Here is a 72089-nt window from a genome sequence, read left to right as displayed (position 1 = left end):
AGCTCTGATTGTATGCTATGGAATTAGTTCGATTTTATAGAGAATGTTAGCAGAGTATAAGTGGGATTGTGTTCTGAAATTTATTTCACATAATTTGGCAATGTTGAATTAGATTCTCTTTTTTCATTTTGGTCAAGAAGCATACTTAAGTTTATAATTTGCAATAAGGTTTGGGATTTTAGAAGACACAAGCAATTTTAGAATTATTTTCCATCAGTACAGACAATGCAGTGCAGACTGAATGCACCTTCATTCTATAAATTGATTAATTGAAAATGGGCATATTATTTGCAATGGTTGATTGGCTTTTAAACTGATAAGACATTTAAGCTGGAAGGACATTTTTCCAGATGCACTTAAAACTACTGAAATCAAACCCCTGCTAAAAAAGCATAATATAAATGTTGTGATTTTAAGCAACTTCAGGGCAGTTTCAAATTACCTTTCTTTAGTAAAATAAAAATTGAATAAAAGTGAATGCGTTCCTAAATATGTAAACAATATTTAGTGGAAAAGGGGGTTTTATAAAGACAAAGCACAGTTAAAAGTAGTAAATGATTTTAGACCTATGTGTAGCTTGTAAAACTATAGATAAGAGTATACTTACATTGCCTTAAGTAGTTTGGTGTTTCTGCAATCTTAAATTGGTTTACCACATTTGTGTATGTTGTTAGTCTCAGTGGTCATGTAACAACAAGAGAAAACATTCTTGGTGTTCTGCAAGGATGTATACTTGGCCCTCTTTTCCTTGTACATGGTACAATTTGGACAAATTATAATGGATCATGGGGTCAACTTCCATAGCTATGCAGGTGCTAAACACATGTACAATACATAACTTCAGCACAACATGATGCCAGTGCTCTAAATCAACTTCTAAATAGTCTATTTCACATTGCAAACTGCAATAATAATAACATGAAACTAAATGAAGATAAAACTGGAAAATGAAGATTTTACTTATAAGTACTAGTTAAAAGGGAGAAATTATTAACTCTGCTGGGAAATCTGGCTTTACAGATAAGACCTGAGATGAGGAATCTTGGTGTAATCCTGGAGTCTGCCCTGAGTTTTAAATCACACATTGGTAATGTTACTAAGACTGCCTTCTTGCGATTCTTTTAGGAACAATGAGTTAGGCACTATTTTCCCCTGCAAAATGCTAAGAAGTTGACTCATGTTTTATTGCACAGGTTACTGTAATGCACTTTTCACTGGACTACCTTAGGCAATTGAGAGGCTTCAAGTGGGGCAAAATTCAGCAGCCAGTATACTGACAAATATTCAGAAGACTGAAGAATTTGCACTGATCAAATATTAATTTTTGATATCTTCACCTCTGTCACTCTCTCCTTCCATCTTTCCTCTGCCTCTCTTTCCTCTGGATCTCTCTCTCTTGCTGTCCTCCTAAAGGATGCAGGGAGTCAGCAAATTGGTTTCCTCTTGGGCAGCTGTGGAGTTGCTGTTGCACTTACCAGTGATGCATGTCACAAAGGTCTTCCCAAGAGCCTCAGTGGTGACATTATGCAGTTCAAAGGTCAGAGAATTCACCTGATGGTTCTCTATATGTATAAACAGCTTTGATTTTGAATCTCATTTTAAATGTTTTCTTTATTTGTGCATAGAATACCATTTGCATTCACTCAAATTCCCCATTCTTGTTACATAATAGATCGATTTTTATACTTGTTACACATTTCAGATTACAAGATGCATCATATTGTTCTGTCATACATAATACAAAAATACTTTTAAATAGACATCTTTTTAGAATACATTATGATAACTGTGTGTTTGTGTGTTTTGCTTGTTTGTTTGTGTATTTATTGTGCTTAGGCTGGCCGAAGTTGTTGTGGGTGGTGACAGATTCTAAGCATTTATCTAAATCTCCCAGAGAGTGGTATCCTTTAATTAAAGATGCCAACAATGACACTGCATATATTGAGGTGTGTATGTGTGTGTGTCAGTTTGTATTTCAGTGATTTTATATATATATATGTATTTATTTATTTATTTATTTATTTTGGACTGATTACAAAATTACATGTCAGATGTGAAATTTCAGTAGTTGGTGAATGAGTGATATTGATTGATTGATTGATTGATTGATTGACAGTATAAGACATGTAAGGATGGAAGTGTCCTGGGAGTGACAGTGACAAGGATGTCCATGCTGACACATTGCCAAACACTCACCCACACCTGTGGATATAAGGAGGGTAAGACATGGCCATGCACTCACACACATTAGTGGACATAATGGAAAGGCAGGCATATACTTTACACACACGTTTTACATTCATTTGTCTTTTAGAAATTCATTTTTTGTGTTGTCTTAACTTTGTGCGTGTGTTTATTGCAGCTGAGACTCTGGTGAATGTGTTGGACTTCAAGAAAGATGTTGGGCTGTGGCATGGCATTCATATGGTAATAAGTGTTTATTTGCTATCATGCAACCACTTTTTTTTTTTTTTTGTTTAATCTCTTTATGCCTCTCACTCACTCATGCACACTCTCTGTCTGTCTCTCTCTTGCTCTTGCTGTTTTTCTCTAGAGTGTACTTAATATGCTCCATGTGGTTAGCGTTCCATATGCCCTAATGAAGGTGAATCCATTGTCCTGGATTCAGAAAGTTTGTCAGTACAAAGGTAAACACACACACGCATATACACACACACACAAACATTTAACATTTCTTTCACAGCTGCAGTCAGGCAGGAATTAGAATTCATTTCTAAATGCAACAATTTGCAATCATTTGCAGCAAAAACATATAACAGTAGTTCTTCATTAATACCAGTACTGATCTTTTTAATTTTTAAAATTTCTTTACAACTCTTCTTGTATTGTGTGCATCTGTATCTCTGTGTGTATCTGTTTTTCTCCATATGTGTGTCTAGCTAAAGTGGCATGTGTAAAGAGTAGGGATCTACACTGGGCTCTGGTGGCACACAGAGACCAAAGTGACCTCAACCTGAGCTCCCTACGTATGCTGCTGGTTGCTGATGGTGCCAACCCATGTGAGTGTGTGTGTGTGTGTGGGGGGGTTGTTTTTGTTTTTGTTTTTTGTTTTTTGTTTTTTTGTGTGTGTTGTGAAAAGGGTTAATCAAACTATCACTGAATATCCTGCAGTTCTACTGATTGGAACATTTTTACCGTTAAACGTATTGGTTTACCATAAAGATTATTAAACCTGAGTCATACAGACATGCAATTTGTGTATCGGCCTCTGTTTTTTTTCTCTTTGTGTCTGGGTCTGTCTCTTTTAAAGTGCTTTATTGGCATGACTGGAATTATTATAAAATTTTGCCAAATCTGTACAAAAGCTAAAGTCATAGATAGAAAGAAATAAAGGGAGTTCCATATTATTTAACAAAAATAAGTAAATACAGATACAAAAATGACAAACAAAACAACATTATAAATGACATAAATAAAGGAATAAACCAACAGAAAAAACATACCAGCATCGTGTGTCTGTAAAAAATGTATCATAGAAATGAAACATTTTTTTAAATATCCTTACTAAAATGATGCAGAGCTGAGCATACTTAGCTAGCTACTGTGATGAATGTCTCAGTTTCTCAGCCGTTTATCACTTACTCACAAAGAAAACAAGGCATTACTAAACTTCTCAAATTATTTAAAGTATACATCTCTTATTAATTTATATTTTGGTAAATAGATGAAAAAATTCATTTAATATTCTGACATTAAATCTCTTTGCCTACACAGTCTTTACTCTCTTGGCATCCATTTTTATGATGTATTCCTCTTTTAGCTTCAAGGTTGTGGTTGCTTCTTCTTTTATTTTTTTAAACTAATGTTTAAATAATGTGCTAGATTGGTACGATTGAATTATTTGTCGAATTTTAGATTGTTTTGCTGACTTGCATAATTTTTTTATGTATCATCATATGAGAGTATTAGAATCTTGCCAGTGTTTGTTTTTCTAGTGGAGGAGCAAGAGATTATATTTTCATGAGTGAAGTGTTGAACCAGAAGGGATAGGAGGTGAGACTCTGAGCAGAGGTGACTGGTCAGAACTGGTTTACATTTTATTGAATGTGGTTCAGGTCGATTGAGCAGTGCAGTAATTTAGTGTTTTATTGTTCTTTTGTATGTGTAGTGAATAAAGGCTCGGTTCAGCTCTGCATGTAACATTGGAGGTATTTCTACAGACTTACAATATTTTGGAAACTTTCAGTTGTATTTTTAGTTTAAACTGAATTTTTTTTTAATCTAATATTTAAAAAACGGATGGATATTGAGATATATAACATTTGATCTTAGATTTAGAAATCTTATGGAATATTTTATTTTTTCCACATTTTGATCTAATGACATAAATCTATTTCACAAAGGGATTTACTGCAGGGATGAAACTGCTTGATGAGCTCTTTTCAGCACACTTGTATACACAGTGAATTGATATCTGCTTACCTGTTTTCCATAAGAGATCTGGATCTCTTATGGAAAATCAGGATTCTTGTTTTGGACAAATGAACTACATGGGCCCACCTCTGGCAGTACTGCTCTAGAAGTGACAGATTTTGCTGTAAACTTGTTTTGTGGGTGATACTTTGAGTCTAGGAGGTTCTGAGGTTTCAAAGTAAGTTTTCCATATTGGATTGACAATTTTGGATTAGCTACCCTTTTTCGTGTCAATTTGTTTTTGCAGGATTCCCAGATGTCATATGTTGCTTCTGCAGTCTGATCATTTTATTTTTAAAAATTTAGCTTATTATTTGTCCTTGGTGTCAGCTCTCCTGATACTAAAATTACATTAAAGAGTTTAACCAGATCTTATGTATCTTATTGCTGATAGTTTGAGTATTTTTGATTTGATCAAAATCTGTTGTAATCTGTTGTAATCTGAGAGTCTAGAGCTTTCTGAGGTTTCAAAGTAAGTTTTCCATATTGTGCAATTTGGGATTGGCAACCCTCTATCATGTACTAATTTTTTGTATAACTCCAAGAGGTCATCAATTGTCTCTTCAGTCTGATCATTTTATTTGTAAGAATTTAGCATTTATACTCTTCAAAAGTGTTTTGTAATCTTTTATGAATTTGAATAATTTCCACCAGTGTTCCACTGTATACCAGTACTGAAAAAGCATCAGGGTACTAAAGTTTTTAAAATGCACTATACCAGCATTTGGGAAAAATCGATTTTATTATACAAATAGCTATTTGATCTGGCTAAAAGGAATGTGTCTGTTTAAACACAATGCTAACAGTGCTGACATTTCAATTTGTGTGTGTGATGTTGAGGGTAACAACCCTGGCTGAGTTTTTAATATGAGCTGCAGCAAGCATGAATGATTCGAGAGCAATGGTAGATAGTGCATACCTTTTTTTTTTTTTTTTTTTTTTTCCATTTTGTTCAGAGTCTAGACTTTAAGAGATGGCAGCAGCTTCAGGAACACCTGAAGTAATTGACAAAGAGGAGTCATGAAGTGGAATATGGGAATATTCCATCTTAAAATTGGACAAACAAGCCAAGCTCCCTCAAAGGGAGGCAGCATGTCAAACCTGTCCAAACATCTGTCAAACAACCTTTTCTATGAAAAATAGAGTGATTGAAATGCCTCCCTGCAGTAGTAATATACATATTTATACACCCAGTAGTAATATACATATTCATGCTCATGTCGTCTGTGTTTTTATTCTTTCAGGATTTAGCAGGTACCTTATACCATTATGATCACATAGCTGTTCATATTTAATTTCAAATAGCCTATGTGTCTTTTGTTCTGTTGTTGAGATTGTTTTTGTTTGTTTGTGATTTGACCGTTTTGTTACTGGTGTATGGGGCAGTAAAAGTTTCTCTTCTATGTATGTTCCATTGGACTCAATTGGCAGTAGAGGTCCCTTGGCTAGGCCAATAAAGGGAGTGGAGATGATTGAAACTTCAGAACTCAAGTTTCCTGTAGGTTGGTGAACACTGAAATGTGTTCCTGAACATAGCCCTGGTTGGTGTGGGGTGTGTGCTTATACCTGAACACTGATTTAACCTCTGACAGCTCAAAAGTACTTTTTAGCCATGACTGGTTCTCATTTTTCAAAATTCCAGAAACTCTCTCCCTCCTTTTTTCTTAGGGTCAATATCATCATGTGATGCATTCCTGAACGTATTTCAGAGTATGGGCTTGAGGTCAGAGGTCATCTGTCCATGTGCCAGCTCACCAGAGGCCCTAACTGTAGCTGTGCGGAGGTAGATCACACACACACACACACACACAGACACACACACACACACACACACACACACACACACACACACACACACACACACACACACACACACACACACACATATATATATATGCTCACAGTCAAACTCACATGCACACACAGGTTTAGAAAAGCATTTCTGGTATGGGGTATAATTCAATTAAGAAATGATTGTATGTTATGTTTTTACTCTGGAGGCTGTGAGTGGGACTCTGGGATCATGAAAAGACGGCTGCTCTATGCTTGAATATAATTTAGTTGTACTATTAACAAGTCTTAAAGATTTGTGGACACATGCCAGTTATAGATCAATAAAATAATATCAGGTCCCAAATCATTTCTAGTAAATTGTAAACAATCTCTCCATTGGTGGTTTTTGGTTTGGATATGTTTAAACCTGTCATGCTCAGCTCTGGAATATCTTGCAGTTACCAATAGTATATGGGCTGGGTAGTTTGTTCAGGTTATCAGATTGCTATCAGTGGTCTCAGCTGCTTTCACCCCTGGTTGAGATGGTTTGCGTGTTGTGTGTTTACACCCCACAGGCCAATCGAGGGCAGCTCAAAGGTGGCAGGCAGAGGCCTCCTTGGCATGACTGGTCTAAGTCACGGTGTCATCAGAGTGGACACTGGAGAGAAGCTCTCTGTGCTCACCCTGCAGGACTCTGGCTCGCCCATGCCTGGAGGTGTGGTGTGTGTTACATGGTTCAAACACAGCAGTAGAATGTAGTAGAGCTATATGTGGTGAAAGCCATGCTCTGTAGATGCCAAACAGATGTCATGGGTAGATCCGCTAAGCATGTGCATGTGTTTGACTAACTCTTTTTATAAGACGATACCTCTGAAGTGAGTTATCAGTTAAGTTTAAATCAGCTCTTTCTGTCTCACAGCATTAGTGTGCGTGGTGAAGCTGGAATCCGTTCCTCTGTTGTGTAAAACCGACGAGATCGGAGAAATCTGTGTATCATCCATTGCCACAGGAACATCCTATTATGGTTTGACAGGCATGACCAAGAACACATTTGAGGTGTGAGACACCTGCCCTGTTTGTAATTATCAGTGCTTTTTTAAAAAGTGCCATCATACTACCATTTATCTTATTTAATAAAGGACCTTACATAATTATTTTGCTAAAGTCTCTAAACAGATACTCTCACTTCATGAAGTACTTGATAAAGTATTTCATAGTTCATTCAAGATCTTCCTCAAATGTTCTGTTTTATTAATGTACAAACATTCTTTAAAGTAATAAAATAGCAAATGTTGCATTTTGTCATGGCACTTTCTATTACTTTTAATAAAACAAAGCTAGAATATGTAACACTGAGCTCCTTCACCAGTTTTTAATGTATGCAATACTTTTGCAATGTATGCAATACTTTACTAGTACTTTATGAAGTGTGTGATCTTTAAATATTTTTGTCTTTGTCTTCCCTTTTGTTTTCCTCTTTCTGTTTCCCTTATATATAGGTGTGTCCCATGTCCGACAGCGGCGCATCTGCAAGTGAGTGTGTGTTTGTGCGCTCAGGGCTGTTAGGATTTGTAGGCCCAGGTGGAGCCATCTTTGTGACGGGAAAGATGGATGGATTAATACAGGTTGGAGGACGGAGACATAACGCTGATGACATTGTTGCTACTGCACTTGCTGTCGAACCAATGAAGTTTGTGTACAGAGGAAGGTATGTGTGTGACAGTGTGTGTATATCGAAAGGATTCCGTTTTAAAAACTCGTAGAGAATCTGTAAAGTAATTGTGTTTCAGAGATTGATAGTGTTTCAGCAACACTATCACAGGTACCTTTTTTTTTTTTTTTTAAACTACCCTTTTACAGAAGTGCATGCAACGTGTGTGTGTGTGTGTGTGTGTGTGTGTGTGTGTGTGAGAATAGGATAGCGGTGTTCTCCATTACGGTACTTCATGATGAGAGGGTAGTAGTGGTGGCAGAGCAAAGGCCAGATTCTAAAGAAGAAGAGAGCTTTCAGTGGATGAGTAGAGTACTACAGGTATACACACACACAAACACACACAGCTTTCAGTGGATTAGCAGCGTATCACAGGTATATATACACACACATCAAGAACTTTCAGTTAGACAAATCAAGTATTACATGTAGCAGGTACATGAATATAGAGAAATGTATTTACATGAAAAATTCCAAATGCTCCCTCTTATTTCCATACAGCATGTAACAAATGTCCTTTTTATGGTGTGTGTGTGTGTGTGTGTGTGTGTGTGTGTGTGTGTGTGTGTGTGTGTGTGTCTGTCTATGTGTCTGTGTATGTAGGCTATAGATGGTATCCATCAGGTTGGTGTGTATTGCCTAGCACTGGTTCCTTCCAACACTCTGCCAAAAACTCCTCTTGGAGGGATCCACCTCTCTGAGACAAAGCAGCTCTTCCAGGAGGGGGCACTCCATCCCTGCAATGTGCTCATGTGCCCTCATTCATGCGTCACCAATCTCCCAAAACCTAGACAGAAACAACCTGGTATACATTATGTGTACTCTTCTAATGTGGCAACAGTAGCTTCATACAACCTGGTACAGGAGAATAGTGCTAACAGGTGCCTGCATGTGCAGAGGTTGGCCCCGCCTCTGTAATGGTGGGGAATCTGGTGGCAGGGAAGCGGATGGCACAGGCGAGTGGACGAGACCTGAGTCAGGAAGACAACGACCAGGTGTGTGGGTGGGTGGGTGGGTGTGTGTGTGTGTGTGTGTGTGTTGGTGCAGATATAAGTGTAAGCATGTGAGCACATTTTTTATTTGACTGTGAGTTTTCTTTTAGGAATGTATTAAAGTAGTAAAAGTTCTTTAATGTGTGAGTTTTATTTTTAACCTCCTGTTTCCTGTAATCCAGTTCCTCTTCTTGTCAGAAGTGTTGCAGTGGAGAGCTCAAACCACCCCTGACCACATACTCTACACATTAATTAACTCAAGGGTAAGAGACAAACCACAGTCATAATCACATACAGAAACACACAAACACAAACACATCGATGTTAACAATGTCAATTCTTTGTATGATTTAGGGGGTGGTAGGGAGTTCTCTAACATGTTTGCAGCTCCATAAAAGAGCAGAGAAGATCTCCGCCATGCTGTTTGAGCGAGCACAACTACAGAATGGAGATCATGTCGCGTTAGTGTATCCACCAGGTAACTCCGCAATTGCACAAGAATGTCTCCTCTTCTTTTTATAGCATTTGTTCATGGGAAATTCCAAAAGTGAAGGCTCTAAGTTGCTGTTACTCAGGCAGTTCCTCGACTAGTTCCTCAGGCAGTTCAGATCAGTCATGTCTGCCTGCACACAGGAACTGAGGTTTATGTTTCTATAAGATGAATAATCCTAACATTTTCTGAAAGATGAACATGAACATGTTATAGCTCATTAAGCCATGCTACTCCTTGTCTAGATTATCCAAGAATTCTTTTGTTTTTTCAATTCTGACCATGAAACCACAGTGCAGTGGTTTCATGGCCAGAGGAAGTGCACTGAAGTTCAATTTAGTATATGTGTATCCATCTGTTTTACAGGTTTGGATCTGATCGCTGCATTTTATGGCTGTTTGTATGCTGGCTGCATCCCCATCACAGTGAGGCCACCTCATCCCCAAAACATTTCAACTACTCTGCCAACTGTAAAAATGATTGTAGAAGTAAGCAAGCATTTACATACACACATTTACACACACTTCTGCACTCATACACAAACACGTAAACATGCACACATACATATGCATGCACACACACATTAAACACTTCTATTTGTGTGCAGGTGAGTCGTTCGGTGTGTGTTATGACGACCCAGGGGATATGTAAGCTCCTGAGGTCCAAAGAGGCATCCACAGCTGTGGACCTGCGATCATGGCCTCCTGTTCTTGACACCGGTGTGTGTCTGTGTGTGTGTCTGTGTGTGAGGGAGGGAGAGAGGGGGAGAGAGAGAGAGGGAGGGAGAAAAGGAGAGAATATTGTGTTAAATTTCAATGTTTCCACAAGATGCTCAGTGACACCCATTTTATCCAGATGGATAAAATGGGTTTATCCAACCCATTTTGATTTAGATAAATATAAATAAATATTGAATTGAGGAGTTGACAAGTATTGATGGTAAAGTTAAAAAATGTTTTTGTGTATGCATCTCTTTGTCTGTGTGTGTCTATGCATGTGTGTTTAAGATGATTTGCCAAAGAGACGCTCTCCACTGCTATTCAAGCCATGCGATCCAGAATCTCTGGCCTACCTGGACTTTAGTGTGTCCACCACAGGCATGCTAGCTGGAGTGAAGGTACTCACACACAAACATCTACATAAGAGAGAAGGTATACACACACTTACATACATAGATACAATGAGATAATAAACAAACAAAGTACACACTCTCACACACATACAAACAGGCGATAAACAATAGGGCAACAAAGAGGTTTTACCAATTCTTGGTTGAGGTTTTAAAGAACAGTGATTACTGCTATATAGTGTAGTTTTTATAACCGAACTATGAAGTTAAGTTCTTGTATAATTACCTATGAAGTTCTTATGATTTATAATTTCATGATTTCAACTTGCAATTTGAAAAATGCTAATCATTGGACATAATATAAACCCAGTACCCTACAACTCACTGGATGGCTTTACAGTAGGATAAAGATGCCTATTATGTTGAGTTGTTCAGGGTTCAACAGTGGAATGTTCTAGATTGGTAAATCCATCAGCCAGCCTGAACTATGGTGGGCTGGCATTTCACTTACTAACAATACTAGAGACAAAAGGTCCACAGAACAAACACGAAGCAAAAGTGGCTATATCATATAGTTTAGCCAGCATAGATGTAAATACTGTAACATAAAAGATGACATGATGCACCTTAATCCCATAATCATTACTTTGTTCCAGTGTGCTGGAATACAGAGCCAAAACAAAATAGCATCACTATCCAAATACTTACAGACTGCCTTGTGTTTTACTCTAGTTGATTTATCACATTCATTTGATGTTTGATCTCTATTCTTTTCTCCCTGTTTGTCTTTCTCACTTTCTGTCTGTTACCTCCCATAGATGTCTCAAAGTGCTACCAGTGCACTGTGTCGTTCTATAAAGTTGCAGTGTGAGCTTTATCCGTCCCGTGAGGTGGCTGTGTGTCTGGACCCATATTGTGGACTGGGCTTTGTAGTCTGGTGCCTTTGCAGGTACAGAGCTTCTAAAGACAGCTACTGCTAAAGTCAAAGTTAAATTTATTTATGTAGCACTGTTTACAACCGCCATTGTCACAAAGCAGTTTTTACACATGTCTGAGTCCAAGCCCCAAGTGAGCAAGCCAAGGAGGACATTGGCAAGGAAAAACTCCCTAGAGCATGAGGAAGAAACCTTGAGAGGTACTAAGACTCGAAAGGGGGGGGGGGGGTCATCCTCCAGTATATACAATAAAGAGCAAAATAAGTAGTGAGAGAAAATAATAATAAATAAACAAATAAGCAATGAATGTCTTTTCCGGTTTTCTGGAAGTCCTAATCTTGTTTCGAAGGTGTACGTGTGTCCGAAACCCATCTTGCATGAGAACATCTGTCAAGGGCAATGGAGAGGCGGTAGGGTGGGCATCAGGGGCTGGTGTGAAGAGCCATGGCAGCTGAGACGGGTTGAGGCTCAGTAACAACATGACATCAGGTGGGGGTGTACCTCGGCAAAAAGGGAGAATAGATTATTAGGCATGTGCAGGTACAAAGGTGTGTAAATTATAGAATTATAATGCGCAAAGATGGATGCCGTCAGATCTAGCTATGGCACGGCTGAAGGGATAGAGCCAGAAGGAATCACAGGCATGAGGACTCCCTGGAACATCAGCACTCTGCTGCTCTCAGTCAACAAACTTGAGTGGCAAAAAGAGGTAAAGTGACTGCATCATTGCATCCCAATGTACCACAACTCTTAATGCCCATAGACCCCCCAGACCTGCACCTTTACCTAAGGTGGGAAGTATTTAGACTTAAATGCCTATAGGTTTTAAGTCTAGCCTTAAATAATGAGACTGTGTCTGAGTCTCGAACATTTACAGGTAGGTTATTCCATAGTGTCGGAGCTATATAGGAAAAGTCTCTGCCCCTTGCAGTAGATTTTCTTATTCTTAGTAATAGTAAAGAGCCTGGACCTTTTGATCTAAGCAGACGTGGTGGATCGTAATGCACTAAGAGTTGTCTAAGGTACTGTGAGGCAAGACCATTCAGTGCTTTGTAGGTTACTAGAAGTATTTTATAATCAATATGCAATTTTACTGGGAGCCAATGTAAAGTAGCCAAGATAGGAGTACTGTAAGTACTTTGTCAACTGCATTTTGAACTAGCTGGAGCTTCTTTAAACTCTTAGAGGTACAGCTAGATAGTAAGGCATTACAGTAGTTCAATCTTGAAGTGATACTAGATAAATGGACTAGCTTTTCTGCTTCATGAGTATGTTCCTAATCTTTAAAATGTTCCTAAGGTGGTCCTAGAAATATTATTTACATGAGCTTCAAATGAGAGACTGGGATCCATAATTACTCCAAGATCTATAACTGTTAAAAAGAAAATGTGATTGGGAGAACATTGAGGTTCACAAAGTAATTTGAGAGCAAAATCCTAGCTCTTTGTGGGCCTAATAGAAACACTTCTATTTTGTCAGGATTAAGTGAGAGAAAGTTTCTCAACATCCAAACTTGTGTCTGACATACTTTATGCATTCGTTAATATTACTAAGATAATAAATGTCTTCTGGTTTGGATGAGGCATATAACTTGAGTATTATCAGCACAGCAGTGGAAACTAGCACAGTGTTTATGTAAAATGTCACCTAGAGGTAGTATATATAAAGATTCTTGTGGGACACTAAATAACCTTGCTGTATGCTGAGAAGTTTCCATTTATACAGACAAACTTGTAGTGATTAGGTGAATAAGAAATTTTTTGATAAGTGGTCTGATTACTGCTCATTTAGGTGCATAGCCAATGTTCAAGGAGGATTTTATTAAATTTAGTAAAGATCACTTCAGGTAGAACTACTTAAACTGTGGGCAACGAATCTAGGTAGCAGGTCAAAGATTTTGAGTGTGAGATCAGAGATATTTGTTCAGGCTCTTGGATAGGAGTAAAGGATTCTATAGTTTTTCTGGATTGATTTTTTTTTTATCTCTAAGTAACTGCATAATGTCACATTTATAATCTGGATATTATCTCTAATGTGCTTAATTTTCTCATTAAAAAATTAATGAACTCATTCCTATTATGTGGTGATGTAATCTGAGCCTTTTGTCAGTTTTATTCCTATTTAGATGTGCAATTGTACAAAATAAAGATCTATGATTTGTTTTTGTTATTTTCTATTAGAGTCAAGAGAGAAGCTGTTTGAGTGGTAATAAATGCCTTTCTATACTTGAGAAGGCTCTCCATGCGATCTAAATTGAGCAACATCATTGAGTGTGCAGCAAAATAATGATTCTAAGCATTCAGTCATTTGATCAAGTTCTGTGGGGTTTGAGGGTATCCGTCACAAATGATGAGTCTAGGAGACTTGCAATAAATATAGATGCAGTTGCTGATGTGATCATGCATCTGGTGTGGTACCAAGGTGAAGTCACTATATTGTGCTCATATGTAGTTCAAATGAAATGAGGGAATGGTCTAAGATGGCATCAGACTGGGGTATTGTGACTGTTCTCTATGTCTACACCATATGTCAGTACTAAATCAAGCGTATGTCCACTGGAGTGTGAGGGTTCTCTTAAACATTGAGTGAAACCAATTGGTTCTAATATAGAACTAAAGGCTGATCTCAAAAGTGCCCCTCTAGCCATCAGAATTCAGTTACAACAACTGTTATTGTCTTGGTGCAGATGTAGACTTGTTGGCATCTGAGTAACAAGGGCTCAATAAGAGCTCATATTTGACAGGTTGGTTTTAAATCAGTGTTGCATCCTGAACTGTCTCTGTGTGTGTGTGTGTGTGTGTGTGTGTGTGTGTGTGTGTGTGTGTGTGTGTGTGTGTGTGTGTAGTGTGTATGCAGGGCACCAGTCAGTACTGATACCCCCGGCTGAACTGGAGGTGAACCCAGCCCTGTGGCTAGTGTCTGTTAGCCAGCTCAGAGTGAGAGACACGTTCTGTTCCTACTCCGTCCTGGAACTCTGCACCAAAACACTTGGCAGTGTCACTGACTCACTCAAGGTGAGTTTACACACTACCATACAAACGGAGACACAGTCCATTTCAGGCACTCTAAGGCAGACAGGATATATTTACATGCATATTATTGTTATTTCATACACCAATTCACACAGATTGCACATGGTCTGTAGACAACCCACATGCACACACATGTATTTAAAAAGGCACATAACCTCACAAAACTTCTAACTTATGTCAGTTAGAACGTTTTATTTTTATTCATGTTTAATTAATTATGTGTGTGTGTGTTTGTCTGTCAGGCTCGGGGGCTGGATCTGTCACGTGTGCGAACGTGCGTGGTGGTGGCAGAGGAGAGGCCACGCATCGCTCTCACTCAGTCATTCTCCAAACTGTTTAAGGATGTGGGACTGCATCCCCGCGCTGTCAGCACAGCCTTCGGCTGCAGGGTTAACCTCGCTGTGTGTCTGCAGGTCGGTACATGCTTACACACACATACATGCATACCCACATACAGACCAACACAAAGTTGTGTCTACTCAAAGCTGTGTGTGTGTGTGTGTGTGTGTGTGTGTGTGTGTGTGTGTGTGTGTGTGCGTGCGTGCGCATGTGTGTGTGTGTGTCTGCTACAAGGTTGGTTCATGTTGTTGTTGTTGTTTTTTTTTGTTTTGTTTTTTTCCTGTAGGGGACCTCAGGACCAGATCCCACTACAGTATATGTGGACATGAGGGCACTGAGACATGATAGGTGCCACAGTGTGTTGGAATATCCACATGTAGCCTCCAGAAATCTTTCTCACCACACACTTTCAGGCGCTTATTTAGATTAAATAAGCACTACTTGTGAGAGTGTTCAAGGAACAGTTTCGGTAATTAATAATGTATGTGTGTGTGTGTTTCAGAGTACGGTTAGTTGAAAGAGGGTCTCCGCATAGTCTGCCTCTCATGGAGTCAGGCAAGGTGGGTAAAATTATAAAATAGGTGAGTAATAAGGTGGGTAATAATTCAGTAAAGCATGACTAACTTGTTTGTTTTGATATGCAGATCTTACCAGGTGTCCGCATCATCATTGCAAATCCTGAGACAAAGGGACCAATTGGAGATTCACATCTAGGAGAGGTCAGATTTTATAAATATAAATATGTTCTCACAAAATGAACACTGTTCATAGGCCTGGCCAATAACACACAATTTTATTTTTATTTTTTTTAGCCTTTCAGTAAATATGAGCGTGTGTGGAGAGGGATCTGTTTATAGAAAATATAATGGTGTCTCTGTTTTGATTTTGTGTGTGCTACAGATCTGGGTGCACAGCAGCCAGAATGCAAGCGGGTATTTCTCAGTATTTGGGGAGGAGAACGTCCACTCGGATCATTTCAATGCCAGGCTCAGTTTCGGGGACACACAGACAGTCTGGGCCAGAACTGGATACCTTGGTTTTCTCCGTAGGACAGAACTCACAGATGCCAGTGGAGGTGTGTGTGCAAACAAATAAACATTCATATTGTAGCATGACACTGCAAAAATATTTTGTGCATATGTGTGAATATTTGTTTATAGTGTATTTTGGCAGCACTACTTATATACAGATAGTATGTTTGTGCACATGAGCAATAACTTGTGTGAGTAACACTATCTGTTGCCTCAGAGAGACATGATGCACTGTATGTGGTGGGAGCACTGGATGAGGCTATGGAGCTGAGAGGCATGCGATACCATCCCATTGACATCGAGACCTCCATTATCAGAACCCACAAGAGCATTACGGAATGGTGAGTACCCACACCTGTGTGCACACACCTCTCATCCACACTTGCATGCACAGGTAGACTTATACACACATTTAGATGTGCAAAAAAAGTCCGTAGGCATTTTACAAAATAGATGGCTATGCAGAAAGGGGTGGTAATACAGTGGATACCTGTGGAAACTACAGGTATTGGCATGAAATTAAAATTATTCCTGTTGTGACCATGGGAATGAAGATATGATATACGATATTCCCAAGAACAGCAATAAAATGTATGTTATCATTACAGTAATGATTAGTGCAGATTTCCACTGAAAACTCTCAGCTTTTGTATGAGGAGTTTTGACTTTTTTTTTTTTTTTCTTTTGTATGTAGGCTAAAGTAGTGGTTAACAACAGTTAGGATTGATTGAAAGGCATGTCAGTCATTTTAACAAATTCTACATCATCTGTTACTTGACAGAAAGCCAATTCTAAGATTGATGTTCAATCACCTATTGATCAGTAAAGAGACTGATTGATTACATTTTAAATAAATACTGCTAAATGTGATGTCTGCAAACAGTTTGCACTGATCAAAATGAAAGGACATACTGTCCGGCACTAAACATTACATTTTAGTTTGGGTTGACTAAAGTGAAGTATAGTATCATCAGTTGTCTAGCCTAGTACTGAATACCATCATTAGTTGAATGTATTTCAAGTGCAAATATATTAGGACCTCTGCATATGTATTGGGACCATTGTGGGCGTGGTGGTTCATTATTTGATGCAGTTTTGAATGTGTTGTTAAGAACTATATACTCTTCTATTTTGCTCAATAACAAGTCTAGCAAATTGAGAAATCAAGTGTAAGGACAAATAATTACATTTTTGCAATACTGAGAATTATATTTGTAAACGTTTGTTATACTATGTCATATAAGTGAACTTACTAATATAGTTGTATGTTTATAAAAAACACCCTAAATAAATCTATACGATGAAAAAATGACATACTTGGACAATAATGAACACTGTTGAGGCAAATGGGGATGGAGTGGGGATGAGAAGAAAGTAGAATTGGGAGGGCAGTGCTGCTATGGTATGGGGAAGGTGCTAGGTAACATGGGTATGGGGAGGGGACGGTTCTAGGTAAAGCAAGTATAAGGTGGGGACAGTGCTAGGCAATGTGTCTGTAGGGAAGGGAAGGTGCTGGGTAACACAGTAAGGATTGATGTGTATGTTCTATATGTTGATGTGTTTATGCATGGACGTGTGTCTCTTTCGTAGTGCTGTGTTCACCTGGACTAAACTCTTGGTAGTGGTGGTTGAGCTGGATGGTTCAGAGCAGGAGGCCTTGGATCTGGTTCCCATGGTAACCAACGTAGTCCTGGAGGAGCACTACCTGATTGTGGGTGTGGTGGTGGTCGTGGACACGGGTGTGATTCCCATCAACTCACGTGGAGAGAAGCAGCGCATGCACCTGAGAGATGGCTTCCTTGCCGACCAGCTTGACCCCATATACGTGGCTTACAACATGTAGAAAAATACATGCACATTTGACCCATACACAAGGCTTAGACAATGTAGAAATACTTATGCACTCCATCTGTGTGTAGAAATCCATTCACACAAACATGCACTTTTGCAAACACACACTCAATATTGCTAAATATTACCGTATATGAAAACACACACACACCTTCACATTTGCAAGTAGCAGCACTAACTGGTAGAATGACACTTCTCAATTAAAACATTGCAAACTGAAGAACTGTATTGTGTCTCACACACACACACACACACACACACACACGAACAAACAAAACACACTGGTAAGGAGTATATATGTTGATCACAGTGCTCCTCAATCTCCTGCAGTAAAAGTCAAACTGGACTCATTTTGTCCTTTTGTGCATTTATCATTCTAGAAAAAAAGAAATGCATTTAATGTACACAACATTTCTGTTTACCACATATAAAAAATAAAATAACGTTACATACAAGGAATCATGTACAATGTGAAAACAACCCAGAATTGTGTTTTAACTTGATGTCAGTCATTAGCCAAACCAGTGTGCTAAAAAGACTCATGCTCATTGTTTTGTTAGAAGTTTGCAACCCTGTGATCAAGAAGTGTGGGTACTCTGTTACAATAGACTTACAGAGCAGATATATTGTGTGAGGACACGAACACAAGCATGCAAACACATCCATACATGGGCCATGTGTGTGTATATAAAGGACTCACACGCTACCATATCTTAAACTATTTGTTTTTTGTACGTTTTGTTAACGTGTATTCTATTGTTCACTGTTTTGCTAGCATTACTTATTTTTTTAGGCTACAATATGTTCAAGTCAGGGAATTTTATAAGATGTTAAGATATAAGCAGTTTGACACAGTAAATATCATTTAACATTTTTCTCTTTAATATGTGGTATTACAAAAGTAGCTGTTTTATACAATGACATATTCAAACATTTTAGTTATTTTCTTTAATGCTTTTGAAATGTGATTGTGCAGGAGTTAATCCATGATCCAACCTTTCATTTTCCTTAACAGCATAAAATTGCAATCTTACCACAAACACAGTGGTGTCCATTTAATTTTGTTTTAATTTAATTTCTCATTTTGTTTCTAATATAGTTGTTATCTCTGTCTAATATACGGATTTTTTATTATATTGTGTGAATAGTATAAGGAGCAGATCTATAGGTATGTATAAGATACAGCTTGTGTTCATTAAGATCACATAAAGCTTCCTCATAGTTACTGCAGCTGGGACAGAAAACAAAAGACTGCAGAGAGGAGGATTAATGATGACCAGGCAAAATGATAGAAAAAGGATTGCTGAAGGAGTGATTAACCCACTCTGAGAGGTGCCATGTCCAGTGTGTGAATATCCTGTTTATTTTTTATTTTTGCTTTTAATCTTTCCTGCAGGGTTTTGAGTACTTTTCAAGGTGTCCTGTCACTATGGAAACAACAAAATTTTAAAATGTTAATAAAATATTTTCAATAATTTTTGCCATTAAAACCAAACAACCTGTTGAAAGTGAGCACGTATACTTCAGATAAGGTGATGTCAGCACCAAGGATAGTTACCCAGGCTACCATGCATCTGGAAAAGAATGGCTTATATGGGCATTTATGACATTAATAAGATTCAGAATAAATATTTTCAAGTAGTCGAAGTATCAGACCAGAGGGTGACTAAACTTTACATTTTTCTTATATTTTGTATTAGTCAATGCTGTCTTAGAATGTTTGAGTGGATTTATGTTCAAAAACCAGTCATAATTAATTTTAATACTTAGCTATTTTCCAACCTCCCTTAAGTTATGGATACACTGACCTGTCTATTGGTCATCCGATGGCATTAGGTCGTTGGAGGGTGTTGGTGACCGACTGTCCATTATGCACCGTTGGCTCTAGTTGGTCCTCATCAGTGCTGTTTTGAGTAATTGCTCATGTTGAATCTGCATTGGTGGTCAGCCATAAGAGAGTTTTTTGATTGGATATTCAGTCTAAATTTGACATGAAATGAGATTATATAAACTCAAACTCAAAAAGAGGTGGAAATCACTCAGAACTCAGTATACTGCACCTTTATTTTCATATTACCAAACAGATTACTGCACCTGTTGGCATGGGAGATTTAATTTGTTTTACACAGGCACAGTTTATGCATGTCGTTCATCAGCTGTAGCCTGTTTGTGGTGTTCAAGTGTAAATACAGGTGACAAGGTGATCATCAATCACTCCCAGTTGGAGTTAGTTAATCAGTGTCACTTTGGTGCATCCCTACCCACAAAACTGATTGGCTCCCCTGTATTGTGCCTTATTCAAAAAGTACTCAGAGCTGAAACTCTGTGGGTGGGGCTAAACTGCTGTAGGCTGAATAATTTGTTCTTATAACGTCAGTGAAACAATGTTTTCAAAAGTGATATGTTTTTGCATCCTAGGGTTCATATGGACTGTATAGACTGAGGGTGTTAACAGTGTGTAGTATAAGAACTAGGTAGGTTTTGCATGCAGGATGATAGTCTTGGTGGTCCAACAGTGGCATACATCCTGCAGACCGATATCTGCTTGCTGTCTTAGAGCTGTAGTTAGAAAGGTAAGATCACACCTTTAGGTGTTTCATTTTGGCACACTGTAATATACAAACACAAGGTTCTACCAAATACCACGTCTGTATATTTATAAGTGATTCTTGTGAAGTCAACCTAAGATATTAATGTGAAGATTTTAGTGACATACTCATGAAAACTAAAAATAATTCATTTTGTCACTATGTTTATTGTCTAGTTCACTTCATTGTTTGGTACCAAAACATATTTTTTGAATTACACATTTATAACCATAATGCATTTGGAAGAAAAGGTTCATGGTTTCCCCTCAATTTAGCATAATATATATTCAAGCAAGATCATGAAAATAAATAATAATATGTTTGAAACTAACAGATTACTATTAGGTACCATGCATTAAAAAACATTTGTAAAAAAAGGAAGTGTCCAAACATGTAGGTTTCATTACCACTGTACTCTGTTCGTGGTCAGGCCTACAGCATTTTTACATTACCACAGTAAATGCTTTACTTTAAATTGAAAAAGTAAATAAGTTAATGCATGACAAAGAAGAGGAAAAAAAGATGGCTACAACATTGTTGTACTTCGATGATGTTAATTTTTAATGTATATCCTTACACCTCCCTATTTCCACACCATAGGTGAACATTACTATAATGTGTAATGTTCTTGAAAAGTCATTGATTAGATAGTTTACTGTTAAGAAGGTATTAAGGAGCCCAACAGTTGCTGAAAGCATTTTAGCTGCATCATTTCTTCTGCCATTTTATGCTAGTTTAGCTAAATGTCATTCATTACTATAATGCATAACTTTCATTTCCATGTAATATAAAGACTTGTTAAAGTAATTAAAGGTAATATTATAGTGATGTGTATGAACAGTTGTTTTTTAAATATCACAACCCAGTATCAAGTTTATATTACATATATTGCTATACACTAGAGTTAGGGTGAGCTAACACAGACATACCACATTTCTGTACTCACTTATACAACATTGGACACCACTTCACATGTATTAAAAATCCGAAAGAGAGCTTGACTGAGAATGATATTGTAGTCTAAAACTACACTGTTAAACAGAATAAAGAAATCAAAGATGCTCACTTTGGTAGACTCTACCAGCAAGTCACACCGCACACAGGGGTGATGTACTTCAGTAGTGAACAAGCTGAATCATTTGCACTTGTATATGGTAGACTACAACATGATGCTGTTAGCACAAGGGCACTTTTGGATCCAGTTCTAGATCACATTAGAGCAAACCAACCCTGGGCAAAAAACATTCACTTCCTCTCAGATGGTTCAACATCACAGCACTTATAGTGGAGAAGGACACAGATCTTCATAGACATTCAAATTATACCAAATTTAACTCTTTTCCACTGAAGGACCAATAATAACATATCTGACTGTTTTGAATCATGGACCAACAATGCCATCCAGTGACTGTAATGAGATTCTCAACATGAATAAGTAAATTGTGTTTATAAATAGCTTATAAATACATAACAATTTTGAATTGTGCTTAATCTTGTGTAAGATGCAACAAGTTAGCATTGAGTTATGTGGCTTCTTTCTCTGGGTCACCTTATATGTTTTACTTTCTATCACAGTTGGCCCCTCCCTAGCATCTCTGTCACCTTAGCACCTCTATCCTGTGTCCTTGTTTACTTTACTGGTTTCTTTTCCATGTACTTTCTTGTTTTTGTTCCGTTCCTTAGTTACATTTTCTCTGCCCCTTATAAGTGTCACTTGTGTCTTGTTTAGTTCTCATTTGCCCATATATTTAATCCCTGTGTTTGTTCACTGGTCATTGTTTGTCCAGGCTTCTGTTAGTCCAAGCCTCTGGTTGTGTAAGTTGTGTTCATTAGGGTACCCTGGTTTCCACTTCTTTTATTGTGTGTTTTTGTTCATTTTATTTTTGATGTTTTCCAGAACTGTTCATGCTAGAAATTGACCTTGGACCGTGATTATGACCCTGACTTTGGATTTGCCCATAATAAATCTTGCTCTTTTTAGTGTATGCATCCACCTCATAATTGCTTTAGGTTACAGAATGAGCAGCCTACCAAGGTTGCAGCAATAGACCAAGACTCTGGTATGTGGTTGTTCTGCTGTTCCAATGAAACACCAGCCATTTCTACACAGTCCAAGTTTGCCATGTATTAGCGCCACCAAGCCAGAGACAGCTAATCTCCTAGCACTATGAGTACAAGGGAGTCTTGTTGTTTACAGGTAGTTCCACTTTCAGCCAGTTTTTGCATTGAGACCTTAGGTAAGCGATATGGGTCTACCCATCTTGATAATGGATGGAATGCTCAGATAACCCATTTTGTTGGTAATCGTATGAGAGTTGGGAGCTGCCAAGTGGGTTCTGTATCTATCTGTCCTGCAGGGTCACCCCTCCTGTACCAGTGGCTGTCCCACAAGCCACCCAGCCAATTCCTGTTCCTGTTCCCAGCATGGAAGATGCCACCCAGCTAGTTCCTGTTCCTGTTCCAGATGTAGAAGATGTCACCCTCCCAGCTCCTGTTATTGCATTCGTGCCAGTTCCTGTTCTTGCACCTCATGCTAGCTCCTGTTCATGCCAGGCCTGTGCCTTTGGCTATGCCCCCAGACACACCACCAAACATCACTGTACCTCCAAACCTGCAGAACCCACCAAAGATCATCTCCATGCCTCCAGACCTGCTGGAACCACTGCCAGCCATTGCCATGCCTCCAGACCTGCCAGAACCACCACCAGCCATGGCGCTGCCTTTGGACCTGCCTTGTGTCATGTCTGGTTTGTGTTTCCCACCCCCGTCTGTGTCTCCTGCTGCCACCACTCCATGGTTCCCACCTGTCCTGCCCCAGTCTGTCTTTGGTGTTCCCCGTGGGCCTCCTGTGCCTTCTGTGGCCTCTTTGCTTGCCTCTTGTCTGCCTGTGTCTCTGCTGTCGCCTGTTTTTTTGCTTTTGCCTTCCCCTCGGCCTGGTTTTGTTTTTGCTCTTGTTGTGGTGTCTGACTCTGTGCCAGTTTCTGTCTCTGTCTCTGTCTCTGTTTCTGTCTCTGTGCCCATCCATGTGTCTGTTCCAGTGCCCGTGTCCATTTTTGTTCCTGTCCCATTGCCTCGCCTGGTCTATGTTACTTTTTTGTTTTCCTCATCCTTTTGTCATCCCTCGTCTTTTGTCATCTTTTGTTGTGTCTCCTCATCCTCCCTCCTAGTCCTTTTGTCATCCTCAGTCTGTTTCTGTTCAGTGTTTTGTTCTTGGTTCTTATGCTGTGCTGTCTGCTCCTGTTGTTGCCCTGGTTCCTGTGTCTGCTCGTGTCTGTTTGCTTGGCTGCTCCTGTTGTGGCTCTAGTTTCTGTGTTTTCTGCTCCTGTCTTTGGTTCCTTTGTCTACCCTTGTCCTTTCTGCTCCTGTCTTGTCCCCTGGTTCTGCATCATCTCTTGTTTCTGTTCCTGCTCCTTGCCCTGCTAGTGTCCCTGTTTCTTGTGTTAGCCAGTCTGTTCCTGTCTGTTTCGCGTCCTCGTCCTGTTCTTGGTCTGTTCTTTTTTTTTGTTTTGTTTTGTTTTGCCTTGTGTGCTTCAGTGCAGCAAGCTTTGGGGAAGGTAGTGTCACAGATGGCCCATTCCTAGCATCTGTCACCTTGGCAACCCTATCATGTGTCACTGTTTACTTCTTGGTTTCTTGTGCTTCCTTGTTTTGGTATCGATTTTTCTGCTAACCTGTTAAGTTCTCATTACTCCATGTATTTAATCCCTGTGTTTGTTCAGTCTTATTGCTGATCATTGTTAGTCCAGTCCTCTGTTAGTCCAAGCCTCTGCTCGTGTTATTGTGTATTTTTGATCTTTTCATTTATAATGTTTTCCAGAACTGTTCTTGTTGGTAGGCTGACCTTGGACTGTGATTATGACCCTGACTTTGGATTTTCCCATAATAAATCTCACTCTTCAGTGTATGTGTCTGCCTCATAAACGCTCCGTGCTACACTTTCGTGTCTTATTATGCTATGCACTTATAGAAATTATTGCAGCAGAATTCATGGTTCCATTTACCACAACAAGTCTCCCAGGTCCTGAAGCACCAAAACAGCCCCAGACCATCACACTACCACCACCATATTTTACTGTTGGTATGATGTTCCTTTTCTGAAATGCTGTGTTACTTTTACACCAGATGTAATGGGACATACACCTTCCAAAAAGTTAAACTTTTGTCTCGTCAGTCCATAGAGTATTTCCCCAAAAGTGTTGGGACATCAAGATGTTTTCTGGCAAAACTGAGACGAGCCTTTATGTTCTTTTTCTCAGTCTTGGAACTCTGCCATGCAAACCATTTTGCCCAGTCTCTTTCTTATGGTGGAGTCATGAACACTGACCTTAACTGAGGCAAGTGAGGCATGCAGTTCTTTGGATATTGTTGTGGGGTCTTTTGTGACCTCTTGGATTAGTCGTCTCTGCGCTCTTGGGGTAATTTTGGCCGGCCACTCCTGGGAAGGTTCACCACTGTTCCATGTTTTTGCCATTTGTAGATAATGGCTGTTACTGTGGTTCGCTGGAGTCCCAAAGCTGTAGAAATGGCTTTATAACCTTTTCCAGACTGATAGATCTCAATTACTTTGTATCTCATTTGTTCCTGAATTCTCTGGATTGCAGCATGCTGTCTAGCTTTTGAGGATCTTTTTTTGTCTACTTCAGTTTGTCAGGCAGGTCCTATTTAAGTGATTTCTTGATTGAGAACAAGTGTGGCCATAATCAGGCCTAGGTGTGGCTAGAGAAATTGAGTTCAGCTTTCCAAAGATGTGATCAACCAGAGTTAATTTATATTTTAACAGGGCCATGTAGGTTTGGATGTTTTCCCCCCTTAATAATAAAAACCTTCATTTAAAAATTGCATTTTGTGTTTACTTGTGTTATCTTTGTCTAATATTTAAATTTGTTTGATGATCTGAAACATTTAAGGGTGACAAATATGCAAAGAAATTATCAGGAAAGGGGCAAACACGTTTTCACACCACTCTATTTATATTATTTTCTTCGTGTATTACTTTTTCATAAACATGGCAGACTATCTTAGTTATGAACATGCTCAAATGTGAAAATGCTCAAGTGATTCTGTTCATATTAATTAATATTAATATGTTTGGGATGTGGTGTCAATCAGCATCATTCTCCTCGGGCACGGAAAGATGGCTAACTGAACTGAATAGCTACCACCAGCAAAGTATTATTGGTCATTAGACATAGGTTTCCATTATCCCCATAATTGTTCTCACAACAGAATTAGATTTATCACCCCTTTTAGCTCAAGTACTAAGCATAAGCAATTAAAAGTAGTTCCCCACTTTCCCTTTAGAAATTACATGTTTAGGCTTCCCATATCAAGGCATTTTCCTCAAATTGTTAGCATTTGGTTTGAGTTTGAAAGTTCTTGGTTTTATTGTTTTGTTCATTTCTTTGGTTTTCTATTTATACTTCAGATTGGTTAGTGAGTTCCATATACTTGAGCCATGTCTCTTGATCTCATATTTACCCACCTTATAATGCTTAAATTGTCTTGCTATTGATTAATAAATAAACTTCCCATTTATTAATTGAACTGGTCATCACTGACAGTATATTTTAAACCAGAGGCTTTAATTAAGAATTTGTAACCTCCAGTAATTCATTGTTAAAATAAATAATATTATTTTCCCTATAGGGTGGTGCCTAGTTGTCAATAATTTATCACATATATTGAACACATATATTGCTACACATGCTACCTAAATTCAACATGGCCTTGAAAGCCTTTTAGTGAGTAACATGGAAATTCACCAAATATGCTATTTTTTTAATTTTATTATTATTATTTTTTTAACCATGGGATAGGAGCCCCTGATGAAGTAGGGGGTGCATGTAAATACCTGGCAGGTCAATTGGTGGCCTCTGTATATTGGTATATGCATCCCAAATGCTGGTACTTTGCTGGGAATTATGTCAAAGCAATCATCTGTGAGGTTTTTTGAGGTGACAGAGAAGAAAATTACAAAATGTGATGAACTGGTTGCTCTATCCCTTAAATCTGTCCCAGGGGCTATGAAAGTGCATCAAGTAAGCACTCTGCTCCTACATATGCACACAAATCCACACTCACATCTTTCTTCTTTATTGTCTCTCATTTTTGTGTTTTGACATGTTTCCATTTGTATAATTTACTGGAATGCAAATTATAATTGAAGTTGAAGTGTTTTCATGTTTTTGGAAATAAAAATGCGGTAAACTAATTTTCGCACAACTTGTGACAGAGCCAGGGAGGATCAAAGGCTCTTGCTTCTGTAGCCGCTCTTGAGACTGCTTCTCTCCAAATGAGTTTTATCTTCATATACATGGGGGGTCTGAAAAGACCATCTAAGTCAGAACATGGGTCCTTTTAGACTATGTATATCCTGCCACTGTAACATAGGTAGGTTTAAAACAGTTAATGGAGCCAAAAACAGAGTAAAGAAGTAAAGCGTAGAAATGTGACTGTTTTACCACTTTTAATAAATTGTCAATTACAGTTGATAAAATTAATTGGGGCACAACGCTGAATAACAAGGGAAATGTATCCATTTTCATTAATTTATTAAAGATTAATAATTCAGTCTCAACTCATGAAAGTCACCAATTCGATACGTGATTATTTCTCATCTACCAAACATTAGAATATCACTCTCGACTCACAGACGTAATAAACAAGGTATGTTTATTAAATAAGCACAGATAGGTAAAACATGCACAACAATCCTTGACTAAAATTATAGTAATGACCAGGAGTATTGAGTTCACTAGAATAACAATCCTAACAAGGCAACCAAGTGAAACTTAATGAAAATAATTCATGCTGGATAAAGGTAGCTAACTAGGTTAATAAAGCAAAGAGAGAAGATGTTTCCAGTTTCTCTGTTTGCTACATTAGGTTTGGTCTAGTGTTTTTTGTTCTGGTTCTTTGTGTTTTTTTCGGTTTTGTTTTTGGTTTAAACAAATATGTTTATCGTGCAGACTTGCTTTGGCATCCCACTTCTTCGTCATGTCTCACTACACAAACTACTAACTTTAATATATTGTCTAATTTGTTTATATTGGATTTCTAGTAAACATAAATAGATGTGATTAACAATTATTTTACAATAAGCCTATGGTAAGCAACATACAAATGAATTGATCTGAGTGCATAATGTAAATTAAAAAGGATCAACTAATGAAAAGAAAAATGAAACACACAATTTGGAGATTATACTAAAATAACCATACATTACTGGTTAATTATCATTTGACATCACAGTAGGTTAAATGACAAGCTGCTTTTTGGGGAATCTGTGGGTGTTACGAATGCCTACACACACACACGAGGGAGAGGATCCAAATGCAAGAGGTATTATTGAAGAAACAGGGCACGTTAGAGGATTCAGGCAGGTACTCGTAGTCAGGTTGGTCCGATGTCGATAACGTCAGGCAGAGTCTGGAAGGCATCCAGGGGTCAGGCAGGAGACAAGGTCTAAAACACAGGCAGGATTCGGAAATCAGGAAGATAAACACGTATCTGGACCGCTCGGTATACAACATAAGAGTTGGCAATACTTCGCGAAGAGAGTGCGAGGGAGAGGAGCTTAAATAGGGGGGCAGTAATGAGAAGAATGGTATTCAAATGTGTAATTAGTATTCCGGCAAACCAAATCGGAGATGTCGGCAAGAAGAGGCAGCCATGGCAGTGCGAGGATGAGCGTAGTCCCTGGTGTTCATAATTGGGAAAGAAAAGCATATGTCACACAAGTCTGTAAATATATTTCTGTAGCATGAGAAACGTTGGTTGTCCTGGTAAGGGTTTGGGTCAAAGTTTCTTGAAGTGTAACCAGGCTTGTACGAGCTTCTTGCCTTCCAATCTGTGAGTTTCAGTTTTATGACACCTCAGTACAAAAGGAGAGGGTAAGAGAGCCAGGCCATCTTGATAGCTAGGCTGTTTATGGCTTTGTTGCTGCTCAACATCAAAGGACCAGCAGGGTCCTGGGTCTTGTCTGTGGCCCAGGGGTGGGAGAGAGCCCATCAAGACCACATCAGTTTCATCAGGAGACTAATTTGTAATCTGTGTTCACTACAAGTTTTCTGCTTTCACTGGCAATATTTTTTTTCACCTAATCTTAACATGTTTGTCTTTCAGTCAGGGTAAGGCCTAATCATAGTAAGGAGACAGCACAAATTAATCTAGTTAATGACCTGTTGTTGGCTTTTGACCAGGGTTATAGCTCTTTGTTTATATTGCTTGAACTGAGAGCAGCATTTGACACTGTAGATTACCACATTTTATTAGATAGACTGGAAAATGTTGTTGGGATTAGGGGAATAGCCCTTTCCTGGTTTAAATCCTATCTAGTCGGTCACTACCAGTTTGGTAACATAAATGGAGATTACTCAGCATACAACAAGGGTTAGCTATGGTATTCCATAAGGATCTGTTCTTTTTTCTTTATATATGCTACCTCTAGGTGACATTACATGTAAACACTATGATAGTTTCCACTGCTACGCTGATGTTACTCAGCTATATTTCTCAGCCAAACCAGAGGAGATATATCATCTTAGTATTATTGACAAAAGCATAAAGGATATCAGACACTGGATGTTGAGGAACTTTCTCTCACTTAATCCTGATAAAACAGAGGTACTGCTATTAGACCCCAAGACAGCTAGGTCCTTGCTTTCTAATTACTTAATGAACCTCAATGGTCTCCCAATCACAACTTTTATAACAGTTAAAGATCTTAAAGTGAATATGGTCCCAATCTCATGTTTGAAGCTCATGTAAATAATATTTCTAGGAACACCTTTCTACACCTAAGGAACTTTGCAAAGATTAGGAACATACTCTCCTGACATGATGCAGAAAAGCTAGTCCATACATTTACTACTTCAAGATTGGACTACTTAGTCTATTCTCTCTTTCTGCCAAGGTACACCTATCCATTATGTCATGTTGTTAGTGAGCCTCAGCCATGGCTCCTCGCAACATCCCATGATGTAGCCCATCCCTGTTGTAGCCCACCACCTCTCAACCCCAGCCAATTACTTCTCCATTGCCCTTGATGGACATTCTTGGACACACACACACACACACACACACTGTCTAGACCAGACTTCTAGAAAACTGGAATAGACATCAACTGTATATACTTTTTCAGCTCCTTATTATTTTGTTGCTATTGTACTGTCTGTTGTTGATCAGAGGAGGAGACCACCCACACCCCACCTTTGAGTCTTGGTTCCTTTCAAGGTTTCTTCCTCATGTACTAGGGAGTTTTTTCTTGCCACTGTCATCCTTGGCTTGTTCACTGGGGGCTTGGACCTGGACATGTATAAAGCTGCTTTGTGACAACAGCTGTTGTAAAAATCGCTATATAAATAAATTTGACTTTGATACTAGGATGTTACCAGGGTGTGTATGAGTGTGTATATGGTATGAGTTGGTTTGCTATAGTGTTACCAAGTTCTCGCTATGGTCTTTCTAGGTGGTTGCTATGGAATCCTAGGAGGTTACCAGGGTATTAGCAAGTGTTTGCTATGGTCTTACTAGGTAGTTGCTATGGGGTCCCAGCTGGTTGTTAAGGTGTTACCAATTGGTTGGTATGGCGTTGATAGGTAGTTGCTATGGAGTCCCAGGTGGTCACTAGGGTGTTGCCAAGTTGTTGCTATGGTCTTGCTAAGTATCTGCTACAACATACAATTTAAATATGTTCTGAATGCCTATTTGCATGCTTTAAAGGTTCGTGCTTAAGTGAGACATAAAATGCATATATAGTACTGCTAGCTGGCTCTAACCAAACATTTAACTAAAAGCTAAGATAGCCACATTAAGCTAGCAGTACTAAAATAATAAACAGCCTAAAAATGTAATGACATGCACATTGCATTAGCTTATGATTTATGGTGATCTGGTTCAGGTTAAGGCAGCCTAACTTAAGATGGTCAACTAATGTTGCCTAGGGCATTGGCTGACTAGCTAGCCTGTCAACTAAATAATTCTATATGCTAGTTAGCTAGCGAACCTAGTTAACCCAGAGAACGTGATGATTTACTAAAACGTTTAGCGGCTGTTTAGTAAACTATTGTATAGCTTTGTAAAATCAAGAAAAATTACATAGTGAAAACACAATTCTAGGCAATTAACTGTGAAAGGTAGTATGAGTGGCTTCTCCTAATAAGTGTTGCATAACATTCAAGTGGTTATATTGTACTCAGTTGAAGAAAATATAACTGGAAAGGTTAGTTATACAAATAATATAAACAGTAATGTAATGCAAATTAACATTAAAAAAATATCTCTCTATTAGTATTAATAGGCCCCTTGATAAACCTCTTACGATGACGTCTTGCTCCAGAAGTAGCAGTTTAATAGTATTGGCACCCCTCTGTTTGATTTTAGCCGTCGGGCCCACACGGTGGCGCATGTTGACCGCAGTGAAAAGCTCTTTACAGCGTCACAACTTCGTTTTTGTAATACGAGCAGGACGGGGGTCTATTGTAAACTAAATGTATAGTGGGAGTCTATAAGAGTATGCGTGTTTGTGCCCCCACCCTGAATGTACTTGTGTGCATTTGTGGGCACGGGCAAAGCGCACGTCTGTGGCAGGATGTGGAGACGCACTACCGTACACGGCCAGGGTGAGACGCCATGCTAGAGAGCTAATGCTTCCGTGCGAAAAGCAGTTGTGTAGGTCAGTTACTAAGACGTGGCAAGCGCACACCCAGCCAGCAGTAAAATGGCAGTCGAAAGTGTATAAAAAATTGTTTATTAGCTAGGTAGAAAAGTGTTCCATGTAAGTCAAGATCAGACGGAGCAGTCCGAGACGCTACGCAGTTTCTCTTTAGCACAAAGTGATTCAGTCAGCAGCAATCTCAGGAAGTGCGTCCTAGGACCTCAAATACTGCGCGGTCGTTAGAAGTGGAAAATATCTTTCTCGTTTGTTTGAAGTAATGCTCCATTTATTTCAGTTGCTTTGTGGATGCTTTTAAGCTACGTTTGTTCGGTTTTCGTCTTGTGGAAGTGTATCATACTATTCGGAAATGTGTGCAGCGGTAAATGGAGTGGACCCTAAACCAGAAACACCTAAACAGAATGGGCCGAGCTCGAATCCGTACACCCTGAACTCTAAAACGGACTCACTTGCTGATCTGGAACCGGACAGCGAGCCTCCTTCTTCGGTAGAAGATGCCAAAAACACGGGAATTAAATTCGCGAAGACGTTCCTTTTGGTTCTCCCTATTTATGTGTTGGGTTATTTCGAGTTCAGTTTCAGTTGGATCCTCGTTGGACTGGCTGTGTTGTTTTGGCTTAAACGGAACCAGGGAACGAGGTTTCAGCAAGTGAACCGTGCTCTGGCGTTTTTCGAGCACGAAGAGAAAGAAATACGACAAACTTTGCCAACTTCAGAGCTACCGCCGTGGGTGAGTGTGGTGCCAAGTTATACGCGCTGGCATTGTTTATGTTTTGAGTTTCTAAAATGATGCATAATATGATTAATGGGGAACTTTACCCCTGCTCCTAACCCAATCTTTAGTTTTAACCTTCAGTCTACATTGCTATGTGACGCAACGTCGTGTATCGGTAGTAATTTTAGCAGAAGTGGGGGTGGGAAATGGAACAAGGTCCGACTTTGCTGAAGGTACAGTGCAGCTACTGAAAAGCTTTGTCGGGCTTTGATGCCCAGCGACGGCACGATGCCTGGAAGAAATGAATCTTCTTCCGCCTGTAGATGCCCGAAGGCAGAATGCTGTTCATATGCTCGTATCCTTGTTTAAGAAGATACATATCTTAACAGAGAGAAGTAACAGCACTTAGTTTTCTAAAACATTGAAGAACTGCCAATGACCGCTTTTCAGCTAAAACAAGATCCTTGAGGTCAGAATTTCAGGTTGCGTTTTTTTTTCTAGAGAAGTAAGGAAGAAGTGTACCTTTTTTTTTCTGACAGATGAGGGGCTTGGTAAGCATTATTGAGCGCAAAAACAAATAGCAACACTATTGGTGGGATGTGCTCTCTTGTAGATTTTATCTAATCTAAGACTGTTACGGGCCTTAAAAGTTGGTGCTGATTTTTTCCTTAATTGTTCACATTCATGCTGGTGACTCATCAGCGCCAACAGACTTCTGCCCTGAAAAGATCCAAATGTGCACATTTATGAAAGCAATAACGTACACAACTTGACTGAATTCAAGAACAACAGTAATCATTGAATTACATTCTGGTGAAGGCATTCATTGCAAAAATCATTTGGAAGATGGAAAAAGGGTGCAAAAGCAAAATTTATTTTAGCATCTATTGTTCTTTCTGTGCTGAGAGATGTCTGTGGAAGAAGGCCCAGCAGGGTATGTGGCAGCGATCTCCACCTACCCTTTACAGTGTCATGATGCATGACTATTCCTATTGAGGTCATATGAACATGTGCCAGATATGAGTCCACTCGAGGTTCACAATGGAAAGTAGCCCATCTTTGAAATTATCAGATTTTTTTTCTGTGGCCTTTGTTATATTAGTGGGGGAAATTTTATTTAATATATTTCTACTCTGTAGTGTAGTGGCTCTTTATTTTGATGATCCTAAAGAACCAGTTGTACTATGTATGGATGAGGGTTGTACATGCAGACAGAAGATTTCTCTGATCATATGCTGAGAGATAGTGATGCCAGTTGTCATACATTTAATAGGCAATTTTAGATGGTTCTCTTGATCCCTGGATCAGTGAACTTCAGCATTTAGCTGAAGCTTTTATCCAAAGCAACTTACAATTATGACTGAATACAGCTTCAGCAATTGCTCAGGCCCAACAGTGGCAACTTGGCAGTGGTGGGGCTTGAACCAGCAACCTTCTGATTACAAGTCAAGTACTGTAACCACTGAGCATATTTGTTGTAAATATTTACAAAATACCAATAAACTCAAAATTTTATATTTAGATGCCTTCATTAACTTGATAGGTGTGTTAGATTAAGGTTGGATTTCTAGGATCTCTTAGTTTGTTTGGTAGGTGGGGGTGTGTGTACTGCTCAGGCCTCTAGAAGTAGAGCAGGTCAGTGTATGAGGCCAGCAATGTCATATGCTATTGAGCAATAAACCGATTTATATTATTAACACAGTAATAATTTGGAAATTAACATTTCCATCTGCTTTTAAATACACACAATTCTAATTTGTGCTACAGGAAGTATAAACTACAGTAATCTCCATTCATTTTATTGGCATCACCTCAGCAGTGCAATTTTTTATGTAATTTCCTGCTCTAAACAAACCCTGTTTGATACATTTTTTTGATAGTGTTTTGCTAGCAAAAGGCATGGGGCTAACTTTGGGTTTAGCACATGGTCCCCAAATGTATACCTTGATTCGAAATCCAGTCCCAGATTTTATAATCACTGGTAGTTAAATGAGCGATTCATGTTAACAGGTTGGCGTCTTTAACACACTTGGCTCTTAGGTAAAGAATGAATGGACAGTCTGTAGGACTTTGTCAAAGAGGACTGTAATTTTATTACCTCTTAATTCAAGTAGCTACAGATTCAGCTTTGTGCTGCCTTAAACTGAAGCAGTGAGCTCAGTGGTGCTGGCTGGTTCAGTTTAATATGTCTGTACAGCCCGTGTGTCATTCATAATTCATTAGGTATGAGGGGATTTGTAGACATATTTAAAGTGCGTAGTCACACAGCCTTTTTTAAAAATAAGATTCTGACAAACATCAGCAGCCAAGACACCTGTCTGTTGATGCACTGAACTTCTGTTTTATTACATAGAAAAGCTTACTACCACTATGAAAATTCAAGAAGAGAAAGATCATTTGGTGTCATGATGCAAGTGTAAAAGAAACATATTACAAGTTTTGTTTATTTATTGAGTTTAGGAGTGTAATAAAATGATTAGTGATTGGCTCAAATGCAAAGTGTAATTTTTATTTTGTTCAGTAGGTTAATGGAGTTCCAGATCCATCTTTTCTTTACTATGCCCATATAAATTAATTTGACTGTTTATCTTTGTACAGCTTGTCCTGCTTTTTTACACTGAATATATGAAATTCTTTGGCTTCTTTGGATCTTAAAGTCAGTAGATGTGAATTAAAACAGACCTAGGTGTGTTAAGTCTCATTGCAGAGTTTGGTTCAGCTTATTCAGCATGAGTTATTAATTGCAGTGTTAAAGGCCAGTTCAGCATTCCAATGGTATCTACACATCAGCTCTACATTTTTCTTGGTTCAAATCCATCCTGCTGGCTTCCAGTCAAACCTGCCAACTGTGGAATATGACAGCATCTGCCTCACTGTTTATTAAGGGACAATATGTGGCTATGGGTCATTATGGTAATGGTATATATACTTATATGGTACAAGTATATGTGAAAAAGTGAAGGGCTGTAATAGCCTAATTTTGGTTCCATAGCAAGTTCTTCAATTTTGTTCTGATGTTGCGATAAGCTTTCTTACCAAGCATGACCGACATTACATGTTCATTTACTCATGATTAGCAGAACTCGCATCTTTTTTTTGTTGCTTGTTTTTTATTAAACAAAGAACCAGTTGATCAACATAATGTAAAACAGGATTTCTTGGGGACCTGGATAACCTTTGCTAAACATAAACTGTGTTCTACTGAATAATTTTGAACTTTGAATTACATTATCTAGCTAAATGAAGTCCTGTTGTGTCCTTGTGATGAACAGTGTGTAAGGAGCCACCAATTATGGAGATTGTCATTACAAAGGGAGCCTTCTGGTTTCAGAGTAGATGTAGTAGAATTAATTCATCATATATATAATGATATTATACCTTTATGAAAATGTATGAACCTAACAATATCAATTGCTGATTCCTGGAATCTCAAACTCCCACCATATTTTTCAGACCTGCAAATGTTGTTCACAGATCTTGACTTTTCATATTGGATTTTTCCTTGTTGTAGGTTAAACCGAAGATCATAATTAGGGTGGTTAGTGATCTAGCTGCAAAACACTAGTTCTTGTTTTTGTTTGTAATTAGATATATCTTAATTACTGAACAGCCTCTACAATGTTCTAGGGATAGGTTAGTGGGCTTGAGAATTTAGGCAAGATGAAATAAAACCTTACAATGTCATGAACCAGCATTGATTGGTTTATTACTAAACTGGTTACCAACTTTAAATGTAAGCTAATTAATTATGCCATCTTTAAAATGTGGGTTGACACGTTTGCCTGTAGGTTTGTGCCTCCAGAGCCCTGCCACCTGTTCTAATACTGCGGAATGTCTAGCATCAGCCATTTAGTTGCAGCATGTAGCTACTACGCCCTCCCTGTTACCATGTGTGTGCACTCGGGGAAACAGCAAGGTTGTGACTCATAGGATTCACTCCCACAGGAGAAAGTTTAAAAAATATTTTGATATTCTTACTGTGGGTTCTACCCACAGAAGGAAATGCTTAGAAAATACACATGTTCCTTGGATATTTTATTACTAATTATTAATTCCTAAACATTAGTTGTTAAAGAGTAAAAGAAACCTGTAAAACTGTCCAGCACAGGTCCAGATATATGGCCCCTACTTTTGGAGGACATTTGCAACTAAAACATCAACATTCTTGCGTTCTAGTACTTTGTTTTATTTCCCCCGAAAATGTACCCTAGAGTTTCAGAAAATAGCTTTTCCTGTGAGACAGATGAAGGGATAATAGGGAGATGAATACAGGAGACAGATTATTTTAGTGCTGTAGGATAACATTTGTGCTTTCTGGTCTTATAGTCAGAATTATGCAACATTCACAGTGGCAATGATTCATATTACTGGCAAACTAACTTAAAACTGTACTCTCCCTTTATCTGTCTTTCTGTCTGTGTGTTCTGAATGCATAATGCAGAATTGAATGAATAGGCAAGTGAATCAATTGGACTGACATGAATACCCATAATGTTATTCTCTTTCAGGTTCATTTTCCTGATGTTGAAAGAGTGGAATGGCTCAATAAGGTGCAACAATACTACACCTACACACAGAGGCATTTGTGAGGCACATGTGTGTACCAGTAGTGTAGTCAACATTTATTTTACTTGAGTACAATTTTTAAGGATTTGTACTTTGTAAAATTTGTTTACTTTTCAAATTTTTCATTACGTTACCTAAATTATTAATGGATGAAGGAGCCTTTGGCGAATTGTTGGACAAAACAGAAGTTGGACAAATTCCAGTGTTCTGCATACTATTACTGCATCAATAAAAGTTGATGGAAGCACCTTTATGTTTTAATTTTTTTCACTGCTTAGTGTACCTGTTCAGACATTTAAACTGACAGTGCTTTCTGTGTATGTGTTTCTGCTAGTGTGACAGAAATCAATCCCAATTTGAATAGCCAGTCTGTTACAAAGTTTTTCTCTCTCACTCCCATATTCAGACAGTTCTGCAGATGTGGCCATATATTTGTCAGTTTGTGGATAAACTCTTCCGTGACACCATCGAGCCAGCTGTCAAAGGAGCGAATGCACACCTCAGCTCTTTCTGCTTCTCCAAGATAGACATGGGGGATAAGGTCTGTAAGCACACATTCTGTGGGAGTTAATGTGTCTGTCAGTGTACACACATACATACACAAGCTACAGTGTCCTATTCACAGTATGTTACTGTGTCAAGCTACACACAGTCACACACATGTGCACACACAAAATCTTCCACAAGATAGCAAACAGTAACATTAAAATAATGTAATAAACAATTTTTAATCCTGTATGATTGTTTAAAAGATTAAGTGCTAATAAAATATGATGATGAAAGAATAAAGGGTCATGTTTGCTTCATTTCTAGTAGAGACATAACCACACACAACACAGTGTCTCTTCTTACTCTTTTCATAATAAAAATGGTGTTAAAACATGCCTACTACAGTCAGTTTTTCTGCAAATTGTCCTAGATTTCATGGAAATAGAAATCCTTAAAGCATCTTTTTTGTTTATGGACTATTTAGTTCAAGATCTTTGAATACATAAGTACCAAAAAGTATAAGATGCACAGTCACTATCTGTATTTCCTTTTTTCTCTCACTCACTCACTCACTCACTCACTCACTCTATCTTTGTCTCTCTTCTCCTCTCTCCAGCCTCTGAGAATCAATGGAGTGAAGGTCTACACAGAGAATGTTGACAAACGACAGATTATAATGGACCTGCAAATCAGGTGAGATGCACATGAAAGTGATAACTTTGTCTAACTATTTTTTTTAATGATCTAAACGTCCAGTCAGGATTTATTTCACATCACAGGACAGGTTCTAGTATTCCACCATAAAATGCTTTTGGAAAATAATATCTTCAGATAAGTATTTTTGTTGTAACACAATGTATACATTTCCTGTGGTTTGTGTTGGTGGACAGAGCAAGTTTCAGGTTGACTGTGATTCTTAAGCATCACTTGAATGTGTTTGCTTGATTGTGGGATTGTGTGTGTGTGTAGCTTTGTTGGGAACACAGAGATCGATGTGGAAATTAGGAAATACTACTGCAAAGCAGGAATCAAGAGCATACAGGTAAATATTGCATGTGGTGATATAGTACAGTTTTGTGTCTGTGCGTGTGTGTGTGTGTGTGTCTGTCTGTCTGTGCATGTGGGGGGGGTGTCTGTCTGTGCATGTGGGGGGGGTGTCTGTCTGTGCATGTGGGGGGGTGTGTGCGGGTGTATGTGTGCGCACGGGTGGGGGGGTGTGTCTGGGCATGTGTGGGGTGTGTGCGCACGGGTGGGGGTGTGTCTGTGGGTGTGTGTGTGTCTGTGCATGTGGAGGGGTGGTGTGTGTCTGTGCATGTGGAGGGGTGGTGTGTGTCTGTGCATGTGGAGGGGTGGTGTGTGTCTGTGCATGTGGAGGGGTGGTGTGTGTCTGTGCATGTGGAGGGGTGGTGTGTGTGTGAGATTTATTGTAGTACTGCAGTGCAGGTGAGCTTCATCTCTCCAAGTTCAGTACTATTTGCTTTTAACATTTCATAAGAGTACTGGTAATTATCTGAATGACTCTACACAGTGATGACCGTTTGTGTGTGTGTGTGTGTGTGTGTGTTGGGGGTATGTAAGATCTGAATATTGCTGAATTTGTTTGATGAGTAGGTGATCACAGGTTTATGTTCTTCTGTAGGTCAGCTGTTGGTTGCAGAGAATTAGGAAGGACAGAGATAGCGGATAGAGAAGGTAGAGAGAGTTGAATGTACTGTACACTACTAGTGTGCTGTACTTATGTACAGTCATGGCCAGTACAGTTGTTCAATATTTTGCCTAAGAACACTTCCATGAATAAGGAATGGTATCAGAACATCCTTCAAGAGCAACTTCTCCCAGCGATCTAGGAGCAATTTGGTGATGAACAATGCTTTTTCCAGCATAATGGAGTACCATGTCACAAAACAAAAGTGATAACCAAGTGGCTCTGTGAACAAAACATTGAAATTTTGGGTCCATGGCCAGGAAACTCCCCAGATCTCAATCCCATTGAGAGCCTGTGGTCAATCCTCAAAAAGAGGGTGGGCAAGAATGGGTTACCATTAGTCACGATTTTGCCCAGAGGCTGATATCCAGCATGCCAAGGGGAATTGCATAAGTCTTAAAAAAGGAAAGGTCAACACTGTAAATATTTCTTAAACTGGCTGTATTTGTTAATAAAGTTAAAAAACTTATGAAATGCATATAATTGTACTTCACTATACCATATAAACATCTGACAGAAGGATCTAAAAAAAAAACTGAGGCAGTAAACTTTGTGAAAATCTAAATTTGTACTAATATACTGTAGAGTACTACTTTGTTGTTCTAATGTACTCTAGGGTACTAATGTGCTGTAGAGTACTAGTATCATCATCTATCATCTATTTTTACTGCTACTTTATTTTAGAACATTACTGTTTTATTTAGTCATGACTTTTCCATCACGTTGAAAAAGCTCTAGTCTGTGTGTCTGTATCTGTGTGTCTGTATCTCTGGCCATGTCACACACTACTAAGCCTGCCATTTTATGGGATTTACCCAATATGCAATAACTTATTCGTAACCTATAGTGCTCATATTTTTAGTATTATGTCAGTACTGTATTTTCTCAAATAATGAGAAATGAGCTGTATTTATCATTACCATTTATCATTAGATGCCATTATAGATTATACACAGTGTACAAAACATTAGGGGTCCCTTCCCTTTGAATATGTACAACCCTATACCTCTTGGGAGCAGTTGAGTTGTTCACCTGTTGTTGGCGTAGGTGGTGGTGGTGGTAGTGGTAGTAGTAGTAGTGGTAGTAGTAGTAGTAGTAGCAGTATATACATCTACTGAGTTGTTATACACCTGCAATGATTGAACTTAGAAATTAGAAAGAAGACTGATAAATTGCAAGAAAAAGCAATGGTTCAGCCAGCAAACTGCAAAAAAAGTATAATTGTGTTATCATGGATAGCTGGTGCCAAACAGAATAGCAAATGACTGCTTTGCATTTTAAAAAGTTGTTTGTGATGAAAATGTTTTTAATGTTTTTATATTTTGTTTTGTTTTTAGCTACATGGAGTGTTAAGAGTGATCATGGAGCCATTGCTAGGAAACATGCCTCTGATTGGAGCACTATCTGTTTTCTTCCTCAAAAAGCCTGTAAGAGACACATGCACACGCACGTTCACCTTTAGACTCTTTTGCAGGTTGCTCAACATTCTTTGCATAACAGAATATATATAAACAATGGTTAGAATGTTTATATGCACACGCACATACCCAAGTTTGTTTTTATTTGTATTCCTTGTCTGGTCATGGAGATGTATGTGTTGCATATGTATTTTATTTATATGTAACTACCTGTAAATACATGTGTGTAACTATCTACAGGAAGTTTCTAAGCCTAACCCTAACTCTATCCTTAATCTTGGTGAACAAAAAGAAATATTCTTTGTTTCAGTTTAACAATAAAGTGACACACAGCTGGTTCTGACAAAGAAGTTATCCTTGTTTTTCTGTCATTTTATTTTATAATCAGTAGGAAAAAACTCACACTCTTGTCTAGTGTTTACAGGTCTTTAGGATCTAACCATGTGTTTATTTCAGTACAGACCATCAGTTATGCTGCTTTTAAGAATGCATTCTCAAGCTCTAATTGTGATGAGCTGTCCCACTACTTTTTTTTTTTTTAATCACCAGCACTCCTGACTGATTAGGAAAGTGATGATTAACTGAATCAGGGGTGTGCACTGTGCCTCTCCAACTTGAAAAGTCTGGTTCAGGGCTTGTTTATAGGTGACTCATGGAACTGTTATTGTCTTGGGTGTGTCAAGAATTAGGAGTAGACCCTAAAATTGCTCTATGAAATTGCTCTCTGGTATGCGCAGATTCAGTAGCGCACACACATACCCTCAGTTAAATGCTTTACACTGTAACACAGCATCTCACACTCATCACATCTGTAGCCTCAGCAGGTCCCAACCACACGCAGGTCTGCAGTTTTACATTGAAGCTGAGGAGAGTCGGTCTGGTTGTGAACACCACTAGCAAAAGCAGAAGAAACAACAAATTCTTCCTTGCAGATACTTGCAATATCTTGGATTAGTGGAGTGATTTGAAGAAAATGAGTTGCATTTGAAACCCATTCCCCTTCCATATCTTTGCTTGCAGGGTCACTGTTTACTAGAATATTGACCCCAGTAGCTCCCATGGTCCATCCTACACTCCTTCAGCAATTAAATAATAATATATATCAAGAACAATGGAGCTTTTCACATTACTTTTATATATGTTGAATTTAGTTGGTTGTCAGTACTGGTCATCTCATTGCACAGAATTGCAGAATTCTGTACATTTATATTTAGATTTACATCACTTATTGGACATTCTTCTCCAGAGCAACTCAAAATAGTGCTTTGTTTCTGTAAGGGTTTTTGTTGTTTTTTAGCTGAGACAAGCTATAAATCCAAAATAGATTTATTTTAATAATTTGTTTACTTTCTCACAAGAACAAGGTCATTCTGTTAGCTGAGTTTCATTTCTGTTTGAATTGAATAGTTCACCCTTATTGGTAGGTGACTGTGCATCATTTGTCAATAAAAAGTGCAGTGTATTTTTGGAAATAGAGCCGTGCTCAGTGATTAAATGTCCCATTAGTCTTATAATAACCTCCCTTGTGCTCTGTGCCATCTCTAGACTCTCTAAGCAGCTAGACCGTTACGAGCATGGCCATATTTGGTGAAGAATGCCTGTGAAGTTTTTTATGCTTTGTATTCAGTGTGTGCTTGTGTGAGCTTTTTCTTTCATTGTGTGTGTGTGTGTGTGTGTGTGTGTGTGTGTGTGTGTGTGTGTGTGTGTGTGTGTGTGTGTGTGTGTGTGTGTGTGCGCGCGCGTACGCATGTGTTTGCGTGTTTGCGTCATCCCTGCCCAAAGGGTTTGGGTGGATACTTGTATACCATGATAAGGGTGCGGCACCTCTTTGGTTGGGCTGTGTGTGAGTGTTTTAAAATACAATAAAATGCTTCAACAGCACATCGATATACCAAACATAGTACAGTAATGGATTTTGTATCATGCAACTTTCTATATTATTTTGTGATACATTTGTTAAAGCCATCACTTTACCTAACCCAGGGAGTGTGTGTCTAGTTGTTTTTGGCTATTGAATTGATTATCAGATAAGTGAATGCTTGAACACTTGTACTGTCTGTGTGTTTTCTGAACCTTTGTGTTATACTTACACACAGGCCTCCTTGCTATGTTGTCCATCCTGCTGAGCTGACATCTAGGGAGTTTGTTGCAGAACTGTTCTGCATTTCTTCTAAACTCTCATTACCTTGGTTTAGTTCTTGTAGTGGACATTGCAAAGCCAGCATCAGAAATTTCATTTCTACATTGTATGTTTAATGCCATGACTACTGAGTTACTGGTTAAAGGGCATAAAAGGACAATATTGTATTCCATTCATTTTGTAGAGTAATTTATAGTTATTCATGTTCATTGCAGTCAAGGATTGGAAAGCATTTATTATACATATAGTTGGCCTATTATCTCCCTGCATTCCATATTGGAAGTCTTCTTGCCAATAAATATTTAAACAATTGTACACATGCATCATGCCCCCCCCCCACCCCCACACACACACACACAAAAACAAACACTTTTGTCATCTAGTGGTCTAAAATTCCACATATGGAAATGGTGATGCAAACCATTTCATAGCAGCATCATGGTCTCTAAACCAGCAGCACACTAAAACTCTTCCACCACACAGTCTGGAAGCCTGTGCATTACTTCCTCAGAAGTGGAAATGCAAAGGAAAATGATCTTTAGATCATTTAGCTCTTTAGATTTTCATGACTTGCAGGTCTTTGGATGGCCTAGCACTCTTACAGTCATGCAGCCATTCCATGTTACTGTAGGATTAACTAAACTGTATAAAACAGTTTCAGAATAGTAACTGTATATTAGAGGGTACTTGAAGATGAGACACATAGTGAAGCACTGTCGTCACGTCATCTGAGAGTTTTGTTGACCCTAGGCATTCAGGTTTTTGGCACTGGATGATGACTTTATTGAGGTGACAAAGGCACAGTTAGAAGTCATCTGCGAACTTGTCCATTTTCCCTTCCAGAATAACAGGTTTGTAGACAGTTTCTGCCTGGTGTTCATGAAGCCTTAAAGTCAACATTACTTTTTGGTGCATAGATGACAGGGCTTACTTTAGGGATAATTTCAGATACTAATGCACACCTAGAGTAATCAATTGAGCATCAAGTCTGATGCTGATCAAAACTTTTAACTTTTGAACATAGTTTCAGAAACCTGGAGGTTGGTGCTCTGCAAGGCAACTGTGCTCTGTGTTGGCATGTGTAGGGGTGTTTGTGTACATAGGTAGGTGTGTGTGTGTGTGTGTGTGTGTGTGTGTGTGTGTGTGTGTGTGTGTGTGTGTGTGTGTGTGTGTGTGTGTGTGTGTGTGTGATGGCTAGACCATGCACCACTAATCTTCTATTTTCTGTAATTTATAAGACAATTTTATTTACATATTACGCTGTATTTACAAATTAATATAACGAATATGAAAAACAATTTTAATATGATCTTAGATTATATACAGTGTACAAAACAGTAAGGCAATAGTCTCTCAGTGAAAACACAGCTAAAAATCCGAACAGTAACATTAGCACTGCTGACGTACTTATATGATAGGATAAAAGACGGGGACAGAGCTGTCATCACAGTCAGAGTTGTCAAGGTGATTATGGAGCAAGAGATTGCAATGCCTCTTTAGGTAATTTCTGTATTTTTAAAAATGTTATCCCTCAATACTGTACTATAATAGTGAATTTGTATTGACACGAGAAACATAAGATTACTGTCATAAACTGCTTAAGCTATTTTATGTTGGTTTTTTTTTTTCTTTAGTCATTCTTTACCAGTTGCCTTACACATGCATATAGCAGGTCCTACACTGTTTATCTAGCAACGATGTATTCTGTCTATGTAACTTGATTTCACTTGTGAGCTAATTATTAGGCAATAGGTGAATGCTCGCTGCTCTAACAAATATTTCAACATCCAGCTTCACTTTAGATAACCTCCAGGACCACTTGTACACTGTCCCAGTGTACAAATATGTGTGTCTGTTTTTCAGATGTTGGATATTAACTGGACCGGTCTGACCAACATACTGGACATTCCAGGACTAAAGTAAGTAAAAGACTTGATGTTGTGTTGTGTTGTGTTGTACCTCTTTTAGATGATAATGGTTTACTCACTTATGCTTAGGCACTAGATGTAAATAGTACAGAGCTACATATTTTTCATTTATGGCCCTTTTCAGGGTTATAACCATATTTGCCTCAGGGTAAGTACACCGAACATAACGAGCTCCACAAAAACTCACATCAACTTCAAAATCACCAATTATAAAATAGACTTCAAAGGTCTAGATTAGAACATGCGTGAAGCACATCTTATGTGCTTAATAAGATGGATTTCAGGGCTTGATGAATAGCATGTCTCAAAATTGAAATTTATGAAAGACAGTGTAAAAATGCATACATGCAAACACAATTTTTCTTACAATCAGGTGTGCTAGTTCTTGGAGCATCCTCTCTGGCATGACCTACTTTTTAAACTCACATACACATTTACAAGCACACTCACATTTTCAAAGGCTGCTCTGCTTGTGGAACTGCTTGTAAGAGTATACCCCCAGGCAACCACATTGAGAGAGGAATCATATTTCTTTGCGAATTTGCATCATTCAACTAAACACTCTGCACTGTGGGACGGTTATTGTGTAATTCAGATCGCTGCTGTGTGACAGCACATTGAATTCAGCTATTTTTAAATTTAGTTTACTGAATTCACCGCTGCACAGTTAATTAATTTAAGCCCTGCACTGTTAGACTGGGTTTGTGGGTGTGGGTGTGGGAGTGTGTTTAATGATGCAGTGGGTGGAGTGTTTGTTGCTGCCCTTTATACCATAGCACATTTTGATTTCAAAAGTTGAGTCCGTAATAGGTTTACCATTGAAATCCTGTTTAGTTTCTACACTTCTCTTTTTGTCTTGCTTTCACACACTTTGTTAATATAAAGGGTGTTGCCTGTGTGTCGTAGTTTAGTCTTTTTGCCACCATATTTCTCTCCATCGCATTCACGTACAAATTTGAACACACACTCCCAGTCAGATATTATTGCCCTCTGGTGGCCAACTTGAAGATTTGCACCATAATGTTCATTAAACAGGCTTAAAGCTTAAAATAAATGTAGAATTCATCTTAAAAGATGGCCATCTTGCCAAATTAAGTGATGTTTCTTGGGATCGCAATGGACTACTGGCTCATATAAGGCTATGTTAGATAGCGAGCTACCTACCTTTTGACAGAAATGTGGATAGCTAATGTCAGACAATATGTTCAGCTAAAAAGGCTAGTTTCAAAGTACAACAAATAAATATTTTTTGGAATACTATTCTACAGAACAAGTAGCTACCTTTTACTTGCTAAACTGCTCATAATACGAACAATAGCAACCTAGATAAACAGATGTACTGTCAAATTGACCAGTTACACTTATAGCTAAAGTTTAGCCGTGTACTCGGTGTATATGACAGTTTTGATCCTCAGACATATCTGCATTTGAAACACTAAACTGTGTAATATGGAGATATTGCATGCTAAAAACAATTCCTGTTATTAATTAGTGAATTAAATAATGCAAATTGACAGTGTGAATGGACCTTAGAGAGTCTGAATAACTACTGTCATTAATGTTGCACTGTGATGAGTTAGTTATTTATGAAGGTAGTTAATTTTGATCGGGGAGAAAATAAGATGATTGCATAAACCTAATGGGTTAGGAAGAAGCTGTATTTTAAAATCACTATAGACTTTAAGAGGATATTCAAATGCCTTCATGGTGTTGCCCAACTATACTTCAGTGAACTGAATGTTACCAACAGTAACATGCTAATTATAGCTGCTACCCAGCTAAAGAGAGTCTAGACCTTTTCTTGCTGTAGCCCTAAGCTGTGGAATTCTCTACTTTATTCTGTTGTGTATTTCTGTTGTTCTTTGCTTTATAATGTATTTTTTAAACTTAATTTATTCAATTATATTGTGATTTATGCTTTAAAAATGTTTGTTCCTCTTGTATCGTTCTATGAAACGCATCAAAAACCTTGCTTAAAAGGTAAAAAGGGTTATATAAATAAAGCTTATTATTATGATAAATAAAGGTTTATGCACCTGGTACTTGACCAGATGCTGCAGTACCATGCTGCAAAAATATGAAGACTTATTGAGGCCTTGAGCAGAGGTCTGAGGTCCTTGCTGATTCTGCACATCTTCATTTTTCCTTATCACTGTAAGGGATAAGTGGGACATGGGTACTGCACTGGGCTGATTTTACTATGCCTTCATGCACCACTGTATAAAGAGCATGGCCAAGTATTTTTTTCAGGCCCAGCAGCTTTGAGTCATTTTTAAATCACGGAACAGATACAGCTCTTGCTTAATGTTAATTGGTTCTTGTTCAGGAGACACTGCCTTTCTCAGTGCATTAGAGTTGCCATGCATATAACTCATGAAGAAGTGCTTCAGCCTTTATAAAAGAGGGCTTCATTGTATACCTATCCTTGCAACCTAGGCAGTCTTGGTGCTCTTTGTTGTTGAGGTGAAATCTTTCCATGCAATGCAAAGAGCACATCTGTACCTTGATCTAAAGGCAGCATTTCCTGTTCTGAGCAACATCAAGACCTTGCAGTTCATCCGCAGATTCTGATTTGGCTGCAGTCTGTTGGTTTTGGTGACTGGTTTTGGGCAGTACCAAGTGAACAGTCATCCTCAAATATAAATTATTTTACAATGCAGCTTCATTGTACATTCCTGGAGTATTGGTATGGTGTCTGAGAGGCCATATCCAAATCAGTTTTGTGGTAGACATTCCTTGTTCCTGCTACATTCTGTATGTTAACAGCAGAACCATGTGATATTATTTAAATTGTATAAATGTTATCAAGGATGTTTTCACCAAAGGACAGGAGGAATTTTCCCATAATTTTCTTGAAGTAAAATTTGCCTGGTTTTAGACACAAACAGTGATGATGGTTCCTGTGAGGTTTGCAGATCATCAGTTCATCTAACAATATATTTGTATACATCTGGGCTGAAACTGATTGATTAAATTGCATTTTCCTTTCGTCTTAATTTAAATATAACACATAAATGCACATTTTTATTATTCTGCCACAGTGACTGCATTTCTATCCACAATGCACATTAATGTTTGTGTTCGATAGAGGTAAGGTAACTGGACTGTATAGTAAGGCAGGCTCTAAGGGGTGGTTTGTCCTCCTTTGGAGTGTTGGTGGTGATAACGCTTTAGGCACATTTGCACACCAGCACGTTCACTAGGCACATTAATATATAGACTCAGGCTTGTCCATTGCAGACAGCAGGCTATGCATTGGAGATATGGAGAATGAAGTATGAAGTGAGATGTATGTGGAGGGTTTGAAGAGCAAAGTATAGAGCATGAGAAGTAGGGTATCAGGTCAAGGATGCATACTTCACACACTGAATGTGGAGAACAAGGAGCAATCACTGTCTACATACTCTCCGATGTCTCTCCTGGACCTATCATCACAGCTCTCTGATGTAGCGTGTCGTTACTCCTTGACGAAGTATTTAAGAGCAGTCTTTCCAACAGCTTGGTTCGTTACTTTTTATTTTTTACCTTTAGGTTGTTGTTGTTGTTGTTGTAGTAATCACACACATAGGCCTAACCTTTTTGCTCATATGTAAGGACCTTAGATATATATATAGGTGTTTCATTTCACACAATTCCATTTGAATATTCCCTCCTGCAGATAGGTAGCTAGTTGTCTCAGTTGGAAACATTGTTTAGTTAGCCATTAACTAAGTTAGTTAATTCATGGTACATGAAGCTGGATAGTAGGTTACTGATTTTTAAAAATACATTCAATGGATTTATGAATGAGAGTAGTTGTATAATCTACAACTTGAGAAAGAGGAGAAACATTTAAAGGAGTTGGGAGGAGAGGATGGGGTAGAGGGGGATAGAGATAGAAGGACAAATTAGCAGATCTTGTTGATTTTAAGGAAGATGACAGTCTTCAGGGTTTGGTGGGAGGGGGGTGAGACTAGAAGAAAAACTTGGAGCTTGCATAACTTAGATGCTGGTGCTTCCAGGTGTTTCAGTGTTGAAGGATGATGTTATTATTTATTAACAACAATACTATAATAAATAATACATCTCACTAAAGGGAAAGGATTTACCTCTGCATATTCTTTAGAGCTCTCAAATTTTAAATACTTGCAATTATTCCTTAAACTAAATGAAATATTTTCCACCCATGTGTACCAAAGGGGTTGACTGCAGCTGATTTTCAATGTTTTTTCTTTTTTTTTTTTTCTTTTCTTTTTTTTTTTCTTTCTTGTAGATGTGCCACTTGCAGGACTTCTTAAATGCTGTACTTCAAAGATTTCATAATTTGAAAACTAATTTCCTGCCATTCTAAAATGTAAAAAAAATGGCAGAGATAAGGTATTCATAAAGTACATCCATAACCATAAACATATAAACAAAAATCTATTTGTTATGTGAAGATGTCCAGATATTGTGACCAAGCTTTAGAAAATTGTTGTTTTTATTTACTTAGAAGTACATTTGGGTAGGCAGCTTGGATATCTGCTTTGCTCTCCTCATTTTCTCCTCTCCACTTATCTTCTCCTCTCCAGGCCTTTCTCTTTCTCTCCTGTGGTGCTATATTCTAATCTCCATTCCTGTCTTTGTTTTCGTGTCCCATGATCTCCAGTCATCTCTTTTCTCCTTTCCTCTGCTGTTCTCATCTCTTCCCCAGGTCTTTCCTCCTGTTCTCCAGTCATTTCCTCTCCTCTTCCAGTTTTTCCTCTCCCAAGCTCTGCAGTCATCGCCTCCTTTCCTCAACTTTCCTCACCTTTCTAAGTCTCTTCTCTCTCCTGGTTTCCAGTCATCTCTTCTCTCCTTTCCATTTCTTGGCTCTCCTTGCCTCTCTAGGTTTCTCCTGTTCTCTGCTCTTTGATCATCTCTTCCCTGCTCTCCATGTCTGTCCTTGTCTCCTCTCTAGTCATCTTGCTCACGTACATGTCACCTTATCTTCCTACCCTAACAGAGCAGGTAATATGAAATAAATGTTATTGGTCAACTACTTTTATTTCTTGCCATGTTAAGAAATGGATTATTGACCGTTTCTTATCTGATTATATCAAACACTGACTCATCTCTTGTACTACTGTTTTCTTCTATTAGTACTTTTTTGTTTACTTCTAGTCTTCTATTAGTAGTCATTTTCCTATTGTGCTCAACTTGAAACTGATTAAAAAACTGGCAAATATCACTGCCCCCTTCCTCTTGCTTATGATGACTAACTGTGATTGAAAGCTGACTGGAATAAAAAATAAAACTGCTTGCACTTATAACTTTAATCAAACACTAATAATCATAAGAAAGCACAGATACATGGGATAGTATACAAATATGCACTAAATGAAAGCTACTACCATCTACATGTTACATGTGTTGCTATAATGATTGACCCTTTACTGAAGCTTCATGTGGGATTTCTAAAAAACATAAAGATGTTACCTTTAGTTGAATGCATACACGGCCACTGTTGTGGCTAATTAATTTTCCAGGTAACTGAGCTAGCTAGCTACCTATGATAGTTAGCTAATATTAGTGATGCTTGGTTGATTTAGCATTAGCAAATCATCCTATTTATTTCCACGTCATACAATTAATGACACTTTAGTAAAGTTATTTATTTCCTCAATTACAGTTCCACAGCAAAATGACATATTAACATTAATGTTATCTACCTTTCCATGCAAGTCAAAGACATTAGCTATAAAGACTTTGCTGAAGTGATGTGCTAGTATGGAGGTATGGTGTTACAATAAGTATCCCATCAATAACTGGTGGGAACATTTTTATTTATATGTTTTACTTCGCTATATTGGGAGGGACATTTTGAGCATATCTGACATGGATTGATAAACATTCATAAATATTGATACATATTGGTAAGAGTGTATTTACAATATATTGCCATATCATTGTTTTATACAGAACCCTAGTGTAGGCTAAGACCGAGAATTCAGTCTTTTAAAAGTTTAAACATTAAGAATGGTAAGAATGGCAAACTGATGGCATACCGTTTTACAGAGATTTTTTAAATCATTTTTATTAACTGATTTATTTGAGGCACATGGCAGTTACTCAGGTAAATAAGATTGAGACTAGTTGGTTGCTTGATTTATTAATTGGCAGTGTGACTTTTGAATGTGCTGTAGTTCAGGACAACAGTAATCTTTAGCTTCAGTAATAATTCCCCCTCTCCACCCCCCCTTCTCTTGTTCTCAGTGATCTGAGTGATGGAATAATTGAGGACATTATCTGCAGTTACCTTGTGCTGCCCAACAGAATCACCATTCCACTGGTTGGAAATGAAGAAATCCTGGCCCAACTACGCTTTCCTGTGCCTATGGTATGAACACACATGCACACACACATGCACACACACATGCACACACACACACACATGCACACACACACACACACACATACATACATACATACATACATACATACATACATACATATACGAGAGAGAGAGAGAATATTCTAAATTGTAGTCAAGTACACAAGGTTTTCAGAGAAACGGGAAGTTTCAGAAAGAGGTCTTTCATCAGCTGTGCAAGTAAAGTGCTTCTGAATTTGTAAGAGGAGGAACCAGTTTACTGAAACATTCTGCATCCTGATCAGTAGAGGCTGGGCTCTACCACACTAGGCAGGACCCCAGATGCAGGATGTGCAAAGATGTACCCGAGACAATCAAGCACATAACAGTGGGATGCAAGGTGCTAGCAGGCAGGGCATACATGGAATGCCGTAATCAAGTGGCTGGCATAGTGTACAGAAACATATGTGCGAAGTACGAGCTGAAAGTTCCAAGGTCTAAATGGGATATACCCCCAATGGTGGTGGAAAATGACCATGCTAAGATCCTGTGGGACTTCCCAATAGAGACAAACAAGATGGCTAACCAACCAGACATAGTTGTGGTAGACAAACAGCAGAAGAGGGCTGTCGTGATAGATGTGGTAATCCCAAGTGATTGCAACATCAGAAACAACATCAGAAACACGAAAAGCTTGAGAAATACCAATGGCTGAAAGAAGAGTTAGAAAAGATGTGGAGGTTGAAGGCAACTGTGGTTCCCTTTGTAATCAGAGCACTAGGGGCTATAAACCCCAAACTGGGAGAATGGCTCCAACAGATACCAGGAACAACATCCGAGATCTTGGTCCAGAAGAATGCTGTCCTGGGAACAGCTAAGATACTATGCAAGACTCTCAGGCTCCAGGCCTCTGCTAGAGTATCTGAGCTTGAAGAAAAAAGACCGCCCACCTTGCTATTATTGGTTTGGACCCTATTTTGCCTTCACAACTGCCTTATTTCTTTTGTAGCATAGAAACATTCCTCAGAGATTTTGGACCATATTGACATGATTGCATCACACAGTTGCACATCCATGATGCAAATAATCTGTTCCATGACATCCCAAAGCTGCTTTATTGGATTGAGATCTGCTGACTGTGGATGCCACTGAGTACAGTGAACTCATTGTTATGTTCAAGAAACCAGATTGAGGTCATTTTAGATTTGTGATTTAACACATTATCCTGCTGGAAGTAGGCATCAGAAGATGGGTGCACTGGTCACTGTGGACCCAGTCAGGGGATGGACATGGTCAGCAACAATACTCAGGTAAACTGAGAGGTTTAAATGATGCTAAAAATGGGCCAACCTGGAGCCAAGGAACTATTCTCCACACTACCAACAGCAACCTAAACCGCTGATACAAGGCAGGGTGGATCCATGTTTTCATGTTGTTTACACTAAATTCTGACCCCATCATCCAAGTGTTGTAGAATAAATCAAGAATTATCAGACCATGCAATTTTCTGTTGTCCAATTTTGATGAGCCCATGTACATTTTGGCCTCACTTGCCTGTTCTTAGCTGATAGGAGTGGCACCCAGTAAACTAAGAACAGATCTACTGTCATGGCCAAAAGTTTTGACACTAGCACAAATTTTGTTTTTCTACATTGTTTACTGCTTCAGTTTTTGTGGTGGCAATTTGCATTAACCCTAGATTGTGAAGAGTGATCAGAGAAACTGCAATTAATTGCAAAGTCATTCCTTGCCAGGAAAATTAACTTAATCACAAAAAATACTGCACTCTAGCCACTGCATATCAGCCCTGCCAATATCATTTCAGTGATCTTCTCGTTAGCTCAGGAAAAAGTATTAATGAAGACAAGGCAGCTGATATCACTCTGTCATGCTGATTAGAAGAGCAGACTGGTTGCTTTAAAAGGGTGGTAGTGCTTGAAGTTTTCTTCTGTTAACCATGGTTACCTCAAAGGAAAGATGTGCAGTCATCATTGCATTGCATCAAAAGGGCTTCACAGGCAAGGACATTGCTGCTTGTAAGATAGCACCTTGGATCACCACCAGTGCAGAGTTTGCTCAGCAATGGCAGAAGGCACAGTGAGGGGAAGGCTTTTGGAGGATGGCTTGATGTTAAGAAGGACAGCAAAGAAGCACTTCTATGAATAAGGAATGGTATCAAAACATCCTCCAAGAACAATTTCCCCCAACGATCAAGGAACAATTTGGTAATGAACAATGCTACTCCATCCTGCTGGAAAAATCATGTCACAAGCTAAAAGTGATAACAAGTGACTCTGTGAACAAAACATTGAAATTTTGGGTCCATGGCCGGTTAAGATTTTGCCCAGAAGTTGACATCCAGCATGCCAAGGCAAATTGCAGAAGTCTTAAAAAAGAAGGGTCAACACTGTAAATAAGTCTTTGCTTAAACTGGATGTATTTGTGAATTTGTCATCTGACAACATAATAATTTAAAAAAAAAAACAAAAAAAACAGTAAACTTTGGAAAAACCAAAATTTGTGTGTCTCAGCTTTTGGCCACAACTGTACTGCTGCTGTAGCCTATCTGCGTTAAGATTCAATGTCTTGTGCATTCAGAGATGCTCTTCTGCATACCTCTGACCATTTCTGTAAACTCTAGAGTTGGTTGTGTGTGAAAATCCCAGTAGATAGCATTTTCTTAAATACTCAGCCTATCTAGCACCAACAACTATGTCACATTCAAAGTCATTGAGATCATCTTTATTCCCCATTCCAATGCTTGATTTGAACAAGTCATTTTGACCATGTCTACATGCTGCCATGTGATTGGTTGACTAGATATTTGTGTAAACAAACAGTTGAGCAGGTGTGGCTAATAAAGTGTACCTAATTAAGAACAGGTGTACCTAATACAAATTTTAACATCACAATGTAAAAACTCATCAGACACTACCTTGCATCTACACTTAATTGGCTTCTTTATTAAGTACATGTGTCTTTGAAGTGCATTTCATAAGTGTTCTGTTTGGCAGCAAACCTCTACTCTGATCAGTAGCCCCTTGTAAGATCAAGGTACCAGGCAAGGGTATGGCCTACAATAGACATACAGACCTGATTCATTCATAACTGGTCATTTGTTCTCCATGTACCAGAGTTTAACATTTTCTATTTATCTGTGACTACTCTTACCATGCTTGTGGATTCCATTCAGAATTGTTCTATTTTGTTTTTATACACCAATTTAAACTCAGTTAAATGAATGACACTTCTTGTTTTGTGTGTGTGCGCATGCATGCGTGTGTGTGTGTGTGTGTGTGTGTGTGTGTGTGTGTGTGTGTGTGTGTGTGTGTGTGTGTGTGTGTGTGTGTGCATGCGTGTATGTTTGTGGTGTATTTGCAGGGTGTTTTGAGAGTGCATTTCCTGGAGGCTCAAGACCTTATAGCTAAGGACACATATCTGGGCGGTCTGATCAAAGGAAAGTCTGATCCATATGGAGTCATTAAGATCGGCAATCAGCTCTTCCACAGCAAAGTCATCAAGGATTGCCTGAACCCCAAATGGAATGAAGTGTTTGAGGTTCGATTTATCAAGTAATTTTTATATAATGTATGCCATGAACTGAAAGTCATGAGATTAAAAGGCATTGTGGCCCAAGTATGGTAAGATGGCAGAGCAAGGATTACTTTGAATTTTTTCACTAACAGCAAAATTGAGCATAACATTACAGTGCTTTGAGGAAATTATGGATCATTAAAATACCAAATGAAATCTAATGTATGAGCTTTATGAGCCTCGATGAATTTGGATAGATTTGTTACATGATAGCTGATTGATTGTAATTTCTAATCAATACAGCACACTAGGTTAGTAAAGTGGATTGCAGTCTAATTCTGTTAATCATTCAGATATAAGTGAAGAATAGAAATTAAAATGATATATATTTTTAAAAAAACTTTTCTCATGTCATATTGAACACCCAGTTTTACATGCTGTGTGTGCGTTTCTGTGTGCATGTCTGTCTGGATGTGGGTGGGTGGGTGTGTGTGTGTGTGTGTGGGTGGGTGTGTGTGTGTCTCAGGGTCTGGTGTATGATCAGCCAGAGCAAAATCTGCAAATTGAGCTATATGATGAAGACCCTGATGAAGATGACTTCCTGGGCAGGTAGTATTTCTTTGCTAGTATTTAAAGGGCCAGACAAAATGTACAGTTTGTTCAATTATAATATAGATATTCAGCTAATGTAAGTATATTTAAACATTCAATAGAAAGTATAGTTCTATAATAAATTATTTACTGATTTAATTTATTTACTTTAAATAGGACTTGGAGTAGGCTCATTTATTGAGCCTAAACTGTCCAAGAAAGGAGAAAACTTTTGCATTACATAACAAATAGTAAAACATATCCAAAAGGCCTTTGACACAAGCAAAAACACCTGAGAATGTTTTTGAGAGTCATGTCGCAATGCTCAACATTGAGAAACTGTACCAGTATTAAAATTAGGTCTTTATTCCTATAGGCTTGTCATTGATCTGAAGGAAATGCAGAAAGAGCAGAAAGTTGATGAGGTGATATTTTTGTGTTATTTCTTTATTATTATTATTTTACCTTTTACTCTTTTAATTTATGAATTTTTGGGAGGGGTTAGTATTTGTTTTATTATTACTACTATTTTACTTCCACCAAGATAAAACAATTAATTTTATACAGATTTTCACTATCTGACTGTTGAGTTAAATGGTCAAAAACATTTGTGAGGAAACTAACTAGTAGGAATATTGTGCAAAATTTCTCAGCAAATTTAATTGAAAATATTGGATTATTGCACACAACTCATCCTTGGTTGTGATTGCAGCAGCAGTCCTGTATGAATCCCAGGATTTTTCATGCATCACCTAAATAAGTAGCTGATGAGAAGTTCTCTAATAGGAAAATTATTCATATACATATTCATCTTTATATTTATGTTCAGGTGTTATAAATTGTTTCTATATTCTTAGCAAATCTTAGTAACCAAATGCTATTCAATTATTTAGTTTGTGTATATGTGTATTTATGTATATAGTGGTTTGTACTGGATGAGGTGACATCTGGGAAACTGCACCTGAAGATGGAGTGGCTAACTCTTCTTTCTACACCTGATAAAATTGACCAGGTATCTCACAATCACACAGATACCCACGGTAATGCACAACAATGTATAGATGCATGCATACAAGCACTTAGTGTGAAAGTGTGAGTGCAAACCTTTTTTTAAAAAAAATCAAAAACACTAATATTCGGACAGGTCACATTTACTTATTGAAAATACTTACATTACCATTTTGAGCTATATAATCTCAGTTACTATGACCTATGAAATTAACTCATCAATACTCTGTTTGTAAAATGACTCCTAGTGAGACATTTTTCATCAGATTTTTACAGTAACAAAGAAGCTTAGTGAAGTAGTTTGAGGTCATTTTATTCTCCTAAATGCTGAAAAAGTACCCTAGCAGCAAAGAGTTAAAAAAAATATATAAATAAATAAAAAAAACAGTTCAAAAAGACTTAGCTTTTTGGACCTCACTGTACATTCATGAACTCACATGTATTACAGGTAATGATCTAAGCATACATAAGAATTCACCATTTTGAGTTTTAAATAGGTCATTCATGTGAATCATGTAGATTCGAGGAAGGTTTTTTTGGAATGGTGTGGGTGTTGCTCCTAATTTAAACACAACACAGCAGCTGTTTATGGTTATTTTTAAGCCAATCCATAGTTGCTATTTAAAATATACGGGACAAAAAGAATATAGATAGCAATCTGTGTCTTTCAAAAGATATTTGAAACTGTAAAACAAAGAAAGTTGTCTGAAACAAACTAGTTAGTCTGTAGCAGCAGCACTTAGCAAACAAGCAAAAACCATTCTGCTGTAGTAGAATGGATGTTTTCTGTATTCCATTTTGTAGTTGGTTTCTGAATTCGATAAATATTCTAAATACTCAAGGAAAAACAAAATGCCCATAAAGATTTTGCTCATGCCTTTTTCTCAGTAATAAAACTTTTGCTTGACTGAACAGCATGTTAATTTCTTCCTTATAGTTTAATTGCTTGTGTGCTGGAATGTTTCATTTTCACATTAAACTCATTAGAATTCTGCCTAGTGAAGAGTTTAAGATTCAGGATGCCTTCAGACCTGCCAACAGTGGGTTGTTTTCATTCCTCAAGATTTTATGCCTGCTAAGGTATATGTGCATTAATTGTATTATGGAGGTACATATGTGAGATGTTTAAGCTGTTTGTGTGTGTGTGTGTGTGTGTGTGTGTGTGTGTGTGTGTGTGTGTGTGTGTGTGTGTGTGTGTGTGTGTGTGTGTGTGTGTGTGTGTGTGTGTGTGTGTGTGTGTGTGTGTGTGTGATGCAGGTGTTGTGCAATATTAGGGCAGACAGAGGGCAAGCTAATGATGGACTCTCCTCAGCCCTACTGCTTGTAAACCTAGACTCTGCCAAGAACCTGCCTGTAAGTACTGGTATAAACATATGTTTGCAAATGATCAGATCCACATGTATATCTGTACATGTGGATGGCCATGGTTCCTCTTTCTATTTCTTGCGGTTTCATTTTCTTTTTGGTCCAACAGAAGCACTTTTGGACTATTCTAGTGCCAACCCACTCTTTTGCTTTTATGCTTCTCATATGTGCCCGGCTCTGTATTCTTGCTACCCATTTCCAGTAGTTTTTCCCCTTCTCTCTACTTACTTCCCACTCCTCCTGGATGCTTTTTTGTCTTTGCTGAAACCTTCACTGCTCTCTGGCCATTTCCCTTGGTGAAGAGTGTGTTTGAGGGTGACTTGGGCAGCGGTTGTCTGAAGGAGCGCCGCTCTGCTGGACTCGTGTTCTGCGAGAACACTGCAACACTCTACCGAACTCTGTTTGTGAGTCTTCAGCTCTGCTTGTGCACGTCACTTCTTTATTCTTTCTGCTCTTGAGCATGATTATTTTATTTGTTCATGCTGGTGTTCTTTTCAGTGTCTTTGTTTGTTTGGCATTACTCTACTGCATGGCTCCTTATATCAGCCGAGCTTTCTGTAACCCTTTCATTTGTTTTCTGTATTGTATTTTATCTGTGTATTGGTAACGTTTACTGCATCTAGGTCAGTCTAAATATGCTGAAAAGGTAAACCTTTTTGCTTTGAAATCTAGCCATAAAGTTTGTTTTACTTTGAATGCAAGTTTAGTTTGAATCCCAGAGCAGAAAGACTTTGTTTAAGGACCAATATTTCCTGTAAGTCTTAGTACATTTCCTTGTTGGTATAGCAGTAATGTTAGTACAGCATGCTTGTGTTTATGCAGCACAAGTCCTCGTGTTATGTTTTTTCCAGGCTCACTTGAGCCAGATAGTAGAATATTGCCTGAAAGTGGAATATGGAATAAGTGAAGTGGAATACAAAGTAAATAATAGTTAGTTTGTGGTCATAACTGTACTGAAAATCCCTAGATTACTATAAGGTATGTAAAATTGTCAAAGAGTAGCAGAAACAGTTTGAATATATTTTTTAATATCTAGTTGTTGAATATTTACAGAATAAGTTAAGACAGTCATACTTTTCAGAGTTTCTGAACACAGTTAAGTATTGTGATTCTGATTACAAAATTAGTGGTTTTGATTCACAGTAATATCCCCAGTCGAGTAGTGGAGACATCTAGAATTTGAAAAATCAGATTTATTGTTATTTCAGTCCAGTGATGTGTACAGACATTGCACATTGTTTAATGTACCAGTACAGTGTTATGACACTGCTTTGATGTTTTTTGCACACTGGCACAAAAGCCAGTCTTAGTGGACTTGTGCATGTTTTTGCTAAAACTTTGGAAAAAAGGACTTGGACTTGGAAAACTTTGGACTTGGAAAGTAGGCGCATGCAATTAAAATAAATGATGAGTCATGCTTCCCATATTTTATTTCCTTTTCACCTAGAAGAAATTAAAAACAGGATTACTTGAAATAAATATTTGAGGCATGTTTTAATACCCAGTGCTATTTACAGTTTTACAAATATGAAAAAAAAAAAAAAATGTTACATTTTTTTATAAGGTCTGTAAATTTTTTGTATATCAATGTAGAAGTTACACCTTTAATGTGTAACTATCTCCATTTTATTGGAATTTCCTTGATGTCCGAGTGCAAGTTGAAACCAGATTTTCAGTTTTATACAACACTTTTGTTTCTGGATATTTAAAATGTAATCTTGGACTTGATTGTAAATGCTGAGTCATTTTGTATAATTCTGGTTAAACAGGACTAATGTAATCTCTAAACATAAACTCATTGTCTTGTTTTACATAAAATGTTTATGCAAGATTATAAATACGGTTACATCTTGCACATCATGCTAAAGTGGTGTGTGATTAAGAACCCTATTATGGATTGCTTTTTCTTCGTCTCTGTCCTTTTTTCCTCATTCATCTCTCTGTGCTTTTGTCATTCAGTCTCAATTTGAAATTCCTTTTCCTATATCTCCAACGATCTCTAATCAAAAACACCCCTTCTCCTTCATAAAATGATATTTGAAATACCAATAATCAGTCTTTTATGTTGGTGGATGTTTTCAACTCTGTAAATAGTATAACTTCTGCAAAAGACATAAGAATTTCTACTAGCAGTCAAATTCTCATGATTTTTTACAAGTTGGGTGTAATTTTTAAAAACATGACTTGGTCCTGTAGTTTTGCATCAGGGGCACATGGCTGCACACCAACAATAAATAAAAAAACAATAGTGGCCCAGCCATTATGTAAATGTATCCCAACATGTTTAAAATGAAATTAAAAAATGATCTCAGAATACAGAATTACCTATAAAGTTATTTGGTCTATAGTTCAATTTATTGTGTTTTATGCGCTAATAAATAATTCAAAATTATGGAAATTTAACTTTGGGTCATGCTATTACTTTAACTGTGTCTCCTTTCCTTTTTCTGTATTATTTTTGGGGGGAGGAGGGTGTTGAAGTTGTCTGGTTGTTCATTTGATTAATGTCTCTTTCATACATTTTATGTTTTTACTGTCTCTGTTCCAGGGTGTTGACTTTGGTGGGTTTTTTGTTTGTTTCTGGGATCATGATTCATGATTAACTTCTTCTTGCATGCTCTTTACTAATTACCCTTCTGTGTGTGTGTGTGTGTGTGTGTGTGTGTGTGCGTGCGCGTGTGTGCATACACATGTGTATGGGGTTATCCTCTTCTTCCTTGGTAAAAAGCGCAATCCATTAGAATTCAACCATGCAGGTCTGAAGGAGTCCTCAATTGATAAAGCACTAAAGGTAATGGCACTCTACTTAGTGATATGGGAATGTATCCAAAGCACCATATCCCCAAGGCATTAAACCTTGACCCTATACACTTAGCAAAATGTATTAAAGTAAAAGTTTGTTTTTCTCTATATTACAACTGAGACCTTGTGTAAAGATGCTGTGATCAAAAAGTTTTTTTTACAAATTACCATAATTTTAACCTTTAAAACAAATAAAGGTTGACAGAATCGCTGTTGAGGCATTGGTTGTCAACCATTATTGAAGTTGTTACAATGTTCCATGGTGGACATTTTTACTATGACCGAACAATTCTGGACATGAATAAGACACAACACCTAAGGTATAAAGTTACAAATATAAATGCAGAGAATGTGAAGTGCGGAGGTTGTTATATAAATAAATTGAATATAATGTGACTAGTTACTTTGGGGTGTTTTAAAGGAAGGCTAAGATTCAGTAAGGGATGTTAATGTGCTACAAACACTACTAAGTGAATGTATTAAAACTAATATTTTAAAAAGGAAAAACCATTATGACTAGTTTTGTGCATAAAATCAAAATTTCCTCCGAACTAGTTTTCACACAACAGTGATTTTCTTTATATTTATACATAAATATACTGCAGAACACGGTAAATGTTCTATTTTTCATTGCCGTTTTAAGAATTGAAACATCAAGCCCTGTATGAGACCCAGGTTTTATCTGGTTATTTTTTCTTTTTTGTTTTCTTTTCTTTTCATATATGCCTGATTTGACTAATCTCAGCCTAACTAAGTCTGTGTGCATGCAAGTGAGGGAGAAACAAATGAAACATATTCTGAAAATGATGTCTAGGACTAACCTAAAAATCTATCATAGGTTCAGATTTAAATCCCACTTTCTGATATGAAATTTCTGATGTATTCATCATGTACACAATACCAATTACATATTGATTTTGCCACTTACAGAATTATGTACATGACAGATACATAAGGCACAAAAAATGGATGTGTGGACACTGGTTTGTGAAATCGTTTGGAAAAATAAATCTAATCTAATGCTGATTACGCTTGTAAATTGTTTAATTTAAAGCAATTCAGATCCAAGATAGACATGGTTAGGGCTTGCCCACAGATCACTATCAAATCACTTCTGAATGAGCTTCATTGCTGCCTGGGTTTAGTCCTTTTAAAAGAGTGCACTGGTTATGTGAGTTCTTTTTCTGTATCTCCAGCAATATTCCTTAAAAAGCATATATACCCATATTACTGTCAGCTCCCACCAAGTGACTACAAATTAATCCATATCTCCTAAAGGACAAAGTGTTAGATTAGATAATGCTAAGATAGCAAGTAATAACTATGATTGATTGATTGATTGATTGATTTTTATTTAAATATTATGAATCCTTTATACAAAAAAATGTTTCAATCTATCAAATATTTGTGAAGTTTTCCTGTTCTTCAAACTAATCTGTATGAATCTTAAAGAAATAGTATTTGATGCTTAAGATGTATGGTTTGGCAACCTGATAATTTTGAGTATGTATAGTTGCTGCCTGTTTCTCTCTAGTCTGCAAAAAAGGTCAGCAGTGACCCCAGTCCTTTGGTCCAGTTTAGAGTTGGCTCCAAGACAGCTGAGAGCAAGGTATGTAGACCTTCACATGATGCTAATGTAATGTTGGTCAGTATTCTGATTTTGTTACTTCTTTTTCATCCATGTGATTATCTGCTCAGTGCATAGCCAAACCTTCAGGGGTTGTTCTACTGAACGCAAATGAACTTTGCACCTTTTAACTTTAACTCTGTGGATTTTGCTGTGCAAAATCTGTGCAACTATTATCTTCATAAAGAAATGCTAATGACTTTAAAAGTGCACTTTTCATTTCTGTACCTTCATTGAAATGTGGTTATAAAATTTTGCTTATACTATAATTACTTTTAGGAAATGGTTAAGTGCTTTTTAAGAACATTAATTATCTATATACAGCATGGCTAAATTATAGATGACAAGCTTTAGGACACAACCAGAGATGTTTGCATCTAAATTCAACATGCTCATGAAATAAATCCAGGGTGTTCAACTGCAGTCCTAGGGACTTACTGCTCTGCACAGTTTTAAGATTTCCCTGATTTAAAGCTATAAATAGTGAAACATGTAATAAATAGCTCTGACTAACTCTTCCTTGAAGAAAAGATAATTACTACTAATTAATTTTTAAACCCAAGTTACTAATAGCTGTGCATACATGCTACCATGTTTGAATATTTTTTTTTCATGGTGTCATTCAGGATTTATTACTATTAATAATCTCCTGAATCATTTTTTGTCAGATGTTTCCATTATAACATGCTATATTGAATTTGATTTTGAGTTTAAGATGCAGTCTAACCACCCCCATCCCCACCCTCTTCATAGATACGCTATAAAACCAATGAACCTGTCTGGGAGGAGACCTTTGTGTTTCATGTACATAACCCAAAAACTCAGGAACTGGAAGTGGAGGTAACAGCACAAATACCAACATGCGTACACACACACACACACAAACACAAACAAACACAAAGCTCTAAATAAATAACTGATGCATGTATAGTACATGTGCATTTGTCTGCTTGCTGGTTTCTGTAGGTAAAAGATGAGAAACACGAGTGCTCACTGGGAACTCTGACTGTCCCTCTGACCGAACTGCTGGAGGCTGAGAATATGAGCCTCAGTCAGAGATTCCCGTTAAAGAGTGCAGGACCCAGCGCTACACTCAAAATGAAGTTGGTACTAAAGGTACATACACAAACACAAAAAGCAAGCAAAAAAAAATACATACTTGCAAAAGCACAGATGCATAGACACAATAACGCATTAGCCACATTATTAAAAACGCCATAAAAATGTAAGGGAGACAGAGATGTTACAGAGGATGTCCTAAATGATATTCATGAGTCATAAATCATTTAGTCAGTCTACTTCCAACCTGTAACTCCAGTTTACTGTGTAATAATGTATACTTAGCAGACACTTTATTAAAAACCACCAGCGTATACTCAGTCTAGCTTGTGTGTGTCTATGCACAGATTTGTGAGGTATCCTATGAAGGGCCATCACTGAACACTTTCTGATATTTTTGGGTAATGTGTGACTTTCAACTAAGCAGCAACACTGACAACTGTGAGACTTGGACCAACTAAACACACTCAGCCATGCCATTACCTCATCACGCATTAATGTTGTGTTAAGAATTGTCCATAAGATCTGATAAACAGTGTTACTTTGGTCAGAAACAGCACAATGATGAACAGGATAGGGTCAGGTTGCTAGTGAATTGTTCGTGGCAAACATAGGCACATGCTAGGGGGAGGCAGCGCATGCCCCCTTTAAGATTTGGAGGGGAGTGAATTCTTTTTTACAATGGATCTTCTTATGAAATCTGTTTGTTTATTCATTTAAAAATGCATTTGTTCTCTATACTAGTAGTAAAAATAAGCCCATCATCAAAATTTTACTAAAAGAAGGAAAATAAATGCAACTGTCTTAGTAACGGCTCTTGAATTTTGCTATATTCTACAGCATTGTAATGTATTTTAACTCTGATTTTTGGTTTACATACTGGCACTTGGTTATGGCAGTGTCTTAGTTAAGCATAATTTTGGTCCCAACATGTGTGCTAGCTAAAGACATTTTGAGTAGACAACTAAGACATTCCGAATAAGAGCACCTGCTAAATGCCGTAAATGTAAATTGGAAGGATTTGTAGAAATATAGACAGTATCCATATAAATGCTTATTTATTGGTCTTACAGACAAATCGTGCATTTGGGAGCACAGCCTTCTTCAGTGTGCTGATGACAATCGTTACCAGGCCACTAATTCTTCATTAAGTGTTAATTGCAAGACTACACCCACTTAAAACATCATTAAAACCAGTTAAAATAAACAGACACCAACAAAAAACAAATAGATTCAATTTTTAGAAATTAAAGATAAACAAATCAATCATTAAGAAAACAATTAAAACACTCTTTAGTGGTCTAGTGAGGATAATGTCACTAGCGCACTGAAGAAGGTTGTGTAATCCCCACTCACCCTCCGGGTTGTCTTTTTTCCTTCAAGCTCCTTGAAAGTCCTGCATAATATCTTAGCTGTTCCCAGGACTGCACTCTTCTGGACAGAGCTCAGATGTTGTTCCTGGGATCTGCTGGAGCCATTCTCCCAGTTTGAGGTCACAGCCCCTAGTGCTCCGATTACCACAGAAACCACAGTTGCTTCCACATCTTTTCTAGCTGTTCTTTCAGCCCTTAGTATTTCTCAAGCTTTTCGGGTTTCTGATGTTGTTTCTGATGTTGCAATCACTCGAGATTGCCACATCTATCACTACGGCCCTCTTCTGCTGTTTATTCACCACTACTATGTCCGGTTGGTTAGTCATTACAAGATGTCTGTATCTGGAAGTCCCACAGGATCTTAACATGGTCGTTTTCCACCACCTTTGGGGGTATTTCTCACTTAGGCCATGGAACTTCCAGCCCGTACTTGGCATAGATGTTTCTGTATACTATGCCAGCCACTAAGCCTTCTAGGGTTTCTGCTGTCTGAGGTACTTACTAAGCACTTTGTCACTTGGGGCCATTATCCTGGTGTATTCTTGAATCTTGGATGTTTTGTCCTGAGGATAGTGGCTCTGATGCTCACTAGTCCTTGGCTCCCCTCTTTCTGCTTAGTGTACAGTCTCAGAGTGCTGGATTTGGGATGAAACCCTATGTACATTTTGAGGAGTTTCTTTCTAAAGATGTCAGTGGCTTCTATCCAGCTAATTATGCTTGCGGGGTATCTGATGACTGGCATAGCATAGATGTTGACAGCCTGGATTTTGTTTCTCATGGTTTGCATATGCCTGTAGGATTCCAAGGTAGTTGTAGCTGCCCTCAACATTTGTTGTATTACCTTTTGTAGTGTGATCCCCTCTGTTCTAGATACCTTCCCTCTCCTTGTAACCATATGACTACATTTACGCAGTCTCATTGGCATTCTGATGTCATTGCTGTATATCTTGCTGAGATTGCTTAGTGAATCAATGTCTCATTCACTTCTGGCACACAGCTTGATGTCATCCATGTACAGGAGATGGCTAATCGTTGCTCCATTCCATAGCTGGTATCTGTAGCCACTTTTGGTGATAACACTAAGGGGCTTAAGGCCGCTGCAGAACAGCAGCGTGGACAGGGCATCTCCTTGGTAAATCCTGCACTTCATGGTGACTCGAACTATTGGCTTGAAGGTGTCCTCTAGGGTCATCTTCCACAGCCCCATTCTTTTCTTGATCAGTCAATCCAGGTGGTGCACAGGTTGGTCTGTCTGGTCTTACAATCTCAAGTGACTTTAATTTACTGGGCCCCTCTGGTGTTCTTGCCATTGCCTTTCTGGGCCTCGCTCATGTATTTAGCCATGTGCCTACTCAGCTGCAATGATGCTGGTAGTTGGATAGAACAAGCCTTTTTTAGGGATCCTTCAGGATCAGGACTGTCCGGCCTACAGTTAAACATTAAGGGTGGGTTCCATCCGTTAGCAGCTGTTTCATTTGCGCTGCCAGGTGCTCATGGAGTGCAGTCAACTTCTTCATCCAGTAGGCATGGACTGTGTCAGGACCTGGAGCTGACCATTTCTTGGATATCTGCTAGCGTGATAGTTCAGGGAGGTTGCTATTTCCAGCTGTTTGTTTGCCACTGGTTGTTGTGTGATGCCTCTTTCTCCCATATGCCTTTCCAGTATTGTTCAGTATCCAGCTTAAACTGGCCAACAAAGGGGTTTCTATGGTGATTCAAGACAAATCGATATATGTTCAAGAAATTGATACATGACTGAGTGATGCCAGTTAATATTTTTACTGCTATTCGACTCCAAAGTTTTGTTTTAGTGGCGAGATAGAATTAGCATAAAAAAGGCCTTGATAGATTGTCATTGAAGAGAATGAATATATATCAGCCCAATCCAGTCAGGAAAGTCATTTACACCTCACCAAAAATTGAAAAGAATTTGAATCATCCTCAGTCTCTAACTGTATATCTGTCTTAATTTGTTAATTTTCATACCAAGGATTTGTTTAAAAGTGGTACTTCTTTTCAAGATATTTGTGTGGATAAGATGAAGATTTCTCTTTCATGAATATCTTAACATTCTCTTGCAATCTGTTAATTGTGCTTTGACATTTAATTCTAAATCCATAGCCTTTCTTGATGTTTTCGGAGCAGATGTATGCAGATTTATCGAAGAGAGATGAAAAGTGCTTTGTTACATCATCAGAGCTTTTTGCAGTAAAACACAGATTACCCTCCTACCTCACTGAAACATTACCATGGGTTACCAACTTTTTAAGCATGTGCTGCATTTGTAATAATCATGAGACTTTTAATGGGTAGACAGTATGTCAACGTTTCCAGATTAGGGGGTATAGTGATGACATACATTGCACAAAAAGTATTTTCCTTTTAAGATTTCAGAAAGTAACTTTAAATGTCATAATAGCATTGTTTGTAATTGTATGTTCACAGTAAATAACTACTCACATCCTCAAACCAATAAAAAAATTGGAGTAGAATAACAAGCTCATCCACCTTTTAAGGTATATTTCTTGGTATGTCTGTGTGGCTTTGTGGGCATGTCAAAATGGCAGTTAAAATCAAAAGTTTGTGAACACAAATATGCTATTAGAAATAAAGATGAGGTCTTTGGTTTAAACATTTAGTGAAGCTGGGTCTAGAAATAGGGGTGGTGGGCTGAAAAATGCCTCCTACATAGAGAGGCCTGGAACATTTTATGGTGCATTCATTCTGTAGTTTAATTGGTTTTGATAACATTTGAAGTGGTTGTGGTCTTGCTATTAGGACTATTTAGTGGCCTGGTGATGATTGCCATTTGAGCACGCTGAAGAAAGCCATGTGCCAAAACGTATGTGTGTTTTGTTTGTGTGACCAATAAATAAGAAGCAATTATACTAGGCCTGTCCACACTTGATATGTAAAACTTGATTTTGGATTCAGCATGTTATAGTTTTTTGTTGTTTATTAAATATTTTTTGTTTGTAACATGCACGGTATCCTATTATATGTCGTTTAGGATTAATTGAAAGCCATTATTAATCAGTAACTTAATGTTTTGGTAGCTCATGTTATGTCTGTTTGTGTGTGTTTCAGGTTCTTAGTTTAGAGAAGTCATTGGCGTCAGACCACCTGTCCTCACTGCAGGTTCGCAATCAGGCAGCCAACGCCATTCCAAATGCATCAAATTCCAACCTCCCCCAAAAAACGTCAAATTCCAAGAACACCCCCAAACCCTCGAATTCTGCTGTCAGCCCTAAGCCTCCTTCCCAGCTTCCCAGCTCTATTCCAGAGCCTGCCCAGCCCATCCCTGAACGCACACCATTACTGGAACCAAAGTTGAACAGCACACAAGTGGAGGACTCACCTGTCTGTCTAGCACACATTGGAAGGAGCTCATCTAACTTGGCAATATCAGGTTCTCAGTTGCACCTCAATAGCAAAGAGCCAACGCCCAGCATCGCCTCAGACATCTCTAATCCTTACGCTGCCCAGGAGCTACAGCACAGGTTGCAAGAGCTGCACAAGTAAAGATTCACACATTTATGACTCTGTGAGGTTCCTTAGGGTTTAGTGTTTGTCCTGCTATTATTTTGTCTCTTTTTATTAATGATGATGATGATGATGATTCTTATCATTCTACTATATTCAAAGGTTTGTGCTGCCTTTTGTTTTATTTGAAAAATTAACACAAAATGTAGTAGTATTCCAAAATTGTTTGTGTGTTTGTGTCCACAGTGGTTCCTCTACCAGTTATTATCCCTTGGGTGAGGTTCAGTTGACAGTCCGACATAGTCTCCAGCGGAACAAACTCATAGTGGTAGTTCACAGCTGCAGGTAGACTCCCAAAACTCCACCTAACAATCTACACATCCACACAGAACTCCAAAGAGAACAAATTCATAGAAGTGGATCACAACAATACCTCACACAGGCAGAAAGAGCTCCCAACGAATCAAAATGAGAGTAGTAGTTCATAGCTGTGGGTAACGCAGTCAGAGATGCACTTCAAGTAACACAGATACACACAAACATGTTGCTGGTAAAACACGCTCACACAGACACGCTGTAGGCAACACGTGCACACAGATGTTGCAGATAATGCATGCTCACACAGGCACGCTCTAGGTAATGCACACAGATATGCTGCAGGTAACATACGATCACGTAGGCACACTGCAAGTAACCCATGTGCACAATAAATCAAATCTTATGAAAAACATGAATTTTAGAGACAGGTATGTTTGATTAGGGATCCAACCAAACTCTATGAAATGTTGCCTGTTCCGATGCACGGCTTGTTGTATATGAGGGTGTTGTGGCAAAGGTGCCATTTGGGATTGCTGCCCCCTGTCTTTGCCACAGGTGTATATATGACCTACATGTCTTTCCATAGGAATCTGATAGCATTTTCAGACAGTGGCTCTGACCCATACGTGCGTCTATATCTGCTCCCTGACAAGCGGCGTTCTGGGCGTAGAAAAACTAGCACAGTGAAGAAAACCCTCAACCCGGTCTATGACCAAACGTGAGTGCCTATGCTTCTCTCTCACCCACTCTCTGCTGGTTCAGTATTGTTTTTGTCCTGGACTTCTTTTTGACTTGAAGGAATACATGAATACAGTATCTTAAATATGAAAGCCAGTATCAAATATCATCTATAAAGTGTAATGATATTCTGTTAGATGAAAAACTGATTTAAAAGGGTCTAATTAATTGCTTTTGATGGCCATTTTCCTGTGCTTACATCATGCTGCACTAAGTCCTTTTTGTTCTGCCCAAAGCTTAGTAGACTCCCAAAAATATTCTTCCAGAACCACCCTAATTGTCTGTCCATCAAATTGGTTTCAATGGAAATGCTATATACAGGGCTCACCAGATTACAGTCCGCTTATGGTGCACAGCATCACAAATCACATATCAAATAAGAAGCAGAGCAGAGAAACTCCCACATGCCTATCAATTCTGCTGTCATCATTTTTGTATGTGTGGGCATTCTCCAAGATTTGTAGGATCCCACCCATTTCATGAATTATGCATATAAACTCTCATGCATTAAAACACAGTACATAGACCACATCCACACATCAGATGATAATTTGAATGATGGCATATATTACTATAGCATATATTACTGGAGTTGATCTTTAATAACTTGAAGTGAAGTTTGTTAGCTGACCCTTTAGAGTAGTGAAGATGGAGATAACGTAACGATTTCATGTTTGAATTGAGTTGTATGTATTTAACTACTTGATCTTTACATGCCATCTGATGCATCATCTTTAAATATGTTACTCTGCTGGCTAGCTAGTATGCAAATCTAGTAAATGTTGCTATCTAACTTATGTTAGCATTAGCTAGTTTTAGCATTAGCTAGTTAAAACAAGCATTAGCTACTTTTACTTAGCTATGAGATTTGTAGGGTCAGTAATGGGTCAAAGGAAACAGCAAATAAATCACTAAGGGCACTCTTTTGACTTGGCACATTGTACCAAAAGCAAATGATTTTCAGATTAAGATCTGCTCTCCACTACACCCTTCTTCCCTGTCCCACAAGTAATGTTATATAGGTGATGGGCATTTCTGTCAGTTAAAGAGAAGTTGATGAGGGCCAGCTGAAAACTATTATGAAACTGTGCACTACTTATTTTTTTCTCTTTCTCACTAGTTTCTTTTTTTTTTTTTTTGAATTATCTCTGTGCATTTATTAATGTTGAGAGACTTTTAGAGTATCTCATATGTACAGATTTTGTGTGTGCGTGCATGTGTGCGTGCGTGTGTGTGTGTAGATTTGAGTTCAGCGTGTCACTGGTAGAGTTGCATAAGAGGACTCTGGACATAGCAGTGAAGAACGGAGGAGGAATTTTGTCCAAGCACAAAGGTCTTCTGGGCAAGGTGGGGAGAGAGTGATAGCAGGAGAGTGAGTGAAAAGTAGAAAACAGAAAGGGCAAAGCCATAACAATTATAGCTTTTGATTTTGTTTAAATACTTCATGTTCTTATAATTTTGTAATCTTGTCATTCACTCCAGATTATTATGATTTATTAGCAAGCAGCCATGATCTATGTACGTAAGACTGTACAAACCTATCTAGTTTTATTTCCATTATTTGTGTGTCAGGTGTTGGTGGATTTGTCATCAGTGGACATATCAAAGAGTGTTACCCAGTGGTGAGACATTTATTTATTTGCTTATTTATTTATTATTTATTTTTAAGACATAGTTGACCATGAGACATTATCATGAGTTTGGTTGGTTAGTTGCAGTCAGTATGTAACCATGTTGGTGTGTCATGGCAGGTATGAACTGAGTGAGGATGGAGTAACGAAACCCTCTTTTGTTTAATCAGAAGACTCACACATCCAGCCTCCATGGACTCTCTGCACATGGACTACCTTATAGAATTGTTTTTAGCTGATATATATATTATATAATATACACATACACACACTGTTTTTATGAACATATTTTTATGATGCTGAATTACAGACAAAGGATATCTTCAGATTATCTGAGGTTATTATCTGTGCAATACAAAAAAAAGTATGTGTATTTGTGTCTGAGAGTGAATAATATAAGAATGTTTGTTGAAATAAATTTTGAAAATAAATATATTAAAATAAACCAAATGCACATCTAAAATGGCAGAGAAATGCCAACAGTCACAGCTGTCTGTCTGCAAGAAGAAATACATGTTTTATCCATACATATACCTTTCTGACAGATGGTGTGTTCCTTTTCACCAATATCATGTTACTCATGGTCCTCTATATCTACAATATAACAAAATACTAATCATGTTAAGCAGACATATTATCCTTAGTGTTGTACATCCATGTATCATTCCAAACACACACTAGGAACATGCAATGTACTGTTCACATGCAAGATATTTAATGAAATGTATATAAACATCAAAGCCTACTCTTCCTCCCCTCTTGTCTCCTAGATGTGTGGGTTCTACTCTCCACTTAGGGTGGCTGTCTGCTATTTTCCATTTTGTTTTTGTCTTTATAAATAAGAAGTTTGATTATTAGAATAATTACATAGATTGAGATTAGAACAAAGTGCTATTGAAATACTCCTGTGGGGCAAGCTTGCTTGTGCAAAGTGTGTGTGTGTGTGTGTGTGTGTGTGTGTGTGTGTGTGTGTGTGTGTGTGTGTGTGTGTGTGTGTGTGTGTGTGTGTGTGTGTGCCTGTGCCTGTGCCTGTGCCTGTGCCTTACTCTGGTTAGGTGTATCAGATGAGCTTGTAAAGCCAATAAATTATTGCAACAAGCAAAAGAAAACTACTGTCAGCATTGAATGATGTTAGATTATTTTGTATGCGGCAGCCACATAATTAAATAAAAAGCACTGAACCATACCAGTCATGCTATGACCTACATCTGAGTTTCATTGTCTCCTGATAAAGCATTTGAAATTAAGTTCTTAACTAGCCAGTGACCATCTGATTGCACTTCCTTCACCAAGGGCATCTACAGATTTATATAATCTCAGCACATCATAATTTTGTGCTTCTTACCTGATGTGAATCATGATCAACTGGTAATGGTTGGTGATTGGTGGTTTAACGCATCAAATGACCCCTTCCTGCAACACAGTTAGAAAATTACTCAAAATCTTACAATGTAAGTAGGATTAATCTCAAGACTTATACTGTAGTCAGAAATCTGATACTGTGGGGCTAACAACTACCTGCATAGTATAAAATCACATGTAGTGTACTTGTCACAAAATGCAGACAGCAGTCATGTGCATTGGGCTTTGTGTGGGTGTGTGTATATGGTGGTCTTTACCTATGGTCTTTTCAGTAAAGAAGATGCTGTGCTATATGCATATTACAAGTAGTATCTGATTCTACCTCGCTGTCTCTCCACAATTTTAACATGCCTGTTTTTTCATTAAAAACATACAATTGAAAAACCACATCAAATTAACATGAGCTCTTTATCCACCTTTGTGAACATCCGTTAGTGACTGGTTTTGTAATGTCACACATTCTAAGAGTTAACATATTAATGGTAAAAATTAACATAGTATTAATTGTGTAACATCTGTAAAGCCACTTCTGAGATTTCTCTATTCCTTTCTCCATTTTTTCTTGCACCTGATGCCACCTGATAGAATAAAAGCCTTTAGATGGAAGTTAGTCATTCAAATGTAATCATCAAATTCATAAAAATTAATTGCTCTGCTTCAAAGTAAGTTATTTGTTTGGAAGGCAGTTTATAATGTACTGCACAGAAAAATGTGAAGGACAAATAAACATTTCTGAGCATTTATTGATTCTGATTGATTAAAAATATAACTAATAATATCAGATTTTTAAAAATTGTACTTATGATGCCATTTTCCAGTTGGCAGAAATCGAATTGTGAGTTTGAGATGAAACTGAAGAATGTCAGCTTTCATTTTGACTTCATCCTGAGATCCACAGCAATTTTGTTTTGTGCAATTTTATTGTCTCCTTGGTACTTATTGTTGCTCCTGATGACTAAAATTGAAGAACTATTTTAATCATGAAGAAAAACTGTACACTCTGTAGG

General features: G+C 38.0%; 2 protein-coding genes across 12 annotated transcripts in view; both read left to right on the top strand.

Moving 5' to 3' along the window:
• dip2cb (DIP2 acetate--CoA ligase C (putative) b) overlaps positions 1 to 19165 on the top strand; it is a 34118-nt gene extending 14953 nt beyond the window's left edge. For 3 of the 4 annotated variants that reach the window (XM_081722477.1, XM_035527952.2, XM_035527953.2), the window contains exons 12-38: positions 1414 to 1537; positions 1837 to 1946; positions 2117 to 2219; positions 2363 to 2427; positions 2555 to 2648; positions 2901 to 3020; positions 6103 to 6217; positions 6783 to 6922; positions 7127 to 7263; positions 7707 to 7915; positions 8125 to 8239; positions 8522 to 8723; positions 8816 to 8913; positions 9093 to 9173; positions 9265 to 9388; positions 9767 to 9888; positions 10008 to 10119; positions 10408 to 10517; positions 11288 to 11418; positions 14250 to 14418; positions 14679 to 14849; positions 15062 to 15123; positions 15278 to 15335; positions 15420 to 15494; positions 15676 to 15850; positions 16024 to 16147; positions 17397 to 19165. In XM_081722477.1, coding sequence (XP_081578603.1) covers positions 1414 to 1537; positions 1837 to 1946; positions 2117 to 2219; positions 2363 to 2427; positions 2555 to 2648; positions 2901 to 3020; positions 6103 to 6217; positions 6783 to 6922; positions 7127 to 7263; positions 7707 to 7915; positions 8125 to 8239; positions 8522 to 8723; positions 8816 to 8913; positions 9093 to 9173; positions 9265 to 9388; positions 9767 to 9888; positions 10008 to 10119; positions 10408 to 10517; positions 11288 to 11418; positions 14250 to 14418; positions 14679 to 14849; positions 15062 to 15123; positions 15278 to 15335; positions 15420 to 15494; positions 15676 to 15850; positions 16024 to 16147; positions 17397 to 17649 — 3399 coding nt within the window. In that variant the 3' untranslated portion in view covers positions 17650 to 19165. Of the gene's footprint in view, positions 1 to 1413; positions 1538 to 1836; positions 1947 to 2116; positions 2220 to 2362; positions 2428 to 2554; positions 2649 to 2900; positions 3021 to 6102; positions 6218 to 6782; positions 6923 to 7126; positions 7264 to 7706; positions 7916 to 8124; positions 8240 to 8521; positions 8724 to 8815; positions 8914 to 9092; positions 9174 to 9264; positions 9389 to 9766; positions 9889 to 10007; positions 10120 to 10407; positions 10518 to 11287; positions 11419 to 14249; positions 14419 to 14678; positions 14850 to 15061; positions 15124 to 15277; positions 15336 to 15419; positions 15495 to 15675; positions 15851 to 16023; positions 16148 to 17396 lie in introns of those variants that run through there. The other variant, XR_014125755.1, reaches the window with a different exon arrangement.
• Positions 19166 to 30677: 11512 nt separating this feature from the next.
• esyt2a (extended synaptotagmin-like protein 2a) lies at positions 30678 to 71825 on the top strand. Of its 8 annotated transcripts, none has more exons than XM_081722766.1 (24): positions 30680 to 31650; positions 36144 to 36185; positions 36608 to 36742; positions 37307 to 37383; positions 37660 to 37732; positions 39733 to 39822; positions 43817 to 43872; positions 50095 to 50218; positions 53573 to 53749; positions 54252 to 54334; positions 54693 to 54741; positions 55239 to 55328; positions 56582 to 56677; positions 56992 to 57093; positions 59418 to 59480; positions 61026 to 61100; positions 61872 to 61958; positions 62085 to 62234; positions 66638 to 67068; positions 67280 to 67378; positions 67938 to 68069; positions 69331 to 69436; positions 69662 to 69711; positions 70491 to 71825. In XM_081722766.1, coding segments are annotated over exons 1-24 (2769 nt in total). In that variant the 5' UTR covers positions 30680 to 31269; the 3' UTR covers positions 70492 to 71825. The 8 variants fall into 8 exon arrangements, 7 of the variants coding, with proteins under 7 accessions (XP_081578893.1, XP_081578892.1, XP_081578891.1 ...); XM_081722765.1 differs by having other exon boundaries at positions 69891 to 71825; XM_027020843.3 differs by having other exon boundaries at positions 30681 to 31650; positions 69841 to 71825.
• The last annotated feature ends 264 nt before the right edge of the window (positions 71826 to 72089 follow it).

Source organism: Electrophorus electricus, chromosome 11 (genome assembly GCF_041902795.1).
Source record: "Electrophorus electricus isolate QZ-2024a chromosome 11, ASM4190279v1, whole genome shotgun sequence".
NCBI lineage: Eukaryota > Metazoa > Chordata > Actinopteri > Gymnotiformes > Gymnotidae > Electrophorus > Electrophorus electricus.
The sequence above is the reverse complement of the archived record's forward strand: the minus strand, read 5'-3'. Positions and strand labels throughout refer to the sequence as shown.

Coding starts and splice junctions, on each gene's coding strand:
- esyt2a (XM_027020843.3), top strand. CDS start 31,270: ATGTGTGCAGCGGTAAATGGAGTGGACCCTAAACCAGAAACACCTAAA. Junction 39,823..43,816: donor TTTTCTTCCTCAAAAAGCCT/GTAAGAGACACA, acceptor TCTGTTTTTCAG/ATGTTGGATATTAACTGGAC. Junction 50,219..53,572: donor TACGCTTTCCTGTGCCTATG/GTATGAACACAC, acceptor GTGTATTTGCAG/GGTGTTTTGAGAGTGCATTT.